This window comes from Pelecanus crispus, chromosome 6 (genome assembly GCF_030463565.1).
Source record: "Pelecanus crispus isolate bPelCri1 chromosome 6, bPelCri1.pri, whole genome shotgun sequence".
Taxonomy (NCBI): domain Eukaryota; kingdom Metazoa; phylum Chordata; class Aves; order Pelecaniformes; family Pelecanidae; genus Pelecanus; species Pelecanus crispus.
Window position 1 is genome coordinate 44,943,957 of NC_134648.1, and position 60,948 is coordinate 45,004,904.

Sequence of the window (60,948 nt, forward strand, 5' to 3'; positions counted from 1 at the left end):
ACCTCATGCTTCCCAGTCCCACAGACCAGCTGGAGCCAGTTCTGGAAAACAAAACAGGAGTTGAGGCTGACCATGGACAGTGAGGTGGTGGCAGCGGCAATGAGGTCAGGCACCTAAGTAGTAAGGTCCTATAGAAAAAGAATTATTTCAGCTTCTCATGCATAAGAAAAGACTTAAGACACCCAGAACGCAGCAAAGTTGCTTTTCTCCACAGGTATATGATAGGATATCTCGTAGGACCAGGATGCTCACAGAGTGCAAGTTATCATAGTAACAACAACAAAATACATATATACACACACTCTCTTTGGGAAAAGTCAATATAAACCAGAAAGTCAGTTCCGCCTGTTCCCAAAGCAAAGCATAACACTGTGGACATCCACAAACCCTCTAGCCCAAACTGCCCGTAACGGGCCTGTCTCTAACCCAGCACGTCCAGTTAACTGGCTTGCTCAGCTGCCCATTTCCACCCAGCTCTAGCAAACAGGAGTTAGTAACACCTCAATGCAAGGCTCCATCTCCCTTCAGAAACACTTTGTGAACTGGAACTTGGTTTAATCCAGTTTTCTGTTTCTTCAGACAAGACAATCATTGCAATTACCTATCTAGTGGCTTATAATAAAAACAGTAGTTAATAATCAAAATTTTGAAACATATGTATCCAGCATTACCGGCATAATTATGAGTTTTCATTGAGTAAGACGTGAACATTCAATACCAGGCAATCCCATCTTTCAGGTTATTATCAGTCTTTCAGTACTGTATAAGATGGCCCTTACTTCAAGTCAGGATTGAATCGTCATATCATCCTACCAAAAGCGGGGAAAATTAAGATGTGTGGATGTTTACCACTGCCAATCACTTACCAAGTATGATAAAAGGTTAATTCTGAAAATTTAGTTTCTATCTCCAAAACATAAGGCATTAGGAAAATGCATTTTTTTAAGAAATAGTTGGATTTCCACAGGCCAATAAAAGCCAGGAAGTCCATATGAAAAATATGTTCACACAAAGTATCAAAAATTTATTCCATCCTTTAGAAATGCCTTTGTTTCTTGGAGGAAAGTTTTGAACACCTCTCAGCTTGATGTCCCGCTTTAACCCAACCTGGAACACAGTTAGTATCAGCAGAAGGAAAGAAGGCATGGAACTAATTTGATTGGATTACCCAACACTGGGAGAAATTTTTGGCCCTTCATTATGCTGAAAGAGATTGTGTTTAGCACTTTAATAGGTCTGTAGGAATTAAAAAATCTCTGATGTTTTCCCTTCTTGGTTATCCCTGGCTACCTTCCGGTTCCTCAGCTGTTGCCAAGCTCCCCATTAAATTAGGGGGAACTGATCTGCAGAAAGTGGTAAGCAGTGGAAACCTTTCTCCCTAAATTTCTAGGGCACACCCCAGTCTCAGCCACCATGTTCTGGTTGCGTTGCACAGTGCCAATGAGGTAGCACCATCACCACCGGTGCAGCACGGAGCAGGTGGTGCAACAAACGCCCAAGCTGAGTAAGGACAAGGTGGAGTTCCGTGCGGCTTTGAGAGGTCTGAAACAGGATCACAAAGCTAATGGAAGTAAGTCCTACTTGAACATCTCTCGAGGGAAGGCAAAGAGCCTTTTCCACCCAACTCCTTAAGCACAGCCTAAAGTACAGTCTAAACTGAGAAGCTTTTTAGGCAGCTTGCCAGTGATATACTCATTACAAAGTACAGCAAATGGACTTCCATCAGAAAATGTATTTTGATTTTATTGTTCACTGAAGTTCAATGTAACTAACTGCCCTAAATAAGAAGTAAGGTGAAAAAAAAAAACACCTCACATGGAGCTGCTCTGTGCTGCCACAGACTGAACTATATCCCATACTGTAGTCAGCTCAGGCTATCTGCAGTTCTCTGTCCTGTGCAGAGCTGAACCATTCAGCCAAGAGTTTTGTATCAGCAGTTCCCTGATGATTTGCCTTGCGGATAGAGATTTCCAGCTTCAGAGCCTTCAAATGGGCACACTTCATCAGTGCTAAGTTCACTTTACAGAAGAATTTACACTGAGTGCAAGGAAAATACAAGTGTTTATGCTTTGAGAAGAGCCTTTTACTTGTTTTTCACAGATATTCAGCTCCGCTTCAGTGGATTTAGTTGGCTTAAGGTTTGAATTTTAAGTACCGCTTACAGAGGAAGAATAAATAAGTGGTAAATATGCTGCACTCGGCAGAGTACAGCCGTGTAGTGTGATCTCTCTGAACAGTTCAGGTACACCAAGGTGAAATCCTGACGTTTGGCAAATCAGTGACACTGATCCCAGTGACTTGAATGGCACTGGGCTCCTCAACGTTTTGGCCAGGCTGATTGCTACTCTAACACCAGTTACCTAATCCCTGCACTAACTGAAGACAACTAGGAAACTGAGAAGAAAAGGAAATAACAGCACTAGCTCAAGACAAGACGAGAGCTGTCCTCTACTCGCCGCTTGTCGCTATGCCATGGCCATTAAGGCATACGGCTCATGAGGTCCAAACCGTGAAGTCCCTCACCGCTGACCCTGCAGCCAAGGCGCTGGACCTGCTGCACGCGTACGCTGAGGGGAAAGAGAAAGGAGCCCAGGGGCAGCAACAGGCTTTGCTGTTTCCTAGAAGCACCTGAAGTGACAGGCTGTACCCACACCAGCTTCAGCAGAGTTTCAAAATGAGTTACAACATGTTTTCCCCAGCAAGAATCTGAACAAAATCTTCTAAATAAAAAGAAGCATCAGAAAATTATTATCTGCTGCTATAATCTGTGCGTCCTACACTACTGTTTCTCTCTCCCTACTCAGTTTCCTTGCAGGGCTTTCACCAGTGAGCATCAGAAAACCACACAGGATTTCTGTGGAATTTGTTGGCTTTTCAAATTTTGATGACAATCTGACAATTTTCCCAGCCTCAGTGTGCAAAGCTCTGCTGTCTGCTTCAGAGACCAGCCCTATCAATATTCTGTGCCCCTCATCTCCCTTCAGCTTCATTACTTGTATCAGGTAGCCTTGGTTAGATACCTTTGCATTACTTCGAGTTAAGTAACACTGAACTGCCTCATTTATTCAGGTCGAGATGAGCCCTGGAGAGAATGTGTTTAGCTCAGGACTTCTCATCAGCATTCCCTGCTGCCCTCCCTGCAGCCAGCCCTCCTTATCTTCCCCCACCACTTTCCATCTCCAGTTTTTCCCTGCTCCACAAAGAACACGTGCAACCTCTGGAGATCTCAGCCTTAGCTCTGCCCTCTCCCCGCTTCACTGGCTCAAAGTAAATGCCACACTTCTTATGGCTGCCAGGAAGGACAACAATTTGGGGAAGAAGAGGAGAGTATTTTCCTGGGGAGAGGGGGAGTCTTATTATCTCTTCCCAAACATATTTCATAGTCACTCAAGCTTCCATTTTGAAAAGTGCTGGTTTAATTCAGGGCTCCTGTCATCCTTTCTTTCATGACTGCCATATTGCATCTCCCCTTTAAAAGGAGAGTAAAGCGGCATGGGAAGCATCATACATCTGATCAGAAGCTCTCCTCCATTTCTGTAACAATGCAAACGCTTTACTAGCTCCAGATGTGACTTGCAAAAAATTTAAGTTGCTGTTTTCCTTCAGACATTGCATACAAGGTGTTTGCTAGGATGCCTGAGTAGCATCCTGGGTTGGGAAGAAGGGTGCCAATCAATATTTCATACCTCAGTGGCTGCAGTGCTGAGAGCCAGAAACAATCAAGCTTTATAATTGATTAGGCCACACAATCCATTTGCTACATATTCCGTGGCCTTATGACACATGTCCTCCCCTCTTTAATAACTGATATGCATCTCTTCCCCATCTTCTACTCCTCCCATCACCTGGTATGGGTCAACACTGCGTACAAGAGCTGTACGCGGCTCCACAGGAGCACGGAGTGGACTGTATGGCATCTAGGGAGAGGTGCTGATCCACAGGCTGTATGGTTTGCACATACAAGTGAATGGGCAGAGTTTCTTCTGGAAGGGTAAGTTAAAAGATAGCAACTTCTCTTCTTTTTATTTTCAGAAGACTTTGAGGTCTGGACAACTTCAGGAGTTAAACCCGCCCTGTGGTAACAGCGACGACCGAAGAGGAAAAACACGAAGATGTCATACCAAGGGCTGATTAGTTATGTGGACAAGGCTGCCTGTGAGCACACACACCCCGCACCGGGCAATGTCACCCAGAAAGCAGTAATGGCAGGGAACTACCTGCCCAGGCTGGTTTTGGGAGGGGAGCACAGCAAGACACAGGCCTCTGGATGGCGATAATAAAAGTGCTTTCTAACCCAGAGGGAGGGGACAGGAACATGAGGAAAGCCTGCTGGATTTGGTGGTAACATGTAGGGAGGAATCAGCTGGGGAACTAAGGTGACAGCAACCAAGAAACAATAGGCTGTGTGACCCTTTGGAAGGCTGAGTAAAAGATATTAAGAAAATTACCTTCAAGACAAGGTAAACTCAAAGAAACTTGCCTGTCATGAACTCTTACTCTGAACTAAGGGGAAAAAAAAAAAAAAAAAAAAAAAAAGAGAGAATTAGGGTGCCAGTTCCTGGAAGAAATTATACTGAAAACTTGAGTACAAAGTCCTAAAGCAGAGACGGTACATAGCAAGTAAGTAATTTAGGTAAATCATGAGCTCTTTATTGACCTCAGATAAAAAGGTGGAAGTGTACAGAAAACAATCTAGGTCATACTACTAAAGATGAGTAGAAAAGAATAGCAGGAGTGCCTAGGGAGAAAATGAGGAATGGCAAGACAAAGTGAGATGTAACTAGGAAGGGACATTAACAAGAATACTTCAGCAGCTAGATGAATAGGACATTTAGAATAGGAATAAGAATTTAGAAAAGAAGAAAAGTTATCAAAATACAGGACAAGTCAACAACATTTAATGCCATCATATAGGAGTCTTCACTAGAAATGTCAGCAGCATGCAGATAGTTAATACATTTAATACCAACAACAAAAAGGGTATGATTACATAGAGCACAGTTACTCAAGTATTTCTAAGAAAAATATTTTAAAAGTAAAGAAAAGTCATAAAATAAAAGCAGAGATTCAGAGATGGCTTGAATTTTTAACCCAAAAGCCACAATAAGAGGAATAAGTTATGATAACCTGGCCAACTTTTTCATATTGGTTGGGCATGATGATGTTTGTCCTAGGATAATTAAAAAAAAAAAAAAAACCAGAGGAATTAATCTCAGAAGCGTTGATGGTCATCCTGGAGAACTCTCAGAACATAGGCAGTTTCTGGCCAACAGAAAGTCTTCTGCAAGTTTACTCCTAACAAGGGGAGGAAAAAGAGAAGTTGGAAGTGAAAAACTTGTCATGTTCAATTACCAGAAAACTACTAGAATAAATCATACCATCCGTAAACTCGCTGAAGGTACTAAAGCAGATGAATGGCTGGGAACAAATCATACCAAACCAATCTAATTTCCTTCCACAACAGACCAAGAGGCCTTGTAGACAAGGAAGAAGCAATCGATGTCAAAACTCGATTTCAGTAAAGGCCTTTGATGTCACCTAACATGACAATCTCATAAGTAAGCTGCAGAAGCAAAGATTAGATCAAACCACCATAGGATGGCTGCAAAAGTCATCAGACATTATTCCTAAGGGGTAATTATCCACAGTTCCCTATCAAAAAGGAAAGATGCATTGAGCTGGATATTTCATGGATAACTGCACCACTTCCAACTTCATTCAGTGCTTTCACTACTAATGTGGACAATGGAATAAACAACCTTATTAAATCTGCATATGAGAAAGTAGGGAGAACAGCAAGTATACTAGATGGCAGACAGAATTCAAAATAAACGAACTGGAGAAGCAATCTGGAAAATGACACAAACTGAGCAGAAACTTTTGTCAAGCATTGCATTTTCATAGGAACGCCCAGCTGAATGACTTTGTGTCAGGAAATAGCTGGCAAGGCAACAGCTCTTAAGAGGATGGGAAGACAACAGATATGAAGCAGAAGGCAAGTCAATACAATGCCACTGTGAAAAGGCAAATATCAGACAGGGGTGTATGAACAGGATTATTTCATGTGTCTTTCATGATACCATTTCTCCACTTTAGCTGGTGCTGATAAGGCCTCAGATGAGGTAACATCCAGTTTCAGAAAAGGTTTGAGGCAATTTAGCTTATAGAGGATTGTTAATACCCTGCCTCATCCCTCCAGCCTTCAAGCATATGAAAACCTGTTGCAAAGAGAAAAGGAACAATCAGTCATCTTGGTGGACAGGACAGGACAGGTATCAATAGGCTTGGATAGAAGCAGGATTATGGTTAGAGATGAGGAAAATCTTCATAATCAGAAAGGTAACAGCCACACCCCACAACAGATTATCTGGTTTGTTCCTTTATTTGTATGCCTATGATGCATACAAAAAGCATCTTGCAAAGACACGTAAGGACAAGAACAATCAGAAGATCCTTTGGCTCCCAAAACTGTAGATGACCCCACTGACCATGAAAATAGACTCCCTTCTCTTCAAAACTGTGTACTGTTTTTTGCTCTGCTACCAATCCCCAGAACGAATCTCTACTTGGAACAGAGCTCTGCAAAAGCACACAGCTGAGAACACCTGGGGAATCAGCCACTTCCAGACAGATGCCATCTCCTTTTCACTAGTGCAAACTCCCCCTCTCACTGACAGCATCCTCGTTAAAGGGTAATTCTTGGAGGGGGCTGAGGGGGTTGTCGTTAGTTGATGGCTTTGGGAAAAGGTAACCTTAAACTTACAGCTCATTTAAAAGCATAGCAGTTGTTGTTTGATGTTTGTAATCCACTTGACATTCTGGCTTGTTACACCAGCACATCAAGCTGGTATGACAATCAGGCTAATTAAATGGAGAGCAGGGACTACTTTCACAAGCTTCACCCACACCATAGAGGTGAGCTCTAATTCCTTGAGTGCTGTCACTCAAAACATAAGTCACTGTATTTAGAGTCGTTGCCAAGGGGGCCGGAGGGGGGGGTTGCAGGGATCAGGTGCAGTTACCCTGACATATCAATTGACTTGTCAGTGGGAAACCTGTCTCATTCCCAGAGTGAAATTTTCATTCACATGTAAAGAAAAGCTGGAAGCTAATGCACTGGGGGCCAAACATATAGTGCAGATCAAGGGATACCTAGTCTGGACATGTGCTAACAAGGAAAGCTACAGTCTCCTTAATACCAAATTCATTTGGATGTGAAAGCAGGGACTGGAAGCTGGGTTCACCCAGGTGAGTGATCGTATGACTGCATTTTAGCTACATAACACCATTATTTACCCTTTAAACTGGACATAGTGATAAGAGAAATGCAAGTTACACGGATCCTCATTTTTGCTGAGATCTCAGAGCCTTTATAGTCCAAACAAGCTAAAAATCACCTCAGGGTGATGAGCAGAAGCACCCTCCCATCCTTTTCAACTACTGGAAAAGGACACAAAATAAAGGTCTAGGCTCTGACCGAAGGCTCCTAAGTGGCACTTGGTAAGTGTTCTCACATCTATATAAAAAAAAAAAAGTTCTTTACAAAGTGCTTTTTTTCTTGTTGATGATGATCCAGGAGTGGGAGACAACAAAGCATTCCTTTTTAACAATTTTTCTTAACTACACATCGTTCGGGAATTCACAAAAGAACATCAACAGCAATTCTATAATAACCAAAAGGGAAGGAAAAGCACCTGCATAAATACTGACTGCAAAAACAGGCTTATTTTCTCTGGTTTACAGTTTCAGGCCTTTCATGAGAACAATCAGCTCCCAGAATTAAGCTATTTTCAAGTTCCACAGGGAACAGCCTCAAACTGAATTAGTGGAAATTAGATTCTTCTTTCTGTTCTCTTCCAGAACCAATACTTTACAGAAAATGGAGATGAGACATTTTGATTTCTTAACAGCAGAGTCATTCATGACTATGACATGTTAAGTCTCAAATACAAAAGTCCCAGGATGTGGATAAAGATGAATCAACCTTTGAGCCCAGAAGACAACTCAGGACATGTACTCCAAGGCAAAAAAAAAAAAGAAAAAAAAAAGGCACTTTAATGTTGTACCAACAACAACAAAGTACAGGGCAAGTCCACAAGACACCCAGAGCTCATGAGAAGGTAAATAATTCTGCTTAGCCCACAAGCTGCTCAGTTTTATAGGAAACAGACTTCCAAAATATTGCAGTGCATGCCTCTCCTGATTCTTTGTCTCATTTCAAACTCAGACGATAGTGCTTTCCATTCTGTTGGCTTCAGTCTCACTAACTATGAATTTTTATTGACCAATAGCAGCATTGAGGGAAATACAGTGTTACTGTAAAGATCATCTTGGAACCACGTCACCACTGTCATCTCAGCACCTTCCTTATATTTTCACTTTGTCATCCTATGAGTTTCTAACATTTTGGGATCTGTATAATTCTCCTAATGCCTACTGCTTCAGTTGCTGTTATGATCCACGTGAACTTTTTGGTATTGCTCCGTCACCTGACTTTTGCCTTAGTCTTTAAAGAACAACAGAAAAGTTGGTTTGACAGGACTTCTGGAAATCACCTAGCCTAACCTCCCACTGAAAGCAGGACTATTGCCAGCACTAGTTCCAGTCAGGTTAGTCATGGCTTTGTCCAGCCGAGTCTTGAAAACCTTCAAGGACAGATGTTTCACAACCTCTCTAGGAAACCCACTCCTAACTCCTAACCATCTTTGTAGCCTCTTCTGGACCCTCTCTGGTTCCAGGATGGTGAGAAACTAAAGAGCCCAAAACCAGGCACAGTATCACAGCTGCATCTTCAACAGCATGAAGAGGATAGCAGCATGAAGATGGCCAGCAGGTCGAGGGAGGTGATTCTGCCCCTCTACTCTGCTCTGGTGAGACCTCACCTGGAGCACTGCGTCCAGCTCTGGGGCCCTCAGCACAGGAAGGACATGGACCTGTTGGAGCGGGTCCAGAGGAGGGACACAAAAATGATCCGAGGGCTGGAGCACCTCTCCTATGAGGCCAGGCTGAGAGAGTTGGGGTTGTTCAGCTTGGAGAAGAGAAGGCTGCGAGGAGACCTTATTGCGACCTTTCAGTACTTAAAGTGGGCCTATAGGAAAGATGGTGACAATCTTTTTAGCAAGGCCTGTTGTGACAGGACAAGGAATAATGGATTTACACTAAAGAACAATAGATTTAGACTAGACATAAGAAAGACATTTTTTACAATGAGGGTGGTGAAGCACTGGCACAGGTTGCCCAGAGAGGTGGTAGAGGCCCCATCCCTGGCAACATTCAAGGTCAGGTTGGACGGGGCTCTGAGCAACCTGATCTGGTTAAAGCTGTCCCTGCTCCCTGCAGGGGGGTTGGGCTAGATGACCTCTAAAGGTCCCTTCCAACCCAAAGCATTCTATGATTCTATGATAATCATTTCCCTTGATCTGGTGGCCGTTCTCCTACTGTAGCCTAGCATACAGGCTGACTTATTTGTGTTGTGAACTCACTGTCAGCTCACATTCAGCACATGCCATTGTAACTCCCAGGTGTTCTCTCAGCAAAGCTGCATGGCGTTACTCTGCATCAGGTGCAGAAATTGGCGCTTCTCCTTGTCAAACTGCATGATGTTTCTGTTAGCCAAATCCTGAACCAAGGCTCTATCTTTCAGCATATTAACTCCCTCATAGAATAATATTGTCTGATTATCAGGGTCAGCTATAAAGATACTAAACATTGGTCCCAGTATCACTTTATAGAGTACTCCACTTCTAACCACCTTACAAATTAACATCAAGCAACTGGTTTGAGTCCAGCAATCCAGCCAGTTCAAACCATCAAACAGTCCATTCACTTTGCTCATACTTCCTCTGGTCCAGATGAAAACGCTGTGAGAGATTGCGTCAAAAGCCATTCTAAAGTCAAGGTACAAGAACATCCACCACTGCCCCCATCCACATAACAAGTCATTTAACCATATATGGCAATGTAGTTGTCTAAGCAATGCTTTTACACATCTCCTTTGTAGCATGCCCTTACTTCTTCCCACTTCTTGTGTGCTCTTTTTTGGCCTTCTAGTTCACTAGCAAGCACCTTGCTTATGTAAGTAAGCCTTTTGCAAAAAAAATTCACCCTCCTCACCCTCATAGGCAGGAGGTCACAGCAGGCCCTCACCACAGCATCATCAGTGTTACTTTCCATGTTTTGTTTTCCTTTGCTGTTGTAATGCAGGGCTTCATCCTTGGTAACTCCAGTCTCCAACTATCAAAACGCAGGTGGTAACTCACCAGGTGAAACAAAATGGACACGGATCAATTTTTGTTTCTCCTATCCATGTTCTCTCTTGCGTCTACTGTCCTTCTAATCTAGGCCTGAAACTATCTGAGAAAGTATATAGTGGTAGAAACCACTCTAATGCACAATGAAAAGGGTTTATCAGTAGCTGTATGAAGAGTTCACATGTTGCTGAAGTATCAGGCAAAAGAGGTTTTCCCAAGGGGACTGCCTCTTGCAGCAGGTAAAGACATCCATGACACTAGTATATCATGGGATGCATATATGTTGGCTTTAAAAGGAATAAATATTACCATCATCAATCAACTCAGAGACCACCAATCAGCGTAGCATCTGCTGCCCAGATTGCAGTCACCAAAGAAGAAGGAATGAAAGGCTTGAACTATGCCTGCCACTCATCTGAACAACCCTTATGATTTTCAAAAGGCACAAGACAGAACGTTTGCGCACACATGTACTCATCACATTTAGCAGAAACAGTATTGAAAATCAAGATGTCACGCAGATGTCTAAAGGCTGTCCACATCACGCTATGCAGCACAGCACAGAGATCAGAGTTTGCATCTCTGCGTGCTTCAGCTTGTTCAGGATTCCTCACAAACACTTTCAATCTTTTCAACATAAGCATGGCTGAACATAACTCTCTTTCCAAGGAAATGCAGAGAAGTTGCACAAGCCCTTCTGCAGGGTACTTTTGGATCTCATCATTAGGCACCATCGCATGGTGCAGGCATACCCTGCAGCTGCGTCCTGACCCAGAAAGCCTCACTTCCACAGACCTTGTCTCCTGTTCTCTGGGTATAGATAGCCCCTTGATCACGTTCCAGAGGAGCCCACCTTTCCATTTGATTAGATACCAGGAATTCAGCAGACCATCTAAATATGGTCTCTGTTTCTGTGGTCTAAGACAGACTGCGCATTTTATCCTCAGTCACTTTGATCTGAGCCCTACTGTTTTATCTAGCCTACTGGAACACCCTACGACCACAGAGGAGGGGTTTTGAAGATGTTGTTTTGAAACAAGGCTAATGACCAAGAAATAATTTCATATAGTCCCCTACGAATTCAATCCCAAATTTGGGAACTATCTGCTAATTCTGATTAAAATTCAGCAAGTATTACCCAAGCATATAAATTTTTTGGGTGCTGGGATGCAATACAGGGGGCTTTCTCCCAAATGTTAGTTTTGAGCCAGTAACATAACGTAAGCAAAAGAACAAGCTGTCATGAGTCTGGCACCTGTAACTAGATACTCAAATTCTGTCCAAGCATACCTTTGGATAACTCCTCAGACAATCTGATAGCACAGTCCTATTATGCCAGCAAGAATATTATGCAAATATGTCTTCCAGAATTTCATAACCTTACCAGTGTGTATTCAATATCAACACTGAAAAACACATTCTGAGGCATCACTTCTTGCTTTTTGAAGTATACGAAGCAAGAACAGCTTGAAGGAAAAACAATCCAACTGGAAGAGAGGACAACAGCTAATCATTACGGAAGCAGGAAAGGAACACAAACATTGGCCAGAGGATTTTTGGTTTAAATTCTTACGTGATCATAAATACTTAGTTTTTCTCCCTAGGTAGACCCAAAACAAGCAAAGATAAATAAGATCAATCATTGCCAAGACAATTTTTCTCCAAAAAAATTTTCTTGGGGGCTATGTAGTACGTCTTCTTGTCATTGTGAAATATGCTCTCCGTCTCAAACTGCAGGGAGCACAAAATGCAAGATATGCCAAGACAATTCCACCTGCAGATATGAGCATGAATAAAAACCAGACGCATCAGACATGATGTTGTAACCATATGAATATTAGTGAAGTGTTGATCATCTGTTAGTTCCAACTATCAGATAGATCTTAGAGCAGGAGGCTTGTACAGGAACATTCAGGCTTACGAAGATTCACATCCAAGAACTGTCAGTTTTAATGAGAAAGCAACCAGCTGCAACTATAAATTGAATCTTGGGCTTCTTCCTGAAACATTATCTGGATAACCTCTTTAACAGGATTAAAGAAAATAAATACTATGATTCATTTTTTGTGGGAAGATAGTAGTAACCTGTTTATTAATCATATGCTTCATTTCCAAAACTCAAGCAATGAAGACTAGAAGAGCCACCTACAAAATCAGTCAACTTTTCACTGTTAGAACACCCTCAACGTAATCCAGCCTAACGAAACTTATTGCTGTGACAAGATTGATATTGTACACAGCACACACCCTTCCAGGTTAAGAAAGAGCAACAAAAGACCAAAAAAAAAAAAAAGAAAAAAAAAAAAAAGAGTCTTCTGCTAACCTATAAAAGCGCATTTTAGCCAGTAACAGGCTATGACAGATCACCACCATGATCACCAACAGAGGACAGCTACTCCCTGCACAGACACACCGTCTTTTTTGAGATTCTTATGTTTGGTTTGTAGCTGCAGCTGGCACGTCCTATATCCGGTTTAGAGATTACGGCTCCACTGATTATCTGTCTGCAACAGGCACATGCCATATCCAATTTAGCGATTACTGCTCCACGATTATCTGTCTAGCTTAAGACGGGTGTCGAGGCCACAGGGTTTTCCATCAGTTTATTTCATCAAAACATCTGCTTATGTAACAGAATATAGAACAGTAAAGCCTTTAGGATGATTATTCAGCCTCTAATCCCAACACCATCACCCCAAACCTTTGAATAAATAAATAAATCACCGTGACATCCTACCAGTGCTAGCAGGTGCCTTTAAGGCATGAAGGATCTCCAACCCAGGTGAAACCACGGGTCCACACATTCCAACCACACAGTCTAAATATGCACTGGTATTACCAGGGCAGTATTATCACCCCCTAAACCAACTTTTCTGTAATGTAAGGCTCCTATCTTGGTAACTGTTATATTTACATGAAATTTATGTTTACTTTCTTTTGTCTAGGAAGTTTTGGGGTTTAGCACAATTATCAGCTTCAGTTTGAAAACAAGGTTACACTTTCTGTTCAGGGAAACAACTCCTACATTTTTCAAAACGTTAGAAAAACCCATTTTGCTAAAGTTTCACAGCAACCAGAGGCTTTGTAAAAGAATCTTCACCCCTCCGTTCATCCTGTTGCTTGGCCAAACTCAAACCTCTCTCCAGCCTCTCTTCTTTGATATCAATCCCACTGTACACACCCTCCCTGTGATTTCTCATAATGAACCAATTTTAGATTAGAATTACTGTAACTCTTTTAAAAATTCCTCCAGAATGACGAATGCCATTAACAGAGGGTCTTCTCCACACAGGAAAGTGGGATCTCTTTAACAGACTCCAAAATGACAAGGAGTTATAAGCTTCTGGTACCACATACGTTTAGCAACAGCAAAACGTAGGGAACTGTTGTAAGTGTAAACCAAGACTCTCTGATATTTGACAGGGCTCCTTAAAAAATATAGCATACTTCTGTATATCCATATGATAAGGTCTAAATACCTGATCCATAAACAGATGCAGCTTATAAATTGTACATGTACATCATCATCTTATTCACTATTAAAATAAGCAGTACTACCTATAAAATAAAGTGCTAGGCAGTGCCTTCAAGTTAGTTTGGTTTGGGGGATTTTTTTTTTTTTAATACAACAAGAACTCCACCCACAAATAAGCCAAATTCTGTTAAGCATACATGCTGGATGGCTCACTGAATCCACAGAGCACTGTAAAGAGGTGCACCAGCAGCACAACCTTGGCACAGGCTGACTTTCAGCCAAGGCTGCCTCCCAGCTTTTGTACATTGTGTTAAACATTTAGTGATAAGGTATTGCATAATGGCATTCCCCAATTTATTTAACTGTCAGTACTTGCAACATTTGAGATAGTCACCTGCTGCCATTGCAAAATTACTGTAGAAAAGAAAAGCTCAACTTTAATAGTACTTTATAAATCAGATCAGCATTGGAATCGGGTTTACATCAAGGCCTATTCAGCTCTTATCCAGCCAAACTCTCAAGGAGAGTGGATGGTCATAATTTCTTGGTCTTCAATCATGCCGTGACACTTCAGATGGTTTAAGGATCTTGTGATGAACATGAAGGTTAAGAAAAGCAGAGGGGTTTCTGCTGAAATCCCATGCTGAGATATTTCTAATCTAGAATTTCATCTCCCCCCATTACAGGCAAAGGAAGTTTGATCCAGCTCTGGACAATGATGCCAGATTTTCTCCTTAAACCATCATTACACAAACAGAAGGCAGAAGAGACAGCAGCTATTGTGCTCGGTGATGACTACCCTTTAAGGCTGACCTAGCAGATCAGAGAAACAATGCAAACCACATGGAGAGCTTCATGCTTTTGTCTTTTAAAAAAAAAAAAAAAAAACAACACACCCCGCACTGGTGTCAGAATAACATGTCAGCAACAGGGGAAGAAACTGCATTTCTACAATAGCAGTTGTAGAAAACAAATTAGCAAATTAGCAGGTGAAAGGAACTTCTGGCACCAAAAACCTTTACTGGGGTCCCAGCTCCAGAGTTATGCTGCTCTGGTATTTCAGAGGATGGCTGCTGTCTCCACAGCTTTGTGCACAGCCCACTAATCCCATGGCCATCAGATCTTTTCAAGTTGTGCCTCTTCACCTCAATATAACCTTTATTTGTTGTTAGCTAACAGCAAGTACCCCTTCTTCAGTATTTACAACGCGCACGTCATTACTGCACCTGAATGGAACAGGGCAATGCTTCCCATCATACCAGTTGCACCCACTGGCAGTAATACAATGCACATCTATCACACAAGATTGAACTTCACAGTGCTATGCTCCTTTCACACCTATTTCTTTCCAATATTGAATATTTACACAAATCCACAAATGGTTTTCTTGCTAAATTTTGCCAAGAAAGTCTCTAGTGTTAAGAAACCTGTTAAGAAACCAGAAAAAAAACCAACAGCCAACCAACCCACAGCCTCTGTCTCCAAACTAATTGCTACGTAATACCTTCTGACAAGAAATGAACAGGGCTTTTTTATTTTTTTATATATATGCGCACATATATATAAAAAAAGAAACAAACAGTGTATATATATGTAAATATAACTGATTCAGGACATATATATACACACACGTCCTGGATCCGTTTCTGGCTCCAGACCGACTTTCTGCAATACTATGCCTCGATTTCCTCTCTTGGTTATGGAGCTCCTGCTGCAAAGGATTTTAATTATTATTTCTACAGCACCCAGCCCTCATGTCAGCCAAGGTGCCTCTTGCAGAGCTGGCTCTGGAAGCCACCACGGCCGCAGGCTACGCGGGCTCCTGCCAGAGCGACCAGCACAGCAAGTCATCCCACCCGGGCGGGATGCCCCAGCCACACCTTTTGCCAGCCTCAGGCAGGGGATGGCTGATGGAGCTGGTATTATCAGTTGTGCTATAACACAGTTAATGCATCTTTAAACACTTATTTCTGATTACTCAATCCAAACCCCAAGAGCTATTAGTATTAAAAGACTAACATAAAGCCACTTGCAGGACTCAGATTTCTCTTCTCATTTCTCACAATTGTTTTTTCCAGTTGATGGCTCAATTATTATCACCCTTTTTGAACAGAAGCGTAATTGACCAGCTGCCTCCAAATGGTATTTAAGTTGCTTTCGGCCTCCAGCTTACACAGAAAAAGCTTAGTTATAAGGATATGATCCCCCAACTAACATGACAATAAAGCAGGCTGCAGTGGGAAAACAGCTTGATAGTCTTACGATTCATTTATTATTCAAATTTAATTATTAATTAAATCCTTACCAATACCCTTACTTTAAAAAAGAAAACTTACTCTGCTTCATAATTATCACCCCTTGAACCATCTCTTCACTGCATGAAAAGGACACATTGCAGAAACTTTCTTCTAGAAATTCAAACTCTACACACAGTATTTTATTAATGAAACTATTCCATCTTTTAACAAAGTATCTGGAATCTAAAAGAACAGTGCAAGACTACAAGATTCTTGATGTATAAATAAAAAAAGAAATGCTGAAAAAGACTGTATGCAAATTAGCAAATTGATTTCACGTATGATATCGATCAAGCCCACTCCAATGTACCACAAGCGATTAGAGATTATGGTTACCTTTTTTTTTTGCCCCCCAACAAAAAGCAGATAGCTAATAACAGTCAGTATATCAAAGCCCTTTTATAAAACCTTTCACAATTAAAAATCATGTTTAACATTCCTAGTTCCACTGCACAGAAGGGCTTCCACCCCCCAAACAACTAAAACCCCTTCTCAGCAGTAGATGTGTATCAGTCATGGTAGTAGTTCACAAAGAAACATCCAGCACCGATTTAATCCAGACAGCAGGAATTCATGCTACATTACTTCAAAAAGAGTATGTTAACTTATTATCTCCATATATATTTCAAATACTCACATACAACTCTGGATACATTAAAAAAACCAAAACAAAAACTACCCCAAAACCTACCCATGTTTAGATAGCCAGTTTTTACTAAGCAAAGGCACTAATTTAGTGGGAGACTCTTACCAGCTTCAGTAAAGCTAGGGTTCACCCAAGAAGTTTAATGCCCACTGTTTATAGCTCCAAGACAACGGCATTTTTAATCAGATACACTTGAAGTTCTTAAATATAGGGGGAAAAAAACCTCTTTTCTCATGAGTGTGCATTTGACAAATCCAAATAAACCTGAAAGACAACAATTTAGTTGTACAACTTGGGTATAGTTCCCCATTTCAACAGAAGTTGCATAAAAGATGTAACAGTACCTATTATTACTGGGCCATTAAAAAAAAAAAATCACAATTCTTTGGTCAAGTATCATTTTTCACCTTTTGGGAAGTTCTGAAAAGAACAAGCAACATTCAGAAACACATTAACTTCTCGAAGAAAATTTTGCATCGAAGCTCTGCTTTTAAACTTTTATTTTTTAAACAACAAAAAAAAATCCTCCACTTAGGAAAGTTGTCGCCATCTTACATTTCAGAATACAAAACTGAAAAAAATCCCTATAAAAAAAAAGACAGGACTTCAGCCAAGTATTCAGCTACTTATTGCTGTAGTTGTAACTCAAGTCCATTTAAACCCCTACGTTTTGGTCGTTTGTAGCGAGAACATGTTTGGAACACTAGCAGCAATAGAAAACCCCTTTAAAACCTAGACATAGTCACACTGTTGAGTGAAAGTTAGCAGAAACCATAAACATTGGAACATAATACACAATTGTAAAAGTACAGTTGAATTGGTAGCTAGAAAAACAGGGTTGATTTAAAGTGCTATCCCAAAGCCTTATGTGGACCTGTGCCAGTAAAGAAAAGTCCTTTTCCCCTGCCACTAGATAAAGCCCAGAACCAGAGCACTACTCCAAACATAATGAATGCGGTCTTCCCTCCATCTAAATGCCTCATCTCCCCTGCCCCTCCTCCTCCAGGTGGAATACAGAAACTTGAAATAATTGCTAATTCCAAATTTAGGTGATCCGCACAAATATACTGTTGAACAAAGTTTGGACAGCAAACAGTACACCTGAGTTCAGTCATACAAACTAACTTTTGTAAATAGCGTTACATGAATATATCCATGTCTCTAATATGAATCTAGATGTATTTTCTTACAAAACGCATTAATAGAAATATCCAGGCAAATACATACCATACAATAGCAAAAGCTTTAAGCCCCATTTAATAAGATGACTTTCTGATTAAAAATAGAAGGCAATTAAGATTTACTCAAAATTACAATTAAGAAAAGCTTTCACAGTGCAATATTGAAACTGTCACAAAGTTAAGAAAATACTGATATCAAAGTACAATCACAATGTTAAAGTAGACAAAACTACTATACAAGGGCATATCTTGTAAAATTAAAAGGAATGAACACAACATAGGGGACATCTCACGTCCCTGCTCTACATATCTCGTTTCCTAGTCTTCAGAGTCGTAACTGTGTCTTTCTGACATCGGTAGAAGTCTTGTTAAAACTAAGAGGTTCATTCTTCTTTGCAGACCAGATTTCAGAGCCTGATTACTTCTTGAAAATACGTTCTTCATCACTGCACAATTTCAAAATAGTGCAATATTGCCATGATGTGCTGAGGCATGAACACATAGCCCGTGTACAGTGCCATTCCAACAATGGAAACTAGCATGGAATCTGAATTACAGTTGAGGAAAAAATCATTTGAAATAGAAAGTGCATTAGACATCACATAACTATAGCATGAAAACTTTCCTGATAACTATATTATAACATTACATTTTTAAATCAGATGGGCACAGCTGCATTCAGCAATTACAGCTGCAGGAAGAACTGACTGAACACTGAAAACCAGAACACTGGTAGGAGCGATTAACTGAATTATGGAAGGATGCCTTGCAAGTTATCCACTGCCTTGTCACAGAGACAAGAGGACAGGCCAAAGTGTGTGAAGGGTGATGGAGGAACAGAAGATGGGCCCTGAGAATACACAAGTTTTTACATGCATCTTCCCAGGTGTAGCAAGTCTTGCAGAAGCCAGCCCCATTCGGCCAAGCAGAAAAAAGTCAACCATCACAAAAAAACAAACCAAAACAAAACCACAATAATATGAGTAGCTGTACTCAATAAGAGTTCTTAATTTGTGGATGAATTACTCATTTTTAAGTAGACAGCATTAAATGGTGACCTCAACTTCTCGGAATAGTATGACCTAATAGATCTAATTCATGATGCACAAAATACATTTGATATGAAAGTTGTACTGTTAGCGTAATAAAGTCAGACAACCTCAAGTCCATTTCCAGCTGCCAGTGTCCTCTGTGCTTTAAGTCACTACATTACTTTGTTCATTTCTCCATCTGCATGTCACGCTCCGACCCTTCCTCCTGAGCAAGCAGCTCAATTTATGTGGTGTTTGACACTACTTCAGAAATAGAAACCGCAGGAGGAACAAAAAGGACAAGTAACACTGTGACATGCACCTTTCTAACTACTTCACTCACAAAGCCTCAGAGCATCAGCAACGGCTTGGAGTCAACTTATGTATTTAAACAAACAGATACTCACTAGTACTTTACTATAGCAGATGACATTGCACAACAAACTTCACATGAAGCTATCTGCTGAACAGTCTTAAGAAGACCACTTTATTAGCTCATTCCTAACAGGGACCTTTTGTAAAACTTATATAGAGAAGTGAGATGACAGCTTATAACGTATACGTACAACCGGACCTTTGTCGAGCTCTGGGGTTCACAAAGCTTTATCTACAGAAATTATGGCATTAGCTTACTGAAAGATTATGCCATTCGAAGTTTAATGTTTCAGAAATTCAAAAGAAGTACTCTAAATTTATAATAACCTGTTGGTTTCATCCAACGACCTGCAGAGATTCAGTAAGCCTAGACAGAAACACTATAAAAAGCGCTGGAGATTAACAAGCGTGATAACAGTGGACTCTGTTTCCACAGGTGAAACCAGAGGAGCTGCGCATGCTCTGCATCTTTGAGAAATCAAGTCACCACAGCACACATGTAACAAATGCTCTATGACCGATTTCCCCGTGGCAGAGCAGCGGTATTAGCTACGCTTATTAGAGCATACTAGCTTCTTGGTGTATTTTTAGTCCCAGAAGACTCTACAGTACGAGATACTAAAATGAAGGTCAACTCATAAATCCACATTTCCGTATCAGTGCTCACTTCTGATTCTGGAGCACAAGCAGCAGCAGCAAGACACACAGCAGAGCCACACACCATTAACTCCCAAGGCTGCTGTGTCTGCACTGCATCTGTACAGCACCCAGCAGACCTGGCCCACCTACAGAGAAAGCATCCAGTCTGAGGACAAAACACAGTTTTGCTGACCCGAGACGGCAAGCGATACTTGTGACACTTGTAAGTTCAGTGGCAATTACTCCACTGCAATACAAGTATTTTATAAAAGTAAACATACACACACACTTTGATTTACTTAAATATTTTGCACAAGTTTAAAAGCTGCATGGTTAACACAAAAGAAAAAAAAATACTTATGACTAATATAATTGCAACGAAAGCAAAGATGAAGTTTCCTCAGTGACACAGAGATGGCATAAAAGGAGGAAGATATGTTAGCAAGGAACACAGTATTTTGAAAGTAAGAACCCCTACCTAAACAACTGTACTCAGTTAAGGAGAAATAGTAAGTTATCTCCACTTTGACTGACTTTACAGAGGAAAAAAAAAAAGTCTGAGCGCTGTAAGTTGGGCAACCACTTTCATATAACAAAAGCGAGTTCCTTTACAAAATTGACCAGTATCTCAGCAAAAGCAGCTTCTTGCTACTACTTATACCCTTCTCTTTGTTGATGTTTTGGTAATTTGTCTCTTTGCCTCTCAACATTAATTGGAGATGGCCCAGGGTCACTCACATGAAACAACATTTTAAGTCAAGATCAAAACAGCCATGCTTAAGAGGAAAACACTTGTGATGCCATAACAGCACTTGAGAATATACTGCCTGTATGAAAGGGCTGGGTAAAGGAGCAAACCTATAAATAGCCTTTATGCAGATGCCTTCAAATTAGCATCTATCAAGTTCTTCCACCCCAAAAGAGCCAAGCAAACTTACCAGCTCGAGGATTAAATACTCATTTAATAAAAATCATGTGACAAAGCAGCGCGCAAACGTCAAGGTTTTGCAGCGCGCACATTTACTTTCCACTAGGCAAAAATACGAAAGAACTCACGCAAGACACCTGTCCTTAACACAAACCTTAAGATTTTAGTGCAAAAGACAGGGCAAAGAACCACCCTAACTCTACAGAAGAAAAACGAAAGGAGAAGCAACTTCCAGATACAAACTTATGCCCGAGGAGAAATGGACTCGAGTGCCAGACGCCCGGCGACTGGAGGCGGAACGCCGGCGGGAGGGTCATTCCCCAACCTGGGCAGCGTGTGAGCCTGCGAAGGCGAGGAGCTTTAGTCCCTGCCTGCCGGGAGGGGACAAGCCCCGGTGCCGGGCGGAGGCTGCCGCTCCTCTGCCCCCCGCCGCGGCCCGGCCCCGCGCCGCTCCCCCCGGCCCGGCCCGGGGCTCCGCCCGCCGCGCCTCGCCCCCCAGAAAGCCCCGCCGGCGGCCAGCCGCCCTCAGCGCGCCCACGGCCCAGGCGCTTCCCCGGCACCGGGTCGCCCGCCCGGCACCGCGCCCGCCGGGGAGGCGGCGGCACGGCCGGCGGGGCCGCCACGCCCGCCCCGCGGCCCTCGGGGCGGCCCCGGAGCCGCCGCCGAGCAGGAGGAGGGCAGCCCCCGGCCCCCGGCCCCCAGCGCCGCGCACACAGACGCCCCCCCCCCCGCCAGGCCCGGCGGGCGGGCTCCGGCCGGCAGAAGGATACTGAAGACGGTGCGCTCCCAGGGCTCCAGCATGTAGAGCGCGGTGACCAGCAGGTACTGGTAGTACAGCCACGACATCTGTTTCCAGGCCGAGCCCAGCACCATGGCGCTCCCGGCGCTCTCCCCGCCCGCCAACGGCCCTGCGCCCGGCCCCGGCCCAGCGGAGGCGGGGGGCGGGAGGAGCGCGGGGACCGCCCGCCGCCCCTCCCGCCGCCGGGCCCGGCCCGGCCCCGCCCCGCGGCCGCTGCCCCTCGAAATGGAGGCGGTGAGGCCTGCGGGCCTGAGACACGCAGCGCTGCGCAGCCAGAGCCAGAGCCAGGGCCAGGGCCAGGGCCAGGGCCAGGGCCACAGCCAGAGCCAGGGCCAGGGCCACAGCCACAGCCAAGACCCACAGCCAGAGCCAGGGCCAGGGCCACAGCCACAGCCAAGACCCACAGCCAGAGCCAGGGCCAGGGCCACAGCCAGAGCCACAGTCAGCGCCAGGGCCAAGCTCCGTCCGGCGCTGGCTGCCGGGGCACGGCGAGGCTGTCGCACCCCGCGGAACGGTGAAATCCAGCAGCGCCTGCCCGCCTGCCTCCCATCAGTGACATGGCTGACCGTGAACTCGGAGTAGACTGCCGGTCTGAGTCACACCGAGGAGATGGCAGCCTATTTTCTGTCATCCTGTTTAATCGAAATTGATGTTCTGGGAATTACGGAAGACCCGAAGGCTGTTCTCGGCAGGGCCCACGGGAAGTACAGTAAAAATGCTCTGCAGGAGCCTAAAGCGTCTTCAGTTGTCAGAGGGTGAAGCCCACCCAGAAACACGGCTCAGATAAACGAGACCTGAACATCGGCCAACTCGGACTAGATTAATGGCGTATGAATGGGAAAAATAAAGAGGCAATAGAGCAACCGTTTACTGAAACTGTTCCTAACTTTGCACTTCCCTAAGGCACATGGGGCCACACACCAGAGGGTGTGGGACACCCCTGCCCTGAGTGCTAATTGGCCTTAGAAAAGGAGAAATTCCCAGAGATTGGCTTGGGACTGCACGATTAGAAAGCGCACTGGCAGTGGCAGTCTGGTTGAGAAGGCACTAGTTGAAAGTGCTGGAAGGGGACGTAGGAGGCAATCGGGCACCATGACTAAGCGGAGCATGAGGTGCAACCACGGCACCAGGGCCAGGCCACCAGCCAGGACCTCACACGCCGAGCACATGCACACCATAGATGAGAAACTGGTCTCAAGCCTGCTTGGTAAATCAATTTGCAATTATGTCACTGAGCAGTGTGATTCTGTTCTTGCAACCACCCCGCCCCTACCTTCACCTCTGCTATTAGTACGATGAAGACCACGGAAATACAGTCACAGGAGGATGCACATACAAGTTATTTACACAGCGGCAAAACACGACTACAGCAGCAGGAGAGAACTGCGGAAAAGAAAACCAGCTGACAGAGAAAACTGAATACGGTACTAGCTTGTGTGACAGAATCTGAAGAGGGATTTAATTAAACCAGAAGATGTTTAGATGCACTTTATCTATGCAGATTTATTTCAGCACAAGAAGAAGAAATGAGAGCATTCACATGATTAATACCCCCACATAACTGGCTACAGGAGCTGTTGTCTCTATCCAAGACCACTGTTGCTTGTTGCAATTGCTGCTGGAGTCATCTTGTATCGGTGTTGTTGCTTGAAAAAGTGGTGGTAATCGTGAAAGCTTCCTTTCTGTATCAACATGTACAAAGTTCAAGGACAAGTGGGGTATTCAGCGCCAACTAAAGCATTACTCCCATTCAAAGCTGCAAGAACATTATCAGTATGGGGCAAACGAGTCCCAGTCCTGCCTGCTCCAACGCTTCCTAAGCAGCAGCTCTGCAATTCAAGTGATAGTGAGAAGCAGCGGCAAGGAAGTACCCAAGATGAGAGGAACGGTAATGTTGAGACATGCCAGCTTCAAAATCTCCTGCTACATCTGCCCTAACTCACCAGGTGGTGCCCAGGCCCCTTACACCTTCAGTATGGTGTATACTCATGAGACAGTTTTTTTGCTAGTTAGCCCCTTAAGAAAACTGACAATATCCCTCTGTATAGAGTTCCCCCTCCTCTGCCAGCTCCATTCTACTCCTGATTAGGGACTGCCATCACCTCTTGTTCCTCCTGCCACCCGCATCGACACTTGAGCCCTTGAACTACATTCCTGCATGCTCATGTTTCCAGTAGCTCAGTGCAAAGACCCTTAACCTGGCGCTACACAGAGCCCTCAGCCTCACCTGGAATGTGAGGACAGCTACCTCGAGGCCAGCGTGCCCTACAGCACAGACTATATCGTCTACCACATCTGCTCCTCCACACTTGTGCTAAGAAGAAACAATTCTTCGTAGGTGCAAAGTTTTCCATATGCACCGCCTGCCTTATGGCACACAGTACCAATTTATCCCACTTCAGATGATCCCACAGCTATCAATATGCAAGTCAGGCACTCCACTGATCAGTCTGACTGTAGGTAGCGAAGACGGAATTGAGATCTCACCTCAGGCAGATCCCAAGCCTCAAAACAAGTATGGCTCAATTTTGGTGGCAGGTTGCACGTGCAGAGGAAGGCGTAGCGTACTAGCCAACCCAGTGGTCAGCAGCTGCCTCAACAGTCGTCTACTTCATCAAGCAGAGGTTAAGTTTCTGCTGACTTGAAAATAGGAAGTCAGTCTTCTCCTCATGTAATCCTAACAGAAGAACCAATGTATTTTTTTCTTCCTCATCTCGCATAACACTGTGTAGAATGAGTGTGTGTAGACTAGTTGAACACAGCACCAGGGACTACAAAAGGTAACCAAAGAGTCACAAGATTTTATTATAATCTAAGGCACAAAAGAAGTATGTTCTTCAGGTTCCTACCTCCTAAGTTAAATATTTCTGACAGTTCCTCAAAGCACATATAACAAATTATTCCTAGTACTATTCAAAGAAAAAGCATAAAGATGGGATTTCAGACAGACCCTTGTTCAAAGCGAAGTGTTAAAAAATATCAGGCTATAAAGAGGAGACGTTACTAATAAAAAACAAGAGTTCACCTCTTGGGAGCATGCCTGGAGGAAGAGAGAAAAGGATCCATTGTTAACATTGCAGTGGCTTCATAGACTAAGCAAGAAGTCTAAATATCAAGTAGCAGAAGCTCTTTATGCTTCCATAAAAAAGCTGTAAATGTACTAAAGAAACAGAAAAAGCATACAAACTAGCTCTATGGTCATAGATCCGACCATAAATCTCCTCTTAAAGTGTCATCATAAGGAAAAAGGACAATAGAAAAAAAGTCCACTACTTTCTTCATATACGTAGTTACATTAAAAACTGTATTACTAAGCATTAATACGTTGATTTAAACGATCCATGCCGGAATGATCCATGCCAGCAAACTCAATATAAGCTAATCTTCCACTCTGCATAAATAAAAATTTCCATTTTTGAGATCTTAATGGGCCAAAAATCCAAATATAATAATTCCTTCTTTATGAAACCTACCTGTGTGTAAATTTACCAAGAATACCAGCCTAAAGAAGCGCAACATCCCCACTGAGAGCTGTTTACCACATGCCATAGAAATGACCAATGCAGCTATGGAGAACCAGTTACTACACTGTATTTATTCTAAGCAGCAGTTCTAATACATATTGAGATAATGGACAGTATATATACAGGGAATGATCATAATACACAGATCTTACATTATATTTACAAAATTTTAAATCCTCAATGGTGCAACCACCTGACAGTGTGAAAGAATACTGCTCTCAAATGCACTGTATTCCTTTCAAAAACTTTGCAAAAATCCAACTGTTATAAAGTTCTCTGATGCAAATGTGCATTTAAAAGACCATACTTAAAAAAGGCTACCATGCCTGCATTTCTGATACTTCACACAGTCTTAAACAGTGCAGGATTTTTTTCCCCCTGCTTCTGCACATTAGCTGTGGCTGGCTAGAACATTGAAGAAGTGAAAAACTTCATCTTTATCCATTACTGCCACTTCAGTTGAGCATTCAGTACATAATACTGGATGATACACTTCCTCCTCTTCTTGATTTGATTGTACAGAGGTACTTTCTTTGCTGTACTTCATTTTCTTACTTCTTTTCTTTAGCTTCTTTCTGTATTTCAGAATTTCCTCTTTGTTAACAATGCAGTTCATCACAAACATTGCTCTATATTGTGTTTTGTAAGATTCATGTCTATGGAGAAGGGGAGAAAATGCAAGTCATACCATTGGTAAAACTCTGCTTCCAAGAAATTGGTTATTGTCACTGGAAATGGGATTAAAGATAGGAAGTACCATGCCAAAGGGCTGAAAGCCAAATAAATAATGAAGTTTTATAAAAGCAACAAAAGTCACAACTACAAAAATCATTAAAAAAAAAAATTGTAGCCATCTGTCTTGTTTTTAAGGTGCTTTTAAAAACACACTGGTTCTGGCCGAAATAAACACCCCAGAGTATAATGGTATTGATACTACAGAATTGTGCATTGCTACGTATAGCTGATGACAGCCAAAAGATCATGAAGTTGCGAGTGCAAATGACTAAAATACTGGTATTTATATCCTAAAATGTCTTGCAAGCCTGAAATTCCTTATTTATAAACAACAAACACTGATATATCACACTTGAAAAAGCATGTCTATAATAAAAGATGTATTTTCAGATGTCATCAGTGTAACAACTGTATAGCTGGAGCACATAGCAAAATTCGGGGCTGCAGTTCAATTCAATTCAACACAGTGTCCCTCAGGCTGCAGTTTTACAGCAGCCTAAACCAACATAACAGGTGGCTGCACAAGTCCCATCTCAACTTCTGCTGGCTTTACTGCTTGTATAATTCTGTGCTGAGCTATCTCGGTTTATTCAAACCACAGAAGACCAGTCTGACAATAAAACCAGACAATTTTCTGTCAGCTTAGCAAACTGAAATACTTAACTATAGAACAGGGTCAAGGAATACCACAGCCAGCAAAGACAGTGAGAAACAGCACCCAGTACTTAGATGATTTTAGGCTGCTGTGCAATTTCATCCTCAATCACCAAAAGTACTCAATAAATGAGAGGTAGTTTATTCCTCATTTCACAAGATTTCTTTCTCCTTTATTCCCAGTTCAAGAGCCCTCTCCTTAGCACCAGTTAGCAGTACTAACTAGGTTTCCAGTGCAGTCAGATAGTGGAGAGCTGCAAAACACACTACAATTCTCACCTAAATGCTTTCCAGGCACTTTTTAATGTAACTATACTCAAAATCACAACTGCTAAAACTTAAACCAAGTAAGAATACACTATCTTGATTTTGCTTAATCCTCCCCTAAACAAGGCACTTTCACACAAAAATAATAGTTAACCTGTAATAATTCTATGCCTCTAAACATCAAGCCAACATATTTTTTTTAAAAAAAAAACTTACCACCCACAACTCACTCTGAGTTTCTTGTTTAGTCTCCATGAAATGTTTTTTTTATAGTTTGCCTTCTCCACTAAAGTGCTACCCTGTTCTTCCTCATCTCCATGTTGCAGGTTAAGCTAATCATCATTCCTGCAAACTAGCTTTCACCTCTAAATTCACATACACCTACCTTCTCTTTTATTAGCTCCACCTCGCAAGGCAGACTTGATAAAATCAACTGATCAAATTGAATACACTAAAAATACAACTGACCAAAAAACGTTCCAAAAAGACCCCTTATTGTTCACCAATTACCTCTGACAGTCCAGGCATAATGTTGTCATGCAAGCAGGGCAATTCAAAACAGCATCACTATTTGGAACAGCTGAAGGTTTTGTCTGGTGCTGCAGCGGCACTCTTCTTTGATTACGGTACCTACCAATTCAAGAAAGGATGAAGGAGAGACAAAAAGTGAAATTACGTGCCCTTGTTGTCGGATATGTCAATTCAACCTCCAAACTTTTTTTGTATTAAAATACACCAATAAATATTTGTCTCCTTCTGTACACCTTTTTCACTAATTCAAAATAAATACCCTGGGGGGAAAAAACACATACCAGTATCTTAATTTACTTTGTACAGAAGGTTCTTATTTGGTGAAACAAATACATCTAGCATGAGAATTTGTGCCTAATGACCCTCCCCTCTGATGAGGCAGTTGTCTCAAGTGCAATCTCGCAGGCAACATACATTAATGTTATCCTTTTAAATAGATTTACATGGAGAATTTTACTTCTGCTGCAGCAACCATTTTTCTACTTCATCCATCAAAAAACTCTCAGTAAAGCAGCTTTGTGCTGTTCCTATTTTATCTGAACATTTTGTGGCTTGCTAAATTCAGAGTTTTCCAAAATCATAAATACAATATTTAGCAGGAACGGGTATTAATTTAGCAATCCAAGTATCATAGGGCATGAAAAACTGAAATTAGCAAATCTTACAACCCTTTCATCCACAATATGGTTGTTTAGATGAGATCTACAGACAAAACTGACTTACCAAACTAGGAAGTTTTGATTTTAAAAAATTGCAAGTTTTAGAATTGTGTCATTCTGAAGACTCAACTTCCATTACACACTCATAAAAATTTTACAGGCTTTTAAATTTCTATGCTGTAAATTCTAAAAAAAAATTACATTTTCATTACATAGACTTGACAGCATAGGCTTTTTCTCCCTATTCACTATTTTCATTTAAATTTTTCATTTTATGTTAAGCATCCTACAATTCAAATATTTATGGTCTCTTACCCCCTCCTCTGTGAGTCTACCCACTCTTGGTCTCGACTGTCTTCTTCTGGGTCATATAGCAGTTCATCATTGGAAAGAATCTGACGTTGCTGATGCTTTCTGTTTTTCCGGACGTCCTGTGTAACTGGAAAGATTTGTGCAAGTGCATGTTACATCCATCAGACATATGATGATGGTCTGCTTAAATAACCAAAATAATCATTTTTTCAGTTTTCCTTTTCCATACTTGCAATAAATCTAAACTAAAACATAAAGGTCTAGCTCATCTCTCCTCCAAATGCACCACCCCAAAACATTAACGCACCTTACATACATTGGGATACATCACAAAGTTGCGGGAACTACATTGAGATGATATAGGCTGGTAATTCCCCCCAAAAGGCCGCTTTCAGAACAGCTGCTTGACCCCCCCAAGAGGATTCTACAGGATCTGAGAGAGTGCCACTGTAAAGATGTCCTCCTCTCTCCTCTCTGCAGCCATTTACCTATCTTATCTTCATCCTCTGAGTCAGAATCAAAGTAAATGTCATCATAGTATTTCGAAGCGGTGGCAGGTCCAGTCTGCCCAGTACTTGAGGAAGTACCTATGTGTGAAATTAGAGAGAGAAGTGGTAAGAACACCCCACCAAAAGGACAACAAGTATACAGCCCAAAACAAACCTTCATTTTCAAGTTACTCTATCCAGAACCGCTCCGCTTTCTCTGCGTCTGTTAAGTAACAGCTCTCCCAATTTATTCCCACATCCTGATCATCCACATCGCTTGTGTTACTTCATTTACAGATGCACTCTCAGAGCAAAGCTGCTCACTCCCTCGGAGATGAACCTCAGGTACAGTTGAAAGGGAAGTTTCCCCAAAGTTACACTCCCTGTGCACACGGGACACCACATCAAATATGCCTTTGCCCTATATAATCCACACAATCTCAAGACACTCCATAAATCTTCAGTCATGCGAAAGAAATACAGGTGTGGCAGACTGTTCTACAAACTTTGATTACAATAAAATTCACTGAAAAAATCCCCCAAAATTTCAGGGCCACATAAGTTCAAAAAAGACATAGATGAATTGCCAAGTACATCTGTCGCAGCCAGTCCGTACCAAAAATCCTATTCTGCACTGGATGGATGTGGTGGTGTAACTATTGCCACATTGTCTCAATTGCACAACTAAAACCTACAGATCAGATCTGCCCACTAACACAGATAAAACTATTAAACCGGCTCAATGCAGAGTCAAGTCCCTACATTGAAGTGAATACTATGCTGATTCTCCAGGAAATTAAGAACACTTCACTAGGTGTTTTGTAATAGGTAAAAAGAACAGATGATCTTCAAATGCCAAAGCAATCCATCTCTTGCACCCATAGCACACAAACACCAGAACACATATATCTTTAGTACAGTTTTACTACTTGATGTAACGTGTAATTATGCGCAAGTAAGGGAGAAGGAGTTTAATATTTTTCCTGACTTTTTCCCCAAACTGATTTGGCATCTCAATCTACCACATGCTTCTCCTTTCTTCAAGAAAGGGCTCCAAATGCTGATAGCAGCCGGAGCCACTAGACAAAGTACAAGACACTGCAACCTCCTCAAGAAACTTCTAAACACATGTGAAAGAACAACTTAAACCAGAAGTTATAGAGATACTGGGAAAAAGGGGACTGAGCCAACAAAGAGAAATCATATTAAAGCAGGAAATGACAAGTTCAGAAACACCAAAATCCAAGTCTTCGAAAAGATGAAACGGGTTCACTGAAGTGGGGCACCTGGCGACCATTTCTGCAGAAGCGATTGGCCATTGTAAGATTTTCTGTAGGCTTCAAACAGCACTCGACTGTCACCACACATACCTCTAGCCACAGAATACTACCTTAACTTCACACCTTAACTGGACACCACTTAATGACGATTTCATACGCAAGCAGGTGTTAAGTGCGATTTACCCATTTCTGGTGATTTCCATTGGCCTTCCATAGTCCTCATGGTGGTGTTCAGTTCCGCTTCCATCTCCTTTTGGAATTCATCGTCACTGGAAGACTCGCTCTCGCCAGTCAGGCACTCCCGTATCAGCTTCCGCTTCTGGTCGGGAGTGCCGTGTAAGAGGACATCCACCTCATCTTCTGAGCTACAAAGATTTAAGTATTACACACCTAATTGTGAAAACCAGCTTACAATGACCAAGTCATTTGGAGAACGAACATCTGAACTGTGTGGGTGCACTGGGTAAAACTTATTCATGTGTATATGGGAAATGCACGTATTAAAATCTTTTACCAGCTTGTCGGCGTTAAAACTCTGGTTTTAATGCAACGGGGCTTCAGCTGAGTGACCGTGGCCTGCCGCGACGCCTCTGCGGCGTGGTGCAAGGGCAGGGATCTGTTACACCCTGGCCTTTGTAGGCTTAGAAATGTGAATACTCCAGGTTCAAGGAAGAAAGTCGCGGCGGCTGCCGCGAAGCGACCCCCCTGCAGCCCCGGGGCGGCAGGCCGCGGCCCTGCCTAGCGCCCGGCCCGGGAGGGAGCCGCGCCGCGCACCGCAGGGCACCGCCGGCCGCGGAGCCCCGCACCCGGGCCTGCCGGGCCCCGCCGCGCCTCCGCGGCTGCGGCCAGGGCACGCCAGGCGACAGCGGGGAGCGGAGGGGCGCCGCAGCCCCGGGCCCGCCCGCGGCGGGGCAGCGACAGGCCGCCCCGGGCCCGCCCGCGGCGGGGGCTCTCCCGCACCTGCTGAGCGCTCGCTCCTCGTCGCTGGGCTCCTCCACCACGTACGGGTCATCCTCCTCCCGCAGGCAGCTCATGGCTGCCCCGCCGCCGCAGCCAGCCCCGCCCCGCCCCGCCCGCTCATCCGCTTCCGGGCGCGCCGCCCGCTTCCGGCGGCCGAGCCCCAGCCGCCCCGGCCCGGGAAGCCGCCGCCCTCTCCCGGCTCGGCCCGCGGCCAGGCCCCAGCGGCTCCCGGGCAGCTCCGCGGGGGCCCAGCCCGGCAGAGCCGCGGCCCCCGCTCCCCCCCGCCCGGCCCGGCAGGGCTCTTCCTTTTTCCCCCTTGGAGCTGCGAGTCCTCGGGTCACGTTTTAAATATTTTTCTTCACGGCCAGGGGTTAGAGCGTTAAGAGACACACCCAATACCAAGAGGCTTGAAAAAAATTTAATGAGCTAGTAACACTGAACAACGAGGACTAATCTAAAAACTGTTCCCACATCCTACTTAAAATATTTACAATTTTGTTAACTGTATGTACAGCGTAATCTTTGTCCCTTATAGTCTATTTATAGATTAGTTCCTTAGGAATTATACCTGTTATATCTGGAAGATGAACAGCACAGTATTATTGTAGTAGCCATTGCTGGAAAATACTAGCTATATACCAGATGAGTTGCTAATAGCCATTGGGCACCGGTAACCAAAGTCTGAGGCTATGCGTACGCAACTCAACGCACAACGCAAACAGCATGTTCAGCTAAAACTTCTCTGCCTTTGAGATGTTCTGATGTGCAAGGCAGCAGGGTAAGTATACTACACTGTGCAATTCACCCTATTTGAGGAAAAAAACCACCCAAAACAAAACACACACCTCCGTGCGGCAGTACAGGGAGTCTGTAATCACAGAGACATTGACTTACATTGATCTCCATCTCCAAACGTCCCGTTCACCCAAAATTCTGCTGCTCCGCTGAAGGTCTACATACCCATATAAAGCAGCAATCCCACTGTGCAGAGCAATTTTAAACTAAAGCCTAATTTTATGACATCCTGAAATTACACAACAGAACAGCACCTCTTGGAAAAGTTTCATGGTTCAAGTAAAAGAGACAAAGCAATACAACAAATAAAACTGGATTCATAGCTCTTAAGTTTTATGTCCAGTTAGCAGAATGAGATCCTTTTCAGGTATTCCTTTATTGGGTATACCTTTACTTTTTGTATTCTGAAACAAAGCTTCTTCTCTGTATCAAAGTGGGGCAGTATTACCTTTCATTGATAGTTTATGTACTTTCTGAACTCCCTTTGCCACTTTATTTCCCCTTTCTGGAAAGAAACCCACAAAGTTCTCTAAAAAGCATTTCTGCCAAAGAAATTGCAGAGTCAGCCACCAAGCTCAAAACAATTTAAGTACACTGATAGGAAAGTCACAGACAAACGGATAGGCAAATGGATAAACCTGAGAATGCAAGAGAAAAATTACTGGGCGAGTATTTAGCATCAGACCAATCCAATACTTACTGAATGGCTTTACAGGATGAATAGAGAAAAGGCTAATTAAATTAACCTGATTTACTAGAAAATATTAAGCTTACAGATGATACAATGTCTGCATAATTTTAGAAAAATCAATTCCATGGTTTATTTTACAATAATTGGATTAGTCTACAAGTTAAGGCAAACATACTAATGCATTTGCTTTTCTTTTTAAATCATAGTTATAAAGGTTACACAAAGTTCTCCAAAATTTCTAAGAAATGTTCACAATTGAAAAAAAGATTAAGTTTTTGATATCAGTACATGGAAAAAAAACTAAGACAGTGTATACAATGCCATTATAGTAACAATATTCAAATATCTAATGGTAGTATTTAGGCCATTTGAACAGTGTGCTCCAAATGGTGAGCTTCAGAAATTACTTACAAAGGTAAATAAGATTGGCAGCCATATCATAGTATTCATAACATGAACATAATTATATTGGCTATTTTCACAAAAAACAGAGCATTTGGTTTCTGGACAATGAAAGCATGTAATGATTAAATAAACATGAATATGTAGGTATAACAAGAATGCTGTTGCTTCATATAGTCTGGAGCTACTTTCAGGTGTTTGTTTTAATTCTTTTGAAAGAAGGAGCTTGCTTATGCGCACTTCGTCAAATGTTTTCTCCAGGGAACTGTAAATCCCTACTTTTAAAGTCATGAAAACAAAATCCAGAGGAGGGCAGCCCTTGTTAGTGGGAGGACGGAGCGTAGCTTATGTGTCACCATTTAACACTGCCAGGCAGCTCTGCAGCAGCTGTAAGTTACCCTGTAAAAATAAAGAAAAATATGACCACATTTCCCTACTTTCTTTTACACTCATGGCAAAAAGATGTTTTTTAAATAGCAATGACACCACTAAAGGAGAACAGAGAGGTATTAAGCTTATGTAGAAATATTTATGTAAGTAACTTTCATCTTAAAAGAGTTTTTTGAATGTAGGAGCACTGTGTCATGGAACTAAACGGAGCCGACTTGAGATTCAAAAATAAGCATTTAGTACCCTTTCAATGTTTCTTCACAAGTTTCTTACTAAAGATCTAGTCTGGCCACAAAAACTATTCACTGCAGAGCACTCTCTTAGCAATGAAGCTCAAAGTTACCAAGTTTTCATTTTTATATAGTATCACCATTACTCTGTCACTGGAATATTATTCCCAAAGCAGAATTATTCATATATTATACCAAATACCGAGTTCAAGAAATGTGAACCAATTCACAGGACTCAGTATCTCCTTGCCATACCAGCCATCTAAGCTCATAGCTCTGTTCAAGGACAGGCCTTGTTTGAAAGACAACAGACTGATTTACATACTTAGCCAGGTGATTTAGCCATCAAAGTTGAGTTTAGCCATTAGAGCCAGAGCTACAGAAGTGATTATCAGAACATTAACTAAGCTTTGTCTCTAAGGCCAAGTTCTGCCCTTCTTTTCAAACACTTGTAGGTCAGTTTTAAATCCTACTTAAAGCATTCTGACTCTACCATAAAAACATACAGGTTGACTTTCAGATTTCTGAATGAATTTCTAGAACTGACACTTCAAATTGTGAATTAAGCAAATGTGATCGACAAGTAAGCCAGGATTTACTTCCCAGAAAAAAACCCACCCAACCTGGTATTCACAGTATTTACACTGTTTTGTGCTTAGATCACTTTAAAGTACTGGTTATTCACCATTAAACAGCTGTACTAGATTTGCTCCCAAATCTGAAATCTCTGTGTAAGAAACAATGTTAGGTTGTTGACAGTGTTAAGAGTAATTCCTATCAGGTTCAGATAAAATGCCCAGTTATAAACGTGGGAGAAACTGCTTCCTTCTAAAATTGTTTTGATCCAAAAAGAAACCTGTAAAGAAAACTTCAAACAAAAGCATGTAATCAAACAGTACCAGTAGCTGTGATTTGCACATCCTTGATAAACAGTCCACACAAGTACTAAAGAATCTGTAATTCTTACTTTTTCAGTTGAAAGCATTCCAAGTGACCTGTGGTAGACAGGCAGAAGGACACTTGTCCCGCAGCCCAAAAAAGTAAAAGATCGTAATTCTATCCCCCCATTAAGGTTCTCATAATCCAGATTAAGCAATTAACTAAATTCAATACTTCAAAGTAGAAGATTCCCAGTTGTGTCTACTGAATCCTTTTCAGTTTTCTCCAGAAGACAGCGATTTCAGTTATGGCTTCAACAGCTTTTTGTCCTTGTATGCCTATACTGGCAGAGGACACTCAGAAACTATTTAAAAGGCTTGTAATTCTGTGATATGAACCGTTCAATATACATGAGGTGCATGGGGACTTGGTGGCCCATCTTTGCGGCATACAGGATTCATAAATCTAAGGTCTCTGTTACTGAACAGCTGATTATTGGCTGTAATGAATGAAAACGAATACTTCAGTCTGAAGTCTTCAGTCTTTAAACAGAATACTTCAGTCTGAAGTATAACTGAGACTGCATGCATATTACCTATAACAAAAGCGTGACAGTGATCTTTTGGCCATCTCTTTACAGCCCATCCACAGTATGAAGTATATTTGCAATTCACAGGCCACTGTGCAGTACTCTAAAGAAAAGATGGTACCAAGACATCCTTTATACATCAGTCGTTTCCAGACTTAGCCAGCCAATCTACTGAAATTTTCCAAATAGGCAAATCATTCATTTTCATTAGATCAAATTTATAAAGTTCACAAGAACAACCTTATTTAAATTACAGTAAGTCAGGGACAATAGAGGCTGTGAGCCATTACTCTTTCTGGCGGCAACATCTGACATACTTGACTTAGATCAGAATAGCTCAAGAAAGTTCTATAAATTCAGATTCAGAAGTGTTTCTTGCCAACTCAGACTCTAAGATCTAGATACTACAGTTATTGGCAGAACCATGGTGACAGAAACATCCTTTTCAGGAAAGAAAGGATTACTGACAAAGCATTTAACCAAATCCCTTAGGCACTGGAGTTTGCTCCCATCTTCTGTCAGTTCCAAACAGATGTCCGTTGATAGGAATGCAACGAATTCTCTTTCCACAAAAACCCATAGATGCAAGAGTGTATATATCAGTATTTGGGAAAGAGATGTTGAGAATTTTCTTTTTTATTTGAAGGAAGTGTCTTATCTTACTCAGTTACAATTAATTTGTCAAAAGACAAAAGTACAGCCAAGGCTATAAATGCTTGAAGTATATGATTATAACCTTAGCAGTTTCACCAGCTACCAAACCTCCCTTCTTGGGCATGAAGTCCAACACAGCAACACCTCAAAATCCAACTGTTTAAAATATTGAATAGGTTTAAATGCAGCTTTTGCACTAAATACCCAAACACTTAATAAGGTCTTACATGAGCTACAGCTGCCTGAAGTCATGAAGAAACACAGAGCTAGCAAAACAGAAGCTAAACACTCCCTAGAGGGATAGTCAGCCAGAATGGCCACAGAAAAAGAAACATCAATCTGTTTAGTATAGGTCAGAGACCAAGCAGAATCTAAAGCTGCAGTCTGGCAGCTACTTTTAAGTAAATCTAGGGTACATGCTGCTGCTAAGGCGGCAGCTCTCTCTCATTCTCAAGACCCTCCCAGTCAAAACTATGCGTTTTGACACAAGGGATGCTGTGAAAACAAGACTGAAAGTAAAGCTTAGAAAAACCCAGAGCAACTTTTAGCTTGATCTTACTATGCAGCTGTGCACTAATAGGGAATTGCCAACATAAGGGAAAGGAACAGTCATGCATCATCATCCTTCCTGGCAGGAATCTGCACTTGCATCAACTTAAAGCAATCTCAACCCACAGTCTGATTTTTTAGCTTTTTCAAAAGTCTTGAGCTGCAACGAGGAAAGGATAAGAGGATATTAGCAGATTAAAACAAGTATTTTATAAGGAAGTAGTATAAACATAACTGGGCAGAGAGGGTGTGCTTAGTATTTGTACAGTGCCCTTGATTTACTAAAAACTTGATTTCCCTATCACCCTCCAGGCTTCTAGAGCCCCACAGCCTGATACGGCTCAGGAAATGCGAGCTGTCTCTCAGAACCGTCTCTCAATAGTTTGGTCATTCTGACTTCTTCAGTGCAGCAATCTCTGTGTTTTGGGATTTGTGTTTTTCTTTCCACACAGAACAAACAACTTTTAACAGTAAGTCATGCAGCTGCCTTCACTGTGGCTGAATTCCTCCCAAAGACAGCCTCTCAGGTGAGTTCCAGCACCCACTGCTGCATCAGATTTCACCTCCATGCCTTCTGTGCCAGGCAACTCCAAGTCCAGAAGACACATGTCTAGACTGATTTAGAGACAGATGCATCTGCATGACATCTAGTCTGGGCGTTATTGTTCCAGCAAAAAGAACGTAAGAGAAGACTTGTAGCAAAAGCCTGCAGCAGTGTGATCTGTTGCCCCTAGCCCCTGCTGCCCGGTTAGCTTTTTTGCCAGAAAGAGCACTTAGACTTGAATAACAGGTCATGTTGCATAAGTTTTGGAGTGCTGTGCTCCACAGGCCATTGACAAGCCAAGCAGTTTCCAGTTTGGGGCTGCTAGAACTTCACCTGCCTCCCGTAGCTGCAAAAGCATGAAGACAGGGACTGCCGTAGCATCAGGCAAAGAATTTTGTCCAGAACCTTAAAGCAGGGGGCTTTTGATCTGATTTCATTAATTTATTGCCTACATTAAAAAAAAAACCAGCTTTCTTTTTGCTTCTACCAGCCCTCTTTTGGCTCTACTGCAAGAGGAATTAGGTGTCTACAAACACCCCAGCTTAGCCCAGCCAAAACCAGGGCTACCTAGCCTCCCTGAAATGGGAACATTGTTCACGATTTGCATTGCCACAAGTACAAAAACATCTTCTCCAGGACAAGGAGAAACCTTCATATTCCCCTAACATTGCTCTTCACACATCAGGGCACAATACTATCTCAAAAAAAACCCCAAGGCTTTTCGTATCTTCTTTCTTCCTTTTATGGAACTACCTCAGAAAGTCTCCACCAAACCATTTCATCCTTCAATACTCTGTACAGACTAATAAAAAAATATCCATAAGCCTATCCTCAAATATGCTAGTTATAGCATTAATAAGAAAATTTCCCATTATATAAAATTGAAAAATATGATCTATTGCGCTTGTAAATTCTGTAGTAATCCAACTCAGAATCTGTAGAAATAAAAGCACAGCAACCAAACTGATCCATCTGTACTAACTTGTTTTGAATAATAAAAGACACAGGCTTTGAAAAAACAGAACTCAAATCTAGCGAGAAACAAAATATCCTTTCATTCCACAAGTCACAACGTTTGTTAACATTTCAAGAACTGTCACCCTTAGTCAAAATGACCTTTTATATTGCAAAGCGTTAAATATTCAAAACTGTCTAGGGAATCTTACAGTGCTCCATGATAAAGTAGGTGAAAAGGGTCAGCAAAAAAAAAAAAAAAAAAAAAGAATTCACCTTCAAAAACGAAACTACAGTTCAAAGCTTCTATTACAGCCTTATATACTCCTTGTTAGTAAATTTACTAAGACAAGGTAAGTCACAGACTGAGACAGACTATCTGAAGAACTACATCTTAAAAACAAGCTGCAGTGACAAATGAAGAACAGCTAAAAAAATTCAAGCTCTTCCAGGTAAACTGAGGACACCAAGAAGCACATATCTGTTCAGTTGAAAGCTACAGAACTTAAGCATTTTCTCCCCGTCTTCTGCAGTTATTAGCTGTCAAAACTCAAGAGAATATTACTACAAGATTTTGACTTGCACAGAGTTAATACAAGTGAGTCTTAGAGATGTTTTTTAAGCATTCCACTCCAAGGCACACAGGGATTCAGCAAGGGTCAGTTACAAGAGATGATGAAATGTCAATGACTGAAGCAGGACAGAAGCGCTGTGGATTCATTCCCTAACTAAAGCATGATATGGTAAATCAATAAAAATTGTTGCAAGTATGACTGTTAGGACTATTGATTTCACTAAAACCCGTAACCAGTACATTCATGACCAAACATGGGGATTCCCGGGAGACTCAGGGCTGGATATAGACAGCTGTTACACACAGAGGAGTAGGAAGGCTGAATAGTGTCAAGTATTATGAAAAGTTTTAAGACTTTAGGGGAAATACAGCTGAATTTTTGTACACTTTGAACTCACACGACATCTGGGTAACAGGAGAAACCACTTCCTATCTCACAGTAAAACGGTGAGATGAGGTTTTAAAAATAGGCAGGTATTCAAACTCTGCAGCTATAAATATCAAACAGTTAGAGAAACATCAAACTGAAGCCAAAATTGTCTTCAAGGAGCTGAGTTTTCCAAAGGTACCTCAAGCACACCAGTCCCTCAGAGATATTTTACCTATACTTTCCCCCCCGCCCCCTGTTGTTCAAGAAAGTTCACCTTTCTGGATGATGCTTACCTTCAGATTCCCCTTCCTGAATATGAAGTGCATGTCACACAACAAATGTAGCTATTTTGGTTGTTTAAGTATGTAATATTTAAAATCAGTTGAAACACAGGCCAAAAAGGATCACAATTACCTTAGCATGCTTTAATTCCAGTTCTGCTAGTTCCACCAGATTTTTTCTGAATGCTGCAACTCTTCTTGTCTTAAAGTCTATCAGTTCTACAGAAAGTAAAAATGGATTCATTAACAGTATTGTTGCTAGTCCCTCAACTGTTAACAGACTTTCCTTCAGGATGGAAGAGATAAAGGGTAGAGAAGGCAACAAGAAACTCAGCGCATTCCAGACTCACAGATACTGCTACATTGTTGGATGAAAGCAAATGATCATTGCAGTTCCTCATCTCTAGCTAACCTTTTGTGGACACAGAGCTCTTTTGAAAAAAAAAAAAAAAAGACCGCAATGTGGATGCTTTTAAACATTTAATTATCTTATTCAACATTTTTTGAAGGCTGACATATAAAAGTATCTAGGGAAGATACTAAGCTAAAACTAGCATGAACAACAGAGGAAGCAGGTATGCTTTATGGATATACCTTTGTGGCTAATGGGATCACTCATTCTCCACCGTCTCATTTATAGGAATATTAGCCAGATTTACAGGGTCAAATAACTCTTAAATGATAAAAACAAAAGAGCATGGTTCTTTAAACCTTGAACAAATCTGCCCCAAATGAGTCGGATGACGACCAACTCACAACAATCTTAGCCCAAAAAACAAAAGAAAGTAAGTTTCCAGGAAAAAGGCAACATGTAAGTAAGGTTCCTTTTCTCTACAGCTACTGTAACACTGCAACTTCAGTGAAATCTCATTTCATGGTCTCTCCCTTTTCTAATGTAGTATCATCTCTGCAACAGACTGCTGCCTTCACAGTAGAATGCATAAAACCAAAAGAGGAATTCCAGCAATAGTTTAAAAGATTACGTTTGCCTTTACTGCTAGCAGTTATCATTCTGTATCCTATCATATTCATATAAAAAAAGTGGTTAACAAATAATTTTCTCTGCCTAATGGAGCTATGAGGAGCCAAAGGAAAATATAATTTCAACTTTCTAAAATAAGTAAATACTGGTTAAAAGATAATAGTTAAGCTTAAGAAACAGAACAAAAATCTATTCTCAATAATAATACTCTAAGATCTGTTAATTTTCAAGTAGTAATGTAGGATCAAAGACCACCAAAATACCTTGTTTTGCCGATTCAGATATTTTCTCAAATTTCTGACAGCATATTTGCTGAGTAGTTTCAGCTTGCAGCACATCTTTATTTTTTGCTCTTGCTTTATCCAGTGCCTTATTAGCATTTTCATAATCCACTAGTGACCTAGATCTTCTATACAGGAGATCCTATTAAAAAAAACATAACGGACATACAGAGTTTACAAGAATCTACCCAAGGATTTTAGTATATACCAAATAATTAAAAAAAAAAAAATCAGATTAATTTTGGTCCTTCTTGCTATATTTCAGTTCTTACTAAATTATTTGCACTCACTTTACTTCATCCTGCAAGTCATAGGATCCACATACTGGATCAGACACACAATTTAATATTGTTTGGTCTGCATCTTGTCTGACAGAGGCTAGCAACAGATGGCTTAGATGATACTCCAAAAAGCCTAAGAAGGGGCAATCGTGGGAAGTTTCACAGCTTCTTAAGATTAGAGACCAACTATATTTAGATAATGTATTTGAAATACACACCGGGTCCAAGAAACAGCAGTAGCATTTTTTTGTGCAACAGTTATTGCTGTGATCTAACAACACATATTTTCTGTCAAATGCTTCGTCATTCTGTCATGTTACTTAATCATCTTACATCAAACAACACTAAGAATGAAATTTTCTGTAGGTACAGAATATCAAATCTTGCCCATGTGTTTTTGTATCAGCACTTGCAGATCATCTGGAGTATCCATGTTGAATATTAAAAAGAAGTAGAATTGCTTGCAGTCTACAAGCAGCAAATGCACTGCAAACACATGAACGATTCACCAACAGCTCTTACACTGTTTCTAATTATCAGGGCCAAATCGTACAGTGTAAGTGGATCACGCAGTTTCAAATAGTCAGTCCCACAGTCAGCAACTGCATTGTTACTGCTTATATACAACAGAGATCCAGTTTTTACAGCTGAGGGAGAAATTGCAGGCTAGATGTGGCAGCATTTTAACCTATGTGCTGTGTATTTCCCAAGATGGTCCCTTATATCTCTTTCCTTATCTCTCTTTTTTTTTTTTTTAAAAAGAAAAGAAATACTATTTCACTGCACAAAAAAACCCATAAAATTCACCTTAGCAGCTTGAGATTCCCTCAGGTAATATTTCAGAAGATCAGAAAGTTTAAGATCTTCATCAGCAGATACCCGGGCCTCTATTTTCTGGAAAAAAAGTAAGTAAAAGCATCAATTTAAAAACATCTGGATTTTGGGTATTCACTTGTATGATGTAAATACAACAAAAAATATACAACAGTACATGACAGATTGTCTTTTTCAAAAACTAAGATCATGTATTTGTGACAGAATACTTAAAGATGCATCACGAGAAGCAGTATATAATTTTGTATTAAAATATAAGCAATAACCTACTGTGCAAGCAGTAATTGACAACTAGCTTTCTATTTTAAACAATGCTTTCTTCCAATTTCAATTATATGTATCATACACTAAGAAAACAGTGGAGAAACAAGAACTTATCTGGAATAAAGAGTTGCACAAGAAGTTGTGTTTTGAGATCAAAGAAAAACAAATTTTTAAGGCACCTTTGCAGACTAGGTGTGTGACTGCATGTATTAAATGGTCCAAAAGCCCAATAAACTTACTTCTTTGTATTTGAAACAGACATTTCTGTGAATTTAGAAATAGTCTGCAAGTGCATTTTTTAAACCTAATTTAAAAAAAAAAATTCTAAAAGGCAACATTTTAGGTCAAAGCAAGTAATTCCATTAACTTTGTTTTCTTTAAAGTACGTATTTATGCAGGTATAACTGTGTTTAGGAAATGCATACATTTTTCATTCAAAAGTTTTCCCAATACACGGTATGTATCTTCTGCTCTACCAAGCCAAACAAATAAGGCAAAAGAGACAAGATACTTGAAAATCTGGTTAAGAGCATCAGCAATAGTATTTCTGAGCCTAATAATTGCAGGAAACAGATCGTGGCTCCAGAAAAAAGCAGCATGACCGCCATTTTTTGTATTGAGGATTACATTTCTTCATTTCTTTTTTCCATAACAAGTTCTGTGATACCCAGTAACAAGTATGGAAGGCCTCTAAGCATTTTTGAGGAACAGCAGCTTTACTAGTGTATTACACAGAAGAAAGGAAGACTGCCTAGAAATGTTTAGTAGACTGAAGACCCCTAAGGATCAATCACTTTACAAAACAGATGACTGAAATCTTATGCTTTTTCATTCCCTACCACATGTTGCTTAAATGCTTCATATAGCAGCATCCATAAAACATCCACATATTAATGTCTACTTGACACAAGATCTCCTGGCACTGCCAGGATGTACACAAAGAATGTATCTAAAAAGGCTTCATAGTACATACCCTTGTTTTGTCAAATAACTCTGATACCTTCAGAAAGAACCTGCACAAAGGAAACAGCTTATATTACAACATTAATCTGAACAGTCCAATTGCTTTCTAGAACTCAAAATATAATTTGCGTCTGGCAGTAAAGACTGCCAAGGCACTGCTTAGAATTGTAATTCACCGAACGCAGAGAACATAGTTTCGTATTGTAGCACATCAAACATCTGGGAATTGTACAACTTAAGAAGAGGTAAGGGACAAACAAAGCATAATGGATGGATGTTTTTTACTAAAGAATAATTGCCCAGCTCCTCAGGGATTCTTTATGCTTCTCTGAATTAAACCCCAAACATTACCACCCTGGTTAACAGTCCTACGCTATTATCAAGTGTCCTTCACTCAAATTTGAATGTACTTTTCTTCACACAGTAAACATGACACATGCCCTACTTTGAATTCAGGGAGGCTGAGCAACAATGTGGCACATCATCACAGGAGACAATACTAGAGTTCAGTGTAACAGCAGATGGAATTACAGTCAAATCATCCTATTTTGACAGGAGACAGCCATGATTCCTGACAGACCCTAATAGACTACATCAAATCTCAATACTATAATCAAAATAATCAATATGTAAGCTATCACCACACTTGGAAGTGTATCACTGTAATTCAGGTAAATTAATAAAAATAAGTTAACTTTCATACTCATCTCCTATCTGTCATCACACTAACTCTAATAAAAGTGTACATGTTCACAAGCATCAACATCTTTAAGCTAGTTAACTAAATTTTACTTTCATTTACACCAAACTTCATATTCAAGCAAATCACTGAAAGATTAAAGGACAAACATTTGTACATAGAGGCCCTCTTCTATTTCAAAGTTTTAGGGATCTCTGTAGATTCCTTTCTTTTCCTAAAGGCAGTAAAATTGCCAGAACAGCAAAACTACTTTTCAAGATGTTGGTACAGGGAACACCCACAAAAATCAGTATACTCAGACTGAGACCTGTTCTTGCTGCACATGTCAAAGCACTTAAAACAATTAAAAAAACCTGGTGAAAGAGTTGGGGTTTTTTCTTATTCTGTGAGGACTTTTCCATTTCATCTGTGTAATTTTCTACAAACTGCAGAAAAGAGCATATTTTTTCCAAGACAAACGTTAAAGCAAAAATATTAAAACAGCCTGTTACAGAAATGAAACACTAGAGAGGAAAATCTCTTAACGTGATGTAACTATAATAAATTCTGGTTTTCTCATCACAAGAGAGCTACCAATCTCAGCAGGTCACCGTTAAGACTGCTACTTAGCAAATTCCCCCGGAAGTTATTAACAACATCTTACTTGCATATATCTGTGGAGTCCTGCGTTCCTAATGCGTATAATGAAGAACCAATTCTATTATAGTCATCCGCCACATCTAGAAAAACAAACAAGCACTTGTTTTACTATTTCATTCCTCTTCTTTCTGAAAATTTTTAGGTTCCTCTCTTTCTTCAAGAGTAGGTGTATTTCTAAAAGGAATATGCTTTAACACAAAAACAGAAATAAAATCTCAATAATGTCACTTATGAAAGACAACTTCACACAATAAACGTGGCGCTCTCACCAAATCATGAAGTCTGTAATTTATCTAGGAATAGTTAATACAATTAGCACCTGCTGGGTAAATTTATTGTGCAACTTTCTTAGGTTTTATTTTGGTGGAAGATGTACAAACTCAATGGCTAAAGTCTGAATTAAAATCTGAACCTAACATCTAAAGCTATTTGGGGGAAAAAAAAAAATTCACAGTCTAACAACAACAAAGCGTAAGTCTGTGTGCTTGAAAGCAGTAAATTGAATGCAAACTCCAAACTACTGAAATACAGTGGTACATGCACAACACCTTTTCTATCACACGCCAAATTTTCAGGAAACCTTTACCTCATCAAGCGGTCACTGGCTGATGTAGCATTAGTGTTAAAGCATTTTAAACAATGAAGTTAGAAGCAGGGTTTGTAAAGAAGGCTGCGTAATTTGACTAGTGAGGTACTGCTATACAGTAATCATAAAAATCAAATCTTTGCACAGATGGCTTTTTTAAAGAGCTTTTAGTATAAACTCAATGGATGATGAAAACGCTAACAAATCCAAGCAATGAACAGGAAAATATATTTCCTTGTTAATTTTGAAGTTTATATGCCTTTAAGCAGAATTTTTTTTTTAAGTAACACAACCTTGTTTTAACAGATTGAGTGGGTCACCTTCCACCCAATTCATTACTCCATACATCCCAAGGGCATCAGTGCAGTTGGTTACAGTAAAGAATGGTATTAGGAAGCCATTAACCTCCCCTTCTATTACTCCCATTGAAACAGAAAAATAGATTTTCTGCTGGAAATAGGAAGTCACTATCTTTGCAAGCCTTGCAGCTGTCTGTCTGTCATAAGTTACCCATAAACTACAGATTGCCCATTTCCAAAACAGGCTTCCAAGGTCACTGCTCTACTCCTCTAGCCGGAATTTCAAAAGGTGCCATTTGTCCCAATTTGCAGTTTGATCAAAGTTGTCAATAAACATCCCAGGTGATTTGAGTCTGAAAACCAGTGAAGCTTTGTCATAAGTTTGATCAATCCTTTCCAATCGGATCCTCTACAACCTCATTTCTAATAATACAACCAATGTGAAAGGCTCACTAATATTTGGCACCAAACTACCATGAATGAAGTCGTTTTCATTTTAAGAAAGCAAACAAAACACCAGGAACCACTTCAGGTGGGAACTGAATGAAGACACAGGGCCCCTTAGTACTTCATTAAGCCGTAACTGACTCTCCCCATCTCTTAGCATAAATAGTAAAGCTACAAAAGACTCAGTCTTGATACGACAGCAAGAGAAGCGTTTGAAGAGCTCAGTAAATTCTTGGTTTAATGTCTCATTCAATATCCACTTTCGAGTCCCTACCAATGGAGACTCATAAAAGGTTTGTGGCCTGGTTTTGTGTGAACTGTATTACTGTAGATAGTGAAGACAGAATCTGTGAATCAGACACAAATTTCCAGAAAGTAGATAGAATCTAGTAGTTCAATTTTATCTAGGCACAAAAACTTAAAAATCAAGGGCAATGAAGGTCAATTTTTTTCCGAGCTTCTCAAAACACAGTAATCCTATAAACCAAACACAGTGGTCCTAAACCAAAGATTTTCCATTTTCTCACATAAATGCATTGCACTTGAGAAAACTATCTAGAGCTTCCAGAAATCACATTAGCTAGCACTCCGGTCAGGAAGGGAAATCAATAGCTAAGTGGAAAACCTCACCTCAGTAAGAAAAGGGGTCCTGCAAATCAAGCTACTGAGTGCACACATTCCAGTCTCCATTCAAAAAGGCTGAAAGGTGGAAACCTGACTTCCCAGTCTAGAACTAACAGTCCACATAGGAGTTTGCTGCTCAGCAAGGTAATGCAATGCCTAGTGTGCCAAAAAATTGCACTCTGATGAATGCAAGCTCATCCAGTCAAGAGCAACTTCATTAGGAGTAAAATCACATATACTGCTATATTACCCACCTTTACACTTTAAAGACTAAAAATCAGACTTAAAATATTATTACATAAAGTGTGTTTTTCTTCAAAGGGACAGCATGAAGAATCAAGGTATCTTCAGTGTCGCATCAGGGCTGTTCTTAAGCTATCCAGTCTGTTACAGCAAAGGCTAAACTTTGAAAGTCAGATTAAACTTCATTAGACTATCCGAAGACTATGCTTGGAGAAATTAATTAACTTTTTGCATGCAAAAACAAAACTAAAAATTACGGCTCTTCATGAACCACTTCTGTACACTTCAACTGGTACTATTTTCACCCTGGAAAAAGAACTCACTTTTATGTGATCTTGTCATTTTATCAGATTTGGCAGAGGCATCTTTGACTCGGTTGTGATATTCTACAAGGAATGTTCTTTCATGTTCAAAGAAGTCATCCACATCCTACAAAAAACAAGAACAATTTAAAAAACAGGATTTCACTCACTCTACAGAGCAATTGCAGAGTAAATTTGCATATATTGCTCTTGCTGTGACATGACATGCAATCTATTTTTATTGTCTAAAATGGCACTTACGTAAACTGATTTCTTCTTCACTTATTTCATCATGATCTGAAGTTTTATTAAGAATTTATTAAGAATTAGGAATTTGTAACAAGCATCTTAAAATTCTACATAACTAAACCTGAAGCGAAGGAAATAATTTCACTACTAACTACCACTTTGGTGACAGAAAAATAGAATAAATGTCAAGTACTTAATGAAAGGACATCTACCTACAAAAAGGGGAGGGGAAGAAAGACTCCCAGTTGCACAAATGCTGCAGTCACAGAAGAGACAATATGAACTCCTAGCTCAGGAACACTGATCTTGATAAAGATTTCTTTCAAGTTGGTAAATGTAGGCAAATTTTAATATTTTCTGTATACAATTCGAGTTGGTTGTTTTACATTTATTTTAAAAAAACCCTCTAAAATAGCACAGATGCTCAATACCATGGAATAGCCTACAACATGGGCTTTGAAAAATATGCTTATGAAAACTGCTGGTTACTTGGACTTCATATTTTTCTCCCAGTCATAATTAATCCATGGTTATATCCACTTTCCAGCAGTTTCAAAACTCAACAACTAGGAACTTTAGCTCCTCTAATTTGCTTGCAAATGCCAAGTTACCACTAAAAAGAAAGGAGATCAAAATCATCTTCTGCAGAATTTATGCTTTTTATAAAACCAATCTTTCAACTTTTGGAAAAATCAAAATGTCTCAGTTACATTCTTGCATCTACCGGGAAAAATAGTATCACCTCTACTGCCTGCTGCTCTTAGCTTTGAAACAGTAGAAGGATGTTACAAGGCTGGTAAAATTCACACTGTGTTAGTAATTTCTGAGCTGCAGCAGTTGTCAAAGCTAGTGCACCTTCCCACTATATAAAATGACAGGCCAGAACAAAAACCAAGATTATCAATTATCTATGCATTAAAAAAATGCTTAATTTCATAAAACAGGGGAAAGAGTACTGAAAGCTCTTGTTTCACAGAAGGAACAGATAGCTTTCGGTTATCTTGCATCCAGGGCCACAGGTTCCTTCCCATACTCTGCCTCTAATTCTTGTTAGACATCGCTACAGAAATCCCTTTTTTGTAGCTATGTAAAATTCTGCTTCATTAAAAAAGGGGACAACAACGTTCATACATTTTAAATTTTTCTATGTTAAGCAGTAATCACCTTTACTCCTGAAACAATGACACCATCTGCTGATTTAACCATATTTTTGAAGAAGTCTTCAAGTTTCTCTTTCTTATTTTTCCCACGAACACTCAACTGAAAAACAAATTCAATTATCAAGTTAGTTCATTTTCTGGAGGCAACAGAAGCTTTAAAAAAAAAATATAGAACTACATACCACCATTTGCTACTCCTGCGCTCTGCTTAGTCTTATACTCTGCATTAATGGGGACAGGGCACCATGCACCCAGAATGACGGACTACCTCATTTACTAGGCTGTTCTTTATCACCTAAAATACTATTCCGGCAGGGGATGACACCAAAAAAAAAAAAAAAAAACCAACCAAAAAAACCACCAGCAACATTCTAGCACCTACAGATAATGCCAAATGTACAAGGGGTACATTTCAGTTATCAATAATACAGTATTTATCACGCACAGTATAGCTGTTGAGTTAACCTAACATAACCAGGTTTTGCTCTTTTAAGTGTAGAATGGCAGATCATTGACTTTCAGAAACTACAGAAACATTTACCCCTCACTGCACTGAGGATAATGTTGGTTTCAGCCTCCTCACACTCTTCCAGTCCATCTAAATTTGCTTGATTTCGGTAAAACCAAGTTCCTGACCGGTAAGCATTTCTACATCAAGCAACAAAAGCATCCTCTGTTAACATGTTTTGAAGTTAAGCATGTACACTCAGTCGAGCCAATCTTTGTAATGTGTTCTTCAACATTCAATGCTGATTTCTGCAATTTTAAAAAGCAACTAAGAAATGTTTGCAGAATATAAGCAACCACTAACTCCAACACCAAAGAGTTACTGTGAATCCAGCAAGTCTTCTCCATTAACTCAAAATTAGATAGCAACTCTGTATGTAATATGTGGATAGCCACACTAGTCCAATACCTAGAAAAAAAATTAACCAAATTTTCACGTACATTATTAACAAAGAGGCTTTACTTATCAGAACATTTCATTAGAAATCCTCCCTAGTTTTGTTAGTAACAGAATTTAAACCATAGTTCTAAATCCTAAAAATCAGTGTTCTTTGTTGCATCATTCTTCCTCACCAAAAAAAAAAAAAAATTTCAGTCAAAGAGTGGACAAGTGTAACGTCATGTTGAAATCACCACCAAAAGCTAATCATTTTAATCCAAAACATAGTGGATTCCCATTAATAGACTACAGCACATAGTGCACTTGGTTCCCCAGCTGGCAGCAAAATTAACTCCTACAGACTAAATGACTTTCTAACTTTTACAATACAAATATGTCTGGTATGAGAGAATTGATGCAATTTGCTGCAGGAGGTAAAGCCCTCTTAATCAATTTTCCATCCTACCATAAAAGTACATCTTGATTTCTCTCGCCAGCAATTCAGTTTTCAATACTCACATCCTGATTATATTCCAAGAATACATGGAAATTTAAATCCTTTCTCAAAATAGGATGCGCTGCCACGCGACACAAAAACACTTCATGCATTGCAACCGTCTTCTTGAATATTGCCAGATATTCACTGAAAACAAGAAACAAGACAGACATAAGAATTTCACATGAAGCAATTAAGTTTGAGATAAGCCTAGTGAGCAGCTTTAAGAGATCCTCAGTAAGAATACAAAATTATAAGCTGATATAGTAGAGTTTATCACTCCAATATTTGATATACACATAAATAAATAGTACAATGTTAATACTAGGGGGGAATTTGAAGCCCTAACAAATTACAGAGAGACTTTTAATGAAGACTCAACTGATACATTCTAATTTTTAAGGCTAGCTAACACAGACTGGTTTGCTGAAAGTGTAACCTCATTTAATGGTCCTTTCCCCAACTCCCCAAAAATCAAGAAATTGCGATACAGACTACAGTCACTAGGCACTATGTAGCTGATGTGCAAATTCCTTCCTCCCCATCTCCATCCCCTTGCCTATTTGCACCCTCCTTACTTATGCAAATGGTCATGTAGTTTTGTTAGCTCTTTAGATAGCAGTCTTTTATTCCATGTTAAAGCACCCAGCCTTTTGGGGCTGAAGCTTATGTGGAAGTCTTGCTTCATAGTGGTTCTAAAAGTGAAATCAAGTGCTGCATTTGGTAGGTACAATGAAAAAAATCATGTTTAACCATGACAATCATGTAGCTGCCCAGTTCAGCCAACTCAACTTTAAAGTGATTACTCATTAGTGATTTAATTAAGAGGAAGGCATTCTTATCAATACAAGTTTGCTAGAATCCATTTTGCTTTGCAAATTCAATGAATAAGATGTAACTTGCCTAGAAATGAGGAAGGGGCTCTTTTCCACATTCTGAGGTCAAATGGTGAAATGATCATCAACACTTTTCCTTCCACTATGTGCAAGGAGGTTAAGATTTACATACCAGCAAACCGGCAGGGCCAGTGTTGGGAGATGTTTGATCTCAGAGAGAGTAGTCATTCAGTGAAGACAAAAAAGGAGGATGCAGAGGATGGAGGTGGCAGTAGAAGAAACCCAAAGTTTTCTGTGTTATCCAACCCCTAACCAGACCACAAGAGAATCATGATCAGGGCCGCTGGAAAACCACAGATTCTTTAAAATCTATAGTGTTTTGCTAATTTCCAGTTTTCTGCATATGAAGTGTATATCTACTCTGCTATAAATTATGTTGTACGTAACACTAATACAGAGCTTTTTAAGACATTTGCTCACAGCAGCTGGAGTTCGGAGAGAAAGCAGCAGTTCTAAGAGTTCTGTGTACTTTTCTTGCCAATTCAGAGCTCTTGATAGAAGCAGTCTAGAAGCAGCGTAAATATACACTTGAAAACTGAAACCAATGACAGGAAAAAGATCAAAGAAGTGAATGCATGATAAGGAAAATGGATGAAGCAAGGAGAAACTTCACTGTGTAAATCAATATCGAACAAAAAGCCTTAGAGCAGATATTTTGATACACATTAAATTCACAGTAAGGAAAAATACTATTTTCAGGAAGCATATTCTCCTTGTGCAAAAAAAGGGAGTGTCAAAAAAAGTATTTTCTACTAATCTCCGTATTTCTTGGGGAACAGAAGGTTGGCATCTATATTTACAGTACCAACCACATGCAAAAATACTGAGTTCAAACACTACGTGTATAAACCTTAAAGTTCCATTATGCTTACAAAATGTGGAACAGCAGAACTAAACAAGATAGAGGTTACCTCCTCCCTTTGCAGGTGTTCTGTGAAGAAAAGGATCTAACTATTTTTTTCCTTATAAAAGAATGCTCAAGAACAAGCTGTTTTTTTTCCTGTTTCAGAAGATCTTCCATGAAATTATTTCTACAATTTTCCTAATGGCTCTGATCATGATCACTAAGATAACCCTGGTTATGTAGCAACTGGATTCTCAAGCCTGTATCTCACAGAGAACCATTACAGTGAAATCAGAAACAAAGGGCAACAAACAGCATTAAAAAAAATAAAGGGATAAAAAAACCAAAAGAAAAAAGTAGCAATCAAGTCTACATACGCCTCCAGTTCTTGTTTCATCTTGGTGAATTCTTCTTTAGTCATTGATCCTTCCCCTTCTCCAAGTTTCTGCAATTTCTCCCTTGAGGCATCAAAGTCAGGCCTGGGTGGTGCTGGTGGAATCTGGAATTGAATCAAATTTTTAAAAATTGCTCATCATCTCAGTCAAACAACATCCATTCAGTACAGGAACTGTAAATTGCCTGCAGCTTTTTAATATATGGCACTCTCTTTCATCATTCATTACAGCATTTATGGATAAATTCTCTCATTCATGAGTTGGACATGCTGCATTACTACACCAATTTTGGCCAAGTGTCCTTGAAGATTACTAAAGAATTAACTAATGGCTTCGGTAGTTGAATTACAACAGAAACCAAATAATACCAAGCTTTCCCAATACAATTAATTAAAACTTGAAATAATTATTTTATAATTAGTTTTGGTTTAGCTTATTTGGTAAGAATTGTTTCTTGTTTAAAGAAAAAAGAATTCCACAATTGCTTTCACACCATCCGTTTATAACTCCCCCAAACTTTAAACAAAAAAAAAACCCCATTCCATATTGTTTGCAGGCACTAGTTCTTTCTTGCAGCACTGTTGACATTAAAGATATATCTGTTGAAATAACAAAGCACACAGTAAACAAGTCTCTTGGTTAATCTTGTACTATAGCACATGAACATTGAAAGAGAAAACACCACAGTCAAACTAGTCCTGAATTGCTATCAGTAAAGGGACACAGAACAAAGCTCAACTGTGCTTAAATTTTAGTTCACCGATAATTGTCCATTACATTAATGCATTAAAAAAAGAAAAATCCAGCATCTATGCAGCCAACTGTCTGAAACTAGTTATTACCACACTGAAGGTCTAGTCACTTCAAATAGCTTTTCTGACTAAAAAGAGACTAGCTCAAGAATGGTATGACACATCACAGATTATATTCATCATAATATACCCACTAGCCAATTAGAAATAGATATTTACCTTCTGAATCAGTAGACAGCCCCCCAAACACAAAATGAATACCTAACTTTCACAAAAAGATGACAAATATTCCTATTTGTAATTAAAGTATGAACAGCAGCACCCATTTTTAATAGGCAGTATCCTAAGGTGACTATTTTGGGACCTCTGTTCCCCGGAGGCCTGAAATAAACTTCAAAACATAAGTTGTGTATTAATTTTTTCTGTAGTTCTAGATGGTATTTGCATTTTTTATTTTTCCCCTCCAACTGATTTATGGTAAAATGATTCTGATCTTCATAATGAAAACTGGAAAAGCCTAATTACTAGAGCTCAGTTACTGCATTCTGCCATTCCATCTAAAACTAAGGCAACATGAAACTTGTAACTAAGTTAAACATTAGCTTGCAAAAACAATACCACCAAGTTATACAGTTCACCTATTTCCCACACTTCTAACATGGTGGACTAAAAATACACTTGGATACAGATTAAACTACTCACTCCTTAGGAGTGAAAGGCAAGAAAGTATGACAACTACAGTAACTTTCCTCCAAGGTTGCTTCAACAATTAATCTTGTGTAAGTGCATAAAATGAAGTATCAGAGCATCTGATCTGATTTTAGAAGGAATGAACATCTGCCATTTCCACTGCATTTGAAAGCAGTCACAAGTACTTTTGATACTGTCCACAGAAAATATTGCACATAAACAGAAAGAACTGTAATACTCACGATATAGCCAGCATAGTCCTCATTCTCAACAAAAGAATCATGAAGCCAAATAAACTCTTCATGTTGCCGGACAACAGAAAATTCATTTTGTTTGAAATTTGGTAAGGAACTCTAGAAGGGGAAAAGGAGGAAGAATTATGGGGGAAAAAACCAAAACTACACACCAAAAAAAACAAGAAAACAAAATGTTTTTCATTACTATATGAAAAATACCTTGAAGGAACAACAAAAAAAAATCCCTGTAAAAATAATCCAATAATCCAAGTAAGGATCTGACCAAAAAAAAAGTTCATACAGCAATAATAACCCCCATCTTAATTAGTGCAGTAATCAATTGGAATGGGTTGCCTGAAGAGGTTGTGCAGTCTCCGCCCTTGGAGATATTCAAAACTCAAACAGATAAGTCCTGAGCAATGTGCTCTGGTTTGCCTTGATTTAATGGTGGGAGTGAGGGAGGAGATGGGACTAAATGATCTCCAGAAATTTTATTTAACCTCAACTATTCTGTGATTCTGCGATCAATAAACATTCAAATCTAAAAACAGACGACAAGCCATAAAAAAAACAGTAACTCAAAACAATTCTTGAATGTAATTCCAAAATGGTTCTTAAATGTAATTCCAAAATGGTTCTTAAATGTAATTCCATTATGAAATATGGAACTAAACCATGTCCCAAAGTGCCACATCTACCCGTTTGTGTTCAAAAAATGGGTAGATGTGGCACTTTGGGACACGGTTTAGTGGACATGGTGGTGCTGGATTGATGGTTGGACTGCTGATCTTAGAGGTCCTTTCCAACCTTAGTGATTCCTAGTTTTTACTTTCATTAAAAAATAACCCAGCCACCAAGCCAGGAAACATGAAATTACTACTCTACCCTTAATTGGTTTAGTGGTGGACTTGGTAGTGTTAGGTTAATGGTTGGACTGGATGATCTTAAAGGTCTTTTCCAACCTAAACGATTCTACGATTCTGTATTTTTAGAATCCGAAACTATGGCTAATCTAATAAAAAACTACACTGAGGAAGATTGAGGTATATTAAAGATTCTACCTCCAAACAGGCAAATTAATAAGCATGGGAATGGCATGACAACACATCAGTACAGAAATCTGAATGTCACTTTTTTCTAAACAGTTTTTTAACTTCTTAACTTTTTAGCCATCTTCTTAAGCACTGCAGCTACACAGTCTCTTAAACATGAGATAATGATACTTTCTCATTTCCTTTGGATTGCGTTACACTGCTTTCAATAAACAGTTTAAGCAAAATTTCTTTTCTATATAATTAAGAAAATGTTCCATGTACAAACCCAGGCTTTTACCTTTGTATGGACAGTGAATTTCACTTTGTCCCTCTCACTGAGTGCATCCGAGATATCCACTTGCAGAGCAGCATCAGTCTGGAGATCTACATTTATTGCTCTAAGCTAAACAAAGAAAAATATATTTAGCTTAAATTTTTTTTTAAAAAAAAAGTTAATTCTATTTTCCTTATTCCTCCCTTGAGAAGAACCCTGATCTTGCAAGGCTGAACATCCTTAAAAGTCTGAAGACAGATTACTAAAAAACCCAACATTAAAAGATTATTTCCAGCAGAAAAAGAAATTCCAGTAGTACTCCTTATGGCACACATGACCATACAAATAATTTCCTTTACCATACTCCTTGTTGGTGCACTATTGTCATTTCTGTGTATGGTTAACTTGCTAGTAACTGAGATGGTCAAGACAAAGCACGTTTACAGACAGCAGCAAGTACAATAGTTTTTTTCTGTTCATTCTCCCCTGCTTCCCTGAATCAACAACCTGCTGTAAGTCAATGTACTTCTAAAGGTAATTATAAAGGTACTAACAGTTGGAAAGGTACTTTTAAGGAGAAAAGTAGTCCTATATTTTAAAGGAGCAAGAGCTATTAAAGACCTGGTTTACTCACATTCTTACACTTTTCTTTTGTTTAACATTTCCCGTGATATACTGAATAAGCATAAAAAACCCCAATATGCTGAACTTCACAGAGGTAAGTCTCCTTGGAAATATTTTTCTGGGAAGGAAAAAAAAAAACCCACCCCAAAAAAACCCCCAAACTCAAGATTTCAATCTCTTCAAAATCAGCATGAGAAATGGCAAAAGTGCAAGGAATACGCGTATTTTTTTCCCACAAGACATGAAACCTGAACTCTCTCACAAAATAATTCCAAAGTCACACTGAAAAGAAAATGAGACAATGATAAAATATAGAAAAATTGGAAGATTATCTGAGCACCATAACGTTTGGCAGTAACTGGACCAAAACCTTCAACAGTACTTGGCGAAACTATAATGTCTCCTAGGCCCCAACTGGAAATTTGAGTCCCTGCACCCTTGTTGTTCTAGAGCAATTTGTCCCATGACAATTTAATCATGACAAACAGACATTCAGAATATTTTTACAAGTAGTAAGACTGACTCTGAAATCTTCTCCAATCTCATTGTCAAAAAATATTTCAACATCATGCTCATGAGGCTTACCTTTTATCGAGACACTGTGTTTTCTTCAATGCTGCTTTTTTTTTTCTAGAAATATCACATTCTATGGTATAAAAATGCTTTGCCATACAAAGATACACTTTTTCCCTGCAAAACTTTTCAGGACTGCATTTTGAAGTCCATACTCAAATACAAAAACACTTTAAGTATCAGCAACACACAGCACAAAGGTTACACATGAGCAGATTTTGAAGATAACACTGCAAGGCACTGGAACAGCACTAGGAGAGAAGCATCAACTGCCACATCTTGTTTTCCACCAGTTATCTTAATCCTCATCTTAAATCACAGTGGTCAGCTCCCACTCCAGTTTTCTTGTTAACCTCAATGCACGGACAACTCTGCTGCTTATGTAGCAGCAACCAGACTAATATATCTTAGAATTAGTGTATTAAAGTAAACCAAAATCATACAGTCTAGCATATTCTGCTAGGCTAGCAAAATTTATATAAGACTTCAATAGCTATTACACAAATAGTAATAGCTTTTCCTTACAACAAAGTTGGAAATCATTAAAACCACCGCACAGTAACATATTCACACATGTGATTCAGGCATCGCTTTTTGTTTTGTTTTCCCAAGGTTTAGGGGGTCACTGCCTCACACAAAGGCCTATTATCATGCAACGATCCATTGCAGATCACTTCTCAGAGGCAGAATCTCCTAGTTCCTACTGAGTTTCCAATGTGCTTAACATCTAATTTAGGAAAGAAAAATATAATCTGACATACCAATGTCTGCCTTATGTCATGACACCACATTTTTCAGCTTGTAAAAAAGTTTTTAGTGGTTAACCTGTCTGGGGTACTATCTGTTTTTTGCCAGTCCCCCAGAATACATTAACAAACAGAGTAATCTCGGCAAATAATCTGGATTATCCAAATGGTATTTTTGTAGTCTTTCACAGGTCACAAAAATTTATACTAAAATGCTTTTTCCCCTCCTTTTTTAAAAAGCGGTACAACACAAAGTTCTAAGATTCAGTATAACAGCTGTTCAAGTTTGTCACTAGTGCATATGCAGTCTTGAGTGCAGCGCAACCTGGCCATATGCATCGTTCACAACTTTAGAAACAAAATGCTTATCTGTGCTGAGAAAATTAAGAACTACCTAAACATGACAACTTCACTCATGACATACAGCTGTAGAGGACTATTTGTTTGATTTATACCAAGTTAAGTTTGTAAGGGTCTTGAAGAGTTTAATCATATGTTAAATTATGCTGTGTAGCCTGACTGCCAACAGAGAACATTTTCATCTGCAACGGTAATGAAGCATTTATGAAAGGTGTCAAAGACAATCAGAAAGTTGAAGGACTTTACATGTATTCATGTGACACAATGGTTCATGTTGCATTACTGGGAATTAAATTCACAAACAACCAACATCACAAAACAAACTTAAGCAATCTCTTTGTCACTACTTCCAAAAGAAAACCGCCACCAATGGATGGTTTTCTAGTCATGAAGGGAGTAGAAGATGAAAAAAAGAAATACTACAAACTTGATTTGGATGAAAAGTCCAATTTGGATGAAAAATGAAATGTAAGAACCTTACATTCTGGAAAAAATGGAGGTGGGATATAGTCCCTTTGTATCTTGCCCCCCTTCCCCTCAATGTAATACATACACCATAGCACAATAATTTTACGCTTAGATGCGTTCTCTGCACCCATGCTGGACAACTTGCAAAACAAAAGCTAACTTAATTTAGCTGCTTTACAGTTTCCTATGCTAAACCCAGAAAGTCTCTGTTTTATTCAAAGGGTCTAGAAAACATCAGAAGCCAAAACCAGGGCTAAGCGACATTACAGTACTAAAAGAGAACACAATGCAAGGAGAGGATTTAGCACTTTAGCTCTTGCTCAAGGATCAGTTATACTTCAAATGATAACGGAATGAAGCTGGTAGAGACAAGGGAAACAACCAAACCTTACATACCTAGGTAATGTCATCCTTTAACAACAGTAGCTTCTATACTCTAAGCTCTTTCAAAAATGTTAAAGGACCCTTCCTTCAGCGGGTTCGTTACAGGCAGATAAATAGACAGAGCAAGGGAAACAAACCATACTTTTACAACAAAAGATTACAAAGTGTCATCACAGCATTTTCTAGCAGACCTGTTCTAAGGGATAGCTCATTTCCCCTAAATGAGTGGACAAGAGCACTAGCCAAGTCGGCTAAAGTTTGTATAGATATAAAATACACAAGACAGTACCAGCAGAGCAATACTACACCACCCTTCAAAGCATGTATTGTTTACATTAGAGAGACCACAAAAAACCCCAGCAGGAACAGAGTTACTCCAAGTGAACTCAATAGCATCTTCCTAACGGAGATTTAGAAAAGCAATTCCTGCAAGTTCATTTTATGCAGACCATTTACAATAAGTTCCTTCTACAGACCACCCACTGCTGCTTTCTCAAAGATGATTCTCAGGGCTGTTTTACAATTTTGCAGAAAAGGCTCCATATGGTATAACACAATTGTTTGAAAAATTACTGGGGTTTGTGGCATCACCATTGTTTCCAGCTCTCTTTTCATCCCATCACCCCCACGTTAAACTTAACACAACTGTAGCTGACCAACGTGATTCTGAAGAGTTAAATGTACAGTTGTCATAGCCTTATCCAAATTCTAGAGAGCAAAGAGCACTGATTTTCAAAACTAAAAGCTCAGTTACTCTAACTAGAAGTTGCCATCCATGCTTTCAAATGAAGGCTTGACCTACTCATCTTCCAATCACGAACAGAGGAAGGCAACAAATCCGAACCAGGGAAACACTTTATGAAAAGCTGTTTTATTTTTACTACTGCTCCTAAGGGGAAAAAAAAAAAGTTTTGAAGATTAAAGCACAGCAAATCCATTCATGAACAGACTGCCAGTATTGCTTTTGATTAGATTTTCTATATCACAATGAAAGTAATGAAGATAACCTGTGTTTTAACTGCAAGGATTTACACAGCAGTGAAAAAGTTAAAAACCCAGAGTGACTGAAAATAAGAACCCTAAAAAAATAGGAAAAGGAGAAGGACACTGTTCTGGTTTAATTCCTCAGTGTTGGATGAAGATGGGGGAGGTGGGAGGGGGAAAAGGACTGCACTTGGCCAACTGAGATGATGTAAGTTGTCCGAGAGCACAAACAAGCCTAAGAGATTTCTTAAGGCTTTCAAATTACCTTGTGAACTCTGACTACCTGTAGCCTTAGAGGGAAAACTAACAGCCAAACAAGTTTCACACGGGGTCAGATCTGCATTGTTGTCTTGTACCCTCATCTTCAGATAAAGACAACTTAACTGTGCACTTCAACATCTGTTCCTAAATACCAGGGACAACCTAGGTAAAATACAACTCCATGATTACCAAGTTCTTCAGTCCTTGTTCTGAAGGCACTCAAAGGACAACAATTTCCACCTTGTCTCTTTCTAATCCAGTATTCTTACTAAAGTAGCTGTGTAATTAAAGGCAAGAGCTCTCCAGTGGCCAGAATTGGCCTAATACAATACTAGAATTCCTTTTTTTAATTTCTGGTCATAAATTGGAACATAAAATGCACTAAATTCCTACACATGCATACAGTCAAAAGTCACTTAGCATTTATTGAACGTTGTATTTGACACTTGAGTATGGCATGCATGATAAAAGGGTATACCAACACAGTGTTTTTTCAGATTTTGTATTTTTATTAATATACTGGATGTAGCCACTTTAATAACCAGCAATAGCCAAGGCAACCTAAGCAACCCAGAAGCTGCTTTCCTACCTCGCTCAGTCTTTCTCTAGATACTAACTGACAGGGGTAATCGGTCTGAGTAACTTACACTAGATTAGCTGATTTGTTGTTTAAGTGAGGCAGGCAAATTAAAGAAAGATGGATGCAGCAGTCAGAAGAGAAATGAAGGCCAGAAACAGCAGGGCAGAGAAAAAGGTTTTCTCTGTAAGAAACATAATCACGGCATCCTGTCCCAACAGCAGAACTTCTTTGCAATAAAGAGTTTATTACGTAGCGCGCACCCGCAATGTAAATGTCCCATAGTTATCTATGGAAGAACCTCTGGGGCCTGAAGAGAGGGCAGGGCTATTTCACCTAGGCCCTGGCTCACAATTAAAGATGGAACCTGGGGCTCTCCACCAGGCTGGTCAACCTGGTCAGGACCACAGCACAATCCGGGCGTGTGCGGGCGGCCGGCACCAGAGCGGGGAAGGGCGCAGGGGGAGAGCACGGGTCTCTAGCGACACACGCGACCCCCTCTCCAGCTATTCCAAGAAAAGCATGAAAGAAACTGCCCTTCCAAAACTTGGGTGACAGAACAATGGAAAACCCAGGGCAAAACACAGGCACACACAGACTTCATTTCGGAGGGACGGCTGCGCTACTTCCACGTTAGCAGACCCCGGCGGACAAACACCCCGGACCCTAATTGCCCGCCGCCCCCCGGCATCCCGCCTCCACCCCCCCCCCGGTACCCCCGGCGGGGGGCTCGGGCCAGGCAAGCAGAGGGAGGGCCCCCCGGGGCAGGGGGCCAGCCCTGCCCGCCCCCGCCCAGCCCCTGGGGTCCCTAACGCCTCCCCGCGGCACTTACACCTCGGTCCTCCTCCGAGAGGAAATCTGGGCCGTCGTCCGAGCCTTCCTGCTGGGGGCGAAGAGGAGGCGGAGCGGGCCGGGGGGACGCGGAGGGGCACGGCCGGCCGCAGGGAGGGGTGGGGGGGAGACAAAGCGCACAGGTTAGCGACCCGGCCGCAGGCGCCCGCCCCGCCCCGCCCCGGCACCGCGGCCGCCCCGAGACCCACCATCATGGCTGCTCGCAGCGCTCCGCGCCCGCCGGCCCGCCCGGAGCCCAGGGCCGAGGCGGGGCTGCGGCGCGCGGGGGCGGGGCGGGGCGGGGCGCGCGGGGCGGTGCCGGCGGCGGCCGGCTGCACCTCTCGCGAGGGAGCGGCGGGCGCGGGCCGCGCGCGCCGGGCCCGCCCCGCCCCCGGCAGCGCGCGCTCGGCGGCCGTTGAGGGGAGGGCGCGAGGCCCGAGGGGGCGGGCGGGCGGGGAGCCCGGGCGGCGGCCTTCGCCCGCCGCGGGGAGGCCCGGTGGCTGCGGGGGGGGCGGGACGGGGCGCTCCGCGGCGGGGGGAGAGGAGGGCAGCCGCCCCCGGCCGGGGCTGTGGCTGCGGCTGCGGCCGTGTCCGGCAGCCGCCTGGGTTTTCCCCTCCGCTCCGTGGGTGCGCGGCTGGCCCGGTGGGTCTGGCGAGCTGCGAGGCCCTGGCGTCCGAAGCGCACCCCCGCTCCGATGGCGAACGCTTGCCGTGCGCGGCTGGCCCGGTGGGTCTGGCGAGCTGCGAGGCCCTGGCGTCCGAAGCGCACCCCCGCTCCGATGGCGAAGGCTTGCCGTGCGCCGTTTTGCAGAAGCGAGGGTGGCTTTGTTCACGCGTACGAAGCTCGAAT

The 60,948-nt window shown here is 40.8% G+C and overlaps 3 protein-coding genes across 4 annotated transcripts; all 3 read right to left on the minus strand.

Annotated features, from left to right (window-relative positions):
- Positions 1–16,104: 16,104 nt before the first annotated feature.
- SPTSSA (serine palmitoyltransferase small subunit A) lies at positions 16,105–21,704 on the minus strand. Its single transcript, XM_075712553.1, has 2 exons — positions 21,593–21,704; positions 16,105–18,396 (listed from the first exon to the last, which is right to left on the minus strand). Exons 1-2 carry the CDS (start codon positions 21,693–21,695, stop codon positions 18,293–18,295), a joined length of 207 nt encoding a protein of 68 aa, XP_075568668.1. The 5' UTR covers positions 21,696–21,704; the 3' UTR covers positions 16,105–18,292.
- A 3,223-nt stretch (positions 21,705–24,927) lies between these two features.
- EAPP (E2F associated phosphoprotein) lies at positions 24,928–31,107 on the minus strand. Its single transcript, XM_075712993.1, has 6 exons — positions 31,032–31,107; positions 30,255–30,436; positions 28,792–28,890; positions 28,307–28,430; positions 27,312–27,431; positions 24,928–25,801 (listed from the first exon to the last, which is right to left on the minus strand). Exons 1-6 carry the CDS (start codon positions 31,103–31,105, stop codon positions 25,537–25,539), a joined length of 864 nt encoding a protein of 287 aa, XP_075569108.1. The 5' UTR covers positions 31,106–31,107; the 3' UTR covers positions 24,928–25,536.
- A 2,078-nt stretch (positions 31,108–33,185) lies between these two features.
- On the minus strand, positions 33,186–60,332 carry SNX6 (sorting nexin 6). Of its 2 annotated transcripts, none has more exons than XM_075712992.1 (14): positions 60,308–60,332; positions 60,100–60,147; positions 54,315–54,419; positions 52,989–53,099; positions 51,287–51,408; positions 49,193–49,316; positions 47,792–47,887; positions 46,400–46,505; positions 43,882–43,957; positions 42,549–42,588; positions 41,285–41,371; positions 40,179–40,338; positions 39,067–39,152; positions 33,186–33,318 (listed from the first exon to the last, which is right to left on the minus strand). In XM_075712992.1, exons 1-14 carry the CDS (start codon positions 60,311–60,313, stop codon positions 33,265–33,267), a joined length of 1,221 nt encoding a protein of 406 aa, XP_075569107.1. In that variant the 5' UTR covers positions 60,314–60,332; the 3' UTR covers positions 33,186–33,264. The 2 variants fall into 2 exon arrangements, with proteins under 2 accessions (XP_075569107.1, XP_075569106.1); XM_075712991.1 differs by having other exon boundaries at positions 60,100–60,150; positions 60,308–60,326.
- Positions 60,333–60,948: the final 616 nt, after the last annotated feature.

What these genes read in the sequence shown, in the direction of transcription:
- SPTSSA (XM_075712553.1), bottom strand. Translation starts at nt 21,695, where the DNA reads ATGGTGCTGGGCTCGGCCTGGAAACAGATGTCGTGGCTGTACTACCAG. An exon ending in CTGGGAGCGCACCGTCTTCA is followed by an intron (nt 18,397 to 21,592) that starts GTATCCTTCTGC and finishes ACTGTAATTCAG; the next exon opens with ATTCCATGCTAGTTTCCATT.
- EAPP (XM_075712993.1), bottom strand. Translation starts at nt 31,105, where the DNA reads ATGAGCTGCCTGCGGGAGGAGGATGACCCGTACGTGGTGGAGGAGCCC. An exon ending in ATGGAAATCACCAGAAATGG is followed by an intron (nt 28,891 to 30,254) that starts GTAAATCGCACT and finishes TTTCACACATAG; the next exon opens with GTACTTCCTCAAGTACTGGG. An exon ending in TTATGCCTGGACTGTCAGAG is followed by an intron (nt 25,802 to 27,311) that starts GTAATTGGTGAA and finishes CCTTCTCCATAG; the next exon opens with ACATGAATCTTACAAAACAC.
- SNX6 (XM_075712991.1), bottom strand. An exon ending in TCTTGGAATATAATCAGGAT is followed by an intron (nt 47,888 to 49,192) that starts GTGAGTATTGAA and finishes TTTGTTTTTCAG; the next exon opens with TTGAGTGTTCGTGGGAAAAA. An exon ending in TCATTGTTTCAGGAGTAAAG is followed by an intron (nt 46,506 to 47,791) that starts GTGATTACTGCT and finishes TGTTTTTTGTAG; the next exon opens with GATGTGGATGACTTCTTTGA.